Below are 69,524 nucleotides of genomic sequence, written 5' to 3'. Positions count from 1 at the left end.
TGTGTCAATCAGAGCCAAGCACAAGCTCAGACTCAAGTGGTATTGCATTTGAGAAAATATCCACTCCGAAATTGTTACAGATGCACAAATTAGATAATTATTCTATCCACTTCCAGCCCTTTAGTGGGAATTCTACAGCTCACTCTGCCAAGACACACACCCACCCCTGGCAAAGGAGACTTGATTCCAGGTTGTGGACAGAGCCTGGCTCTGTTCATCTCAGCAGCCCTGAGCCTTCTATGGTGTTTATCTGGAATTTTTCACTAGTTTTGGATCACTGTTGACGGTTGGTGACTGCCACCACCAGAGGTGGAGTCTATGATGAGACAGGGCTGCTGTTGTCTGCTGCTCATTAACCCTCAGCACACGGACTCTCGAGGTCTCTGGAAATCACGTGATCAAGCTTTCCCTGACCATCACCAAAGATGGTGTTCTGGTTCTTGCTTTAATCCACACCAGGGGACACTTAACAAAGCAAATGGTCTTAACATTCCAGTCTCATGAAAGCCAAGGAGCCAGCCCATCCAAACTCAAGGACACGAAACTACCTATGACGTGAGATCTCAAGCACAGATTTTGTTTTTTTAATAGTGAAGAACATTTGTTGACTTATAAGTATGGGCTAGAAATTAGACAACTTTATATCAATGCTAACTCTCTGATTTTAATACTTGTATTATGTTTTAAAAACACTTTTGTTGTGTGTGTGTGTGTGGGGGGGGTGTCCTGGCACATATATAGAGGTCAGGGGGTGTGTCCTGGCACATGTACAGGGCTCAGAGGACAGCTTGTAGGAGTTGATTCTCACCTTCCACCATGTGGATACTGGGGAGTGAACAAAGATCATCAGTGACACACCTTCTCCAGCAAGGCCACGCCCCTAACCCTTCCCAAACAGTTCTACCAACAGAAGGCCAAGCAAATAAAGGAGCCTATGGGGACTGTTCTCATTCAAACTACCACCAACAGAGACACAGTGAATGGCCAGAGCCAAGAACACTGTGGAATCAGAGTCTGCAAATGAAAGGAGGAGGGTGGTTGGGTGTCGTTTTATTTTATTTTATTTTATTTTATGTATGTGAGTACACTGTAGCTGTCTTCAGAATTGGGCATCAGGCCCCATTACAGATGGTTGTGAGCCATCATATGGCTGCTGGGAATTGAACTCAGGACCTCTGGAAGAGTAGTTAGCGCTCTTCACCACTGAGCCATCTCTCCAGCCCAAGGTGGTAGTTGTTAATGACAACAATCCATGTGTGTGCTTCCCAAAGAGGCCTAGAGACCCACACTGCTGAGGTAAGCTATTCTGCACAAGACAGCTTGGGGAAATGTTGAGGTTTTGATCATTTCCCTGGATCCTCAGAACAGACATTTCCTGACTCAGCTTTAAATGCTCTCTGACCTGGCTGTGATTCTGTCTATTCACTCTGTCTCCCTTCTCACATTGGTGGCTCTATCCCTCCATCAGCCCTCAGTGGTATGTGGACAGCCCTACCTGCCTGACAGCCCTGTGCTCAAGGGGCAGCTGAGGACTAGGAGAGGTGTCCCCAAAGATGGGGATCCCAAGGAGCAGTTCAGGATGCAGAGCAGACAACCCCTTTCCATGGAAGACCTGGAGATGGTGGGTATGTCAGGCTGGAGGCAGCTGGCAGGAGAACAGACATGAGTTGAGTATGGACATAACCAGGTGACAAAAACCTATAAGGACACAGCAGGGAGATGTTTGCTTCTTAAGCTTGCCAGGAAGTGAAGCCAGGAACGGAGGCTGGTCACTGTGGTCATCAAGCCACAAGTAGGAGCACTGCAGGAGAACATGGAGAGATTGCAGTGGGACACAAGATCTCAGAAGACACTGCTCCTAAGAACTTGCTCCCGGTTCCCTTTGTACGTTTTTTTCATAGGGCTCCCCATCACATACTCTAAGCTTGCTCTTCCAGACTTATATAAGCCTAACACATCAGTGTGCTGAAGATATATGGACTGAATTCCAATTTATAGTAGCGCCTCCCCTGGAGTCACAATACCTGGAAGCACAGGATAGCTTAGAGCCACCTCACTCCCTGGAAAGAACATTGTGTTCATCATCAGAGGGTCAGGGCTGGACACTTTTGTCTCTGGATGTCTCCTGCTTAGCCTTCAGGGTCCATTACCATTTGCTTAAGTGGGTGGGTTGAGGGGCAGATGTTTCTGGCAGCTTTGCTCTGTGGCTGTATTGCTCAGCCTCACTGCTTGGTAGGCTATGTGCTATTTTCCCTTTGCCTTGTGTATTGTCTCGCTGGCCTGTCAGTGTGGCCCAACTGTGTTGTGGAAAGTCTCCATGGATTTTGGGGACTGTGCACTGATGTAATGCCATGGGTATCTTATGAACATTCCTTTAGATTACCCTTGGCTGCACGAGCACGGCTGCATTCCTTACCAGTGAACAGGAGGCGGCACCCGGGTCGGGGTGTGTGTGTGTGTGAGTATTTTTAAACTGGTTTCATTAGTAACTCTTCACTTTCTATCACTCTGGGGAGAAGGGGCTTTGAGGGGGCAGCAGACTTCATGGGGAAGTTTTCTCTGGAAGCTGCAAAGGATGAAGCGGGGAAAATCCAAAAATAGTTTAGGAAATTAGTCATCTGTCTCCAAACTGTGTTGAGTTACAGTTTTGGGTTTCACTTAATGGAACTTTAAAAAAAAAAACAAAAACTGGACATGCAGAAAGTTTCACAATCTCTTCCACAGAGGTCATAAAGGTCCATTTTTGTAGCCCCCAAAAGAGGCAAAGTTCCCATCAACTAGAACATGGTTATCACACTTTTCATAATGGAAGGCCATACTCTCGGACCTTGGAAACAACTTGATCTTTCTACTTTCGCTAAGTTTCTCATATCAAAGGTCAATAATTAGATTGTCTTCTGATTTGCTTACTTAAAAGAGGGACAGTATACAGTCTATGCAAAGCATTTCTTTAGCAGACACAAACATTATGAGGCTAATATGATAAGCACATATTTATCCATTAAAAAATATTCCCGAAGGAGAGTTTAAATGGAAGAGCTAACAGTTCTTGTCGTTTAATCTTTGAGACAGGAACTTGTGTAGCCCAGGCTGGCCCCCAACTTGCTAAGTAGACAAGGCTGACCTTAAACTTAAATCCTCTTGCCTCTGCTTCTCAAGTGTTGGGATTGTAAGTGTGTATCAGCACGCCTAATGCGTTACCTGAATACTTCTTCTATCTTATTCCTAGGCCAACCAACGGTGTGGGAATCTCAAGGTAGCTACATAGCTACTTTCACTTTGATTTTGCATTCAAATGTGTCTCAGGCAGTGAGGGTTTTGGGGGAATGGGTGGGGGCGCTTGCTACAGACAGCCCTGTTTTCACGGTCCTATGAATGAATGATGCTGCATCCCAGTGGAAGAAAAATTTCAAGGAAATCCTGAGCCCAGGCAGAGACACAGCCAGGCTACTCTGCATAGCCTGGGGAATGGGAAATCCACAGCCAGTGAGTTCTGGCTTGGTGCTGATGCAAAGCATAAAGTCTTATGGAGACATGTCTTCGGAGAGCATCTCATGGGAGTGTGCCGTAAGCTGATGGGGCATGCAGGCACCGTCTACATGGTCGGATGACCCACACCTTCTGATTTGTGGGTGCTTTGGGTGCTGAGTTACACAGAATTCTCAATGGCTTTTGTTGGGAGTAGGTCCTTTCACCCACTTCCTGGGGACTTTCTGACAACCTTTGGACAGCAGGCAGACTCACACTTCAACCGCAAAAGAGCCACTGAGAGCAGACTGCTGATGGCGATTAGCACTGCCCTGGTGGCCCCACAAAGAAACCATAAACCCAGCTTTCAGGGTGCAGAGGGAAAACAGTGCTGGCCTGAAAAGATCCCCAAAGCAACCAGGAAAAGACAGAAACTCTCTGATGAGGCCTGTCTTACTCAGGGTTTCTATTCCTGCACAAACATCATGGCCAAGAAACAAGTTGGGGAGGAAAGGGTTTATTCAGCTTACACTTCCACATTGCTGTTCATCACTAAAGGAAGTCAGGACTGGAACTCAAGCAGGTCAGCAAGCAGGAGCTGATGCAGAGGCCATGGAGGTATATTACTTACTGGCTTGCCTCCCCTGGCTTGCTCAGCTTGCTTTCTTGTAGAACTCAGGACTACCAGCCCAGGGATGGCACCACCCACAATGGGCCCTCTCCACTTGATCACTAATTGAGAAAATGCCTTACAGCTGGATCTCATGGAGGCATTTCCTCAAGAGAGGCTCCTTTCTCTGTGATAATTCCAGCTTGTGTCAAGTTGACACACACAACCAGCCAGTACAAGGCCCTTTCTTGCCTCTGTAGACACAGATAGAGAAGGTCCTAATTGTGGACTTCTGACATGTTTGGTGGGCTCCTTTGCTGTCTCCTTGTTTTGATGGGCTTAACAGCTTTTCCTCAACTATATTTTCACCTTATCCACACAGGACCCAGCTGGCACCTCTATAAATTCTGGCATTCCTGAGCTGCCACAGGAGGAGGAGCAGAGGAGAAAGAAGAGAAGGAGAACCCAGAGCCTGGCAATGGAGTTGGAAAGTGATGGATTTCCAGTGGGAAACTCCCTGTATCTGAGGCTTTTGCACTAGACTAGGAGGTCACTCAAGCCAGCCTTTAGTGGACACATCCTGACTTTAGCCGTTAAGGTGCTGCACTAGGCTGTGCTTCAGGAAGGAATTTGTCCCCATAGCTGCTTCCATCCCCCAGGAGCCCCTAGGCTCTTACGCTGACAGGTCAGGTGCCCTTTGATCTGCAATATGAGACTATCACATTGAAATTCAAATGTTGGCCATAGAACCCCAAGTGTTTAACAAGGCTTGAGGGTGCTCAATATTGCTAGCACAGGGATTGACTGTATTTGGGGGAATTGTAGTAATTTAAAAATGGATCCTTCTGCACCAAGACTTCTGTAAATTGGGCAGCTCTCTGCTGATGAAGCAACCTGAGAGACAACCAAAGATCCAACTCACCGTTGTCTCTTTGCTGTCTTAGTCCTTTGATGCTGGTGCCCGTCTTAGTCAGTGTTCAGCTGTTGAGAAGAGACACCATGACCATGGTAACTCTCATAAAGGAGAGCATTTAACTGAAGCTGGCTTACAGTTGCAGAGGCTTAGGCCATTGTCATCAAGGAGCAAGGCAGCGGGTATGGCAGGCATGGTGCTGGAGATGGAACTGAGAGCTTCATCCTGATCCACAGGCAGAGGGGAGAGGAAGGGAGGGGAGGGAAGAGAGGGAGGGGAGAGGAGAGAAGAGGAGAGGAAAGAGAGAGGAGAAAGAGAGAGCGCACGCACCTGTAACAAGACCATACCTCCTAATCCTTCTCAAATAGTGCCACTCCCCAGTGACTAAGCATTCAGTATCTGAGCCAATGGGAGACATTTTCATTCAGACCATCACAGTGCTTGTTCATTTCTCTCTTTGTTGTGGCGAAGGCCACATCTATGCCCTGTGACTTTTCCTAGAGAGACACTAACAAACACCAGCCATTGAAACAATGGGAACCCTGTTGACTAAAAGGATCTTCCTATGGATTAGCTAAAGCATCTCCTTTCTCATGCTTGCTCCATATAACACGATCTAGCTGGAAATGAGCTGAGTGGTTAAAGCTCATCTAATTAATAGAGAATCATGCATCTGAACTACATGGGGAAGCATTTGTTAACCATGGTGTGAAAAAGCCTTTGGTACCACCTCCCACAACCTAAGCCCCTGTACAATTCAAAGTATAGTTTTTATTTGGTTCGCATACAGTTGGCCATTGAAAACACTTTAACAACTGAGCATGTTTTCAGTTACCATGCAACAGAAGTTACTACTTTAAAATCAAATAGAGGACTCAGAAGATGATTAATCTATTAAATGTTTGCTGTGCACGTGTGAGAACCGTGTTTAGTTAGGTCTTTGGAAGCCCACGTCATGCTGAGTGGATTTGACAACCTGCCTATCAATCCAGGCTAGGAAAATGGAGACAGGGGCTTCTCCCAGAGCATGCTGGAGAGTGAGGCAGCTCTGGGTCTGATCGTGAGACCCTGCTCTGTGAATGGAATGGGAGGGCAACCAAGGATGAGTCCTAATACCAACCCAGGGGCTCCATAGGCACACACACCTCCGCATCTGTGCAAAAGCATGTATCCTACATACACAGAACAGTTGGAAGAAGAAAAAAACTACAGAATATTTCATCTTTATTATTCTCATGCCAGGCTTGGGTAATTACACCCGCCATGAACAAAGAAGCAAATTCTAGAACAATCATGAAGAAAGGGAAAGAAGCCATCTTGACAGCGATATTGATGTATGTTAAAGCACGTTGTCTTTCAAGACGTTACTATGGGAAGCCATAACTTGATTCAAGAGATGCTAAAACTGCTCAAAAAGAGTTGTACAGTCTGTCTCTGGGAACAGGTTTCAAAGCCTAATTATATAAAGCTGCTGTCACTCTGTGACTATGCTCAAAAATGCAGTAACGAGCCAGAGTGACCCCACCTGCTCTGCAAGTGTTCCGGCAGAGTCAGACTCTATTTGCTCTGGTTAGTTCCATTCTCTAAACATAACCTCAAATAACTGAGCATGTATTATTTTATAATAAGTAGAGTTGGGATTGGAAAATCCCTCAAATATAATCGCATGTGGCAAGGATTTGCTAAGAACGAAACTGCTTAAGAGGACAGGAATTAATGCCATTATAAAAAATGGAATTGCAAAGGTATCAAGTGTTTGTCCTGAGAGAAAACCTTACTCTGAGGGCCGACCGTAAAACAGCGAAGGCTGCCTTCTGCCTGCAGCTAACAGCAAGCGAAAGTGGGAGCTTTTCCAATTGTTTGACACTTATTCGCAAAACAGTGTAGACGACCCCCCCCCTGTGTGTTTGTGTGTGCATGCACATGTGCATGCATGTGTGCATTTGTGTGTGTTATCCGTGTGTATGTATGCCTGTGTTCAGTGCATGTGGAAGTCAGAGATTGATGTCAGGTGTCTTCCTCAATCATTCCACGCCTAAGTTTTAAGACAGGATTTCCTCACTGAGCCTGGAACTTGCCCCTTGGTCTAGCCTGGCCAGCATCTCCCAGGGACCCAGCTGTGTGTGCCTTTCCAGCACCAGGATTATAGGCACACACCCCTGTGCCCTGTTCTCACAAAGATGCTAGAGTCAGAATCCAAGTCTGAGTCATGCTTGCATGCCAAGTCGTCATGCCTACCTATCTTTTAATCATGCAGTCTTACTTCTTGGAATTTTCTTTTGAGATGCTATACTATAAATTAATTCATGCTCAAAGTTATGGATGGTGTCCTGGTGGAAAAGGTAACTTTTTCGTACATGGACAACATAAGTGGAAGACCGGCACAGAACTGGGAACATACTGCTGGGCCAGAAGGCAAGAATGTTTCTGAAGATGACAAAATAAGTCGTGGGCAGCTGGTGGCTGTTTAGTAAGAGAAGCTCCCACCTGACACTAGTGGGAGGTGACAGCTTACAGACATGAAAAAAGACATCCACCTGGAACCGGGGTGAAGCTCAGAGTTAGATGATGTGTTCTTAATACCAGAAACCAATCAACACAAAAACCAAGTGAAAAGGAGACGGAAGATAGCCTAGTGGTTAGCAATACTAGCTGCTGCTCTTTCTGGGGACCTGACCTTGGATCTAAGCACTCACTTGGCAGCCAATGTCCATTTACAGTTCCAGGGAATCAGAGTCCTCTATTGGCCTCCCTGGTACTGCATGCATGTGGAGACACATGCATCCACATGCACACATATAAGCAAAATACTTACACATAAAATAAAGATAACTGAATCTTCTCACAGATTTTATTTATTTTATTATTTTGACAGATATGAGTGTTTGGCCTGCATGTGTGTGTGTGTGTATCTACTTGGTGTGTGTGCAGTACCTTTAGAGACCAGAAGAGGACATTGAATCCCCTAGGACAGGAGTTACTGACAGCTATGAGCTACCACAGGAGTGCTGAGAATCAAACCAAGAACAGCCAGTGCTCTTAACCACTGAGCCATCTCTCCAGCCCCATTTCAGGCAAGTGAAAAGACATACAAATAACTCTACAATCTGCTCATTTGTAAACTAATGGGCTCTGGTTCCCACTGTCTTCCCGAGTAAATAGTAAGACGTCATAGGTACTGCCCTCTGGGTGGATGCAAATATAGAGATGCAGCCAAAGAGATGCTGTGCTCCCTGAGGAAGTACGCACACCCAAGGAGCACATGCCTGGCTGTGTGACCTAAGCCTTTGCCTCTTTCACCAACCATTTGCATGCTAGGAAGACACACTGGGGCAGGGTGGAATTGGTCTAAGGAAGAGTCGAGCTCTTCAGTCCTAGTGCTGATGGAATCGTTGGTACAGAGAAGAGGAATGTCTACAGACAATTTCATTTCCCATCAGAGGTCTGGAATTCTCAGATAATTCTCAGTAAGGCCTCCAGACACGGGCTGGGCTGGCCAACAGAGAATGATGCTCTTGTGAGCACTTGGCAAGTGTTTTTGTCAAGCCGACTTATCAGGACTGCCGTGCTAGTCAGCCCATGACGCTGAGAAGGTATCTCAGGGCTACAAGGCAATTCAGTCAGCCAGTCAGCTCAGTGTCTCACAAACATGACACCTAAGAGCCCAGAACGCAGGCTTTTTAAAAAAGCAGGTTTGGTGGTGGGCTCAATCTTAGCACTGGGGGGAAGTAGAGATTGGTGGGTACCTGGGTCTTTCTGGCTGGCCAGCCTAGCCTGCTTTTTTTCCTTAGAGGGAAAAGGGGAAGGTGGGGTGGAGAGACTAGATGGGGCCTGATATACCTGCACAAACATGAATCTCTCACACACATATGCATAAACACACACACACACACAAACACATTGAGCGGGTGCTGTCTCAATGAGAGATAAAGAGATTTAAGAAAGCAGAGAAGACCTCCCTACTTTGAATGATGGGGCGTTTTGATAACACCCACAAAATCCACCCCTGGGCATGTGTTCTGCATGATTTTCCATAGCTGCTCTTTTTCCAGACTATCACACACTGACTGTGGTGGTTTGAATGTGCTTGGCCCATGGGAAGTGGCACTATTAGGAGGCGTGGCCTTGTTGGAGTGGGTGTGGCCTTGTTGTGGGGGTGGGCTTTGAGACCCTGGGCTCAAGCTCTACCCAGTGCAGAAGAGAGATCCTCTTCCTGGCTGCCTTTGGATGACAGTCTCCTGTTGCTGCCTTTGCATCAAGATGAAGAACTCTTAGCTCCTCCAGTACTATGTCTGCCTGGATGCTGCCATGCTCCCTGCCTCCCTGATGATAATGGACTGAATGAACCTCTGAACCTGTAAGCCAGCCCCAATTAAATGTTGTCTAAGAGTTGCCTTGGTCATGGTGTCTGCTCACAGCAACGGAAACCCTAACTATGACACGGCCTGCGTCACGGTTCCCTAGAGTTTACTCATCATCTCTGCCCTCTGCCGGTCTCAGATGGCTCTCACTTCTGAAGGGCTCCTCCTTCTGCCAACCTGTGAAGTACATTGGTGTGAAGTCACCTTCTTTGTTCTCCAACTTCCTTCACACCCTTCCCTGCTCCTCACTCCTGCCAACTCACCAGCCTCACCCCTGCCCACTCACCAGCCTCACCCCTGCCCACTCTCCAGCCTCAGCCCTGCCCACTCACCAGCCTTACTCCTGCCTGCTCACCAGCCTCACCCCTGCCCACTCACCAGCCTTACCCCTGCCCGCTCACCAGCCTCACCCCTGCCTGCTCACCAGCTCTCCTGAAGACACAAAGCCCCTCACTGGAGTGAAAACATCCACATCAACAGGGAATGCCAGCCGACCTACTGAAGCCAGAAGAGAAAGGACAGATCAAGCAAACCCACCCTGCTCCAGGCTGACGCTCCTGAAGTCCTCTTTCCAGTGTGTCTGCTCCATAATAGAAGTGATTGTGAAGTTTGGTGATTTAAAAAAAATATTATGGGACTAGAGAGATGGTTTAGCAGTTAAGAGCACTGGCTACTTTCCCAGAGATTCTGAGTTCAATTCAGAACAACCATATGGTGTGGCTCATGACCATCTATCTATACTAGAATCTGATGCCCTCTTTTGGCATGCATGAACACAGAACAGTCATATACATAAGTAAACCAATCAATAAATTGTTAAGCTTCTTAAAAATCACAATTATTAATTCATTTATTTCTGTTGTTATTGGAGATAGCAGCCTTACTATGTAACCTATGCTGGCTTGTAACTGGGATCCTCCTGCCTCAGCCTCCCTAGTGCTGGGATGGCAAGCATGTTTCACTACACCTGGCTCATTAATTTGCTTATAATTCTAAAATATTTTTTATCCACAATTTTGCATGCTGGGCAGGGTCTGCTGAGGACAGCTGGACTCCCCAGTGTGGGATACTAGCAGGAGCATTTGACTGAGCCACGTGATCTACTTCCAACATGGCCAGCTCATGTGACTGGACTTTTAGTGCTGGTAACAATGGGCATTCTACCCAGAGCTACCAAAGGGATGCCTTTGTCTCCTTCTGGGAGGCTTCCATGTGTGACAATAAGGGGAAATCTCAGGGAAACCTGGCTTCTTATAACATCTCTCAGAGCTGGAACGAGGAAGCTTTGAGACATTCTTCCTCTTAAAGTATTATTTTATGATTATTTTATACTCACATATTGTATTATGTTTTTATTGTATGTGTATGAGTGTTTTGCCTGCATTCAAATCTGTGCAAAACATGAGTGCCTGGTGCCGAGAAGGCCAGCGAAGGCAGTAGATCCTCCCCTGGAACTGGAGTTACAGGTGGTTGTGAGCCACCATGTGTGTACGGAGCATCAGACCTTGGTCCTCCGGAAGAGCAGCCAGTGCTCTTTACTGCTGATCCATTTCTCCAGCCCCCACTAACCCCCCGCCCCCGACACACACACACACACACACACACACACACACACACACACACACACACACCAAGACTTTCCTAAAGCTAGCAGTGGGCTTGGTGAAAATTCTCTACCAAATTCTCTTTGGCTAAGGAGGGTCACAGGGACCAGATCTGAGGGGAGGAGCTTCTTTGCACTTCCCATAGCTCTGTGTTGGCAGAACTGCTGAGAGGTCTCCTGTGAAGGGTGTTGAACCTAATGCTGCTGACTTCCATGCTCAGTGTTGATGCTCTCTCTTACCGTGGCAGGAGAGTAGGAGAGTAGAGATTGGAGTGGGGTGGGGTGGGGCGGGAATCATCAATATTAGCAAGTTTGCAAGGAAGCAGAGATTCTCAGGCTCCCTGTGAGGGAAGACTGCTCAGACAAGTGAACAGAGAGCTGGAAACCCCTCCTTACATGGGCTTTACCTAAGGAACACAGCATGCAGGACACAGCACTGACATGCAAAAGAAGAAACGTGTGCTATGTAAATGCCTGGTAACAATCCACGTGCCTTGTGGTCCAGGGCCTTTGGGGCTTTCCTCTCTGCTCGTTACCCAGTCCCATTCTTAGGGTGCTTCCCCTTTCTTAATAACTGGCCTCTTTCCCTGAGCCCTAACATTCACTCTTTCTCTGAAGCTCACCCCACCCTTTCCCCACCACATGGCTGCTTGCTGGTCTCCCTTGCTGCTGAACCTGCCTGCTTTCTGGGACCCTAATCCAAAAACTGAGCTCTCTCTCTCTCTTCTCTCTCTCTCTCTCTCTCTCTCTCTCTCTCTCTCACACACACACACACACACACACACACACACACACACACCCCTATCTCCCTTATCCTAGCAGTGGCTGTCACTACAGCCTCCCAGCCCCTGTTGTTTTTCTCCCAAACACTAACAAAATGGTCCCTGAGCTTCCTGCTGAGTCCATGTTTAAATTATCTTATTAATGATACTAGGAATCTATCCAGGGAGCCCGAGTCCCTCTCCTCTCTGAAGGCCTTGCCAGGAAACCTATGCATACCTGAAGCATCCTCTGTGCCCGGGTAATATTATTAAGAACAATATTCTGTCTGTCGTTGATAAATCCTCATTATTAATGGTGCTTCTGCCTTAGTCTCTGCACTAACATGTTCCCTTCATTAAGAAAAAAAAAATCAAGATTTCAAAACTCGGCTGTGGTAGTGTGGCAAATACCTGTAATCTCAGAAGACTGAGACAGAAGGATCAACGTGAGTTCCAGGTCACTGTGGGATGCAGAATAAGCAGCTGCCTATTTTATTTTATTTTATTTTATTTTATTTTATTTTATTTTATTTTATTTGTTCGTTACTGAGTTAGTAGGTTAATTAGCATGTGTGTGTATGTGTGTGTGTGTGTATGAGAGCGCCCACATGTGTTTGCACACTATAGCACACACGTAGACTGCAGAGGACAATTTTCAGAACTCAGTTCTCTTTATCCATCCCATGCAGGTCCTGGGGAATCCAACTCACGTCGTTAGTTTTGGTGTAAGGGCCTTTATGTGCTGACTCATCTTGCTGGCCCAAGCCCTGGCTTTCTAGTAAATAATTAATACTAGAAATACATTCATTCATATACTTAATTATTTATTAAAGTAGTACTTAAATTTTTTTTGCCTAATATCTCTGGGTTTCTACGTATGTTATAAATCTTACAATGGTATAAGTGCTATGATAAATGCTGTTATAGAAATTTTCAAAGATTAAGTCGCCCTAGAGTAAACTTTTTTTGGTTATGGTTTATTTTACTTTTAATACGTGTGCTGGGTTCCACGGTGGAAGAAGAGAACCAACTCCTACAAGTTGTCCTCTGGTCTTTACAAGTCTGATGTCTCACACACATACACACACACACACACACTGCCTGTAAATAAATATAATCAAATCTTCTCTAATTAAATAAAAGTCCTGTTTTTGATAATCCGTATCTCAGACTTTTGCACCAGCAGCAGTGAGGTCGGTCAGTCATCGTCTCCACCATCTTCCTCAGGCTCAGCTCTGTCATCAGAGCGGTGAAGGTGACAACAAAGAAGGAAACCCTGGGCTGAGAGCTCACTCAGTGGTTGAGAGCGCCAGCTGCACTTCTAGAGCTCAGCTCCCAGCACCTCAAGGTGGCTCACAGGCATCTGTAACTCCAGGTCCAGGGGAGCTGCCTCCTCCTCTGCCCCCTGCTGACACCAGCCACACAGTGCATGACCATCCCCCGAGGGCCAGCAGGGGCACGCTAAACATCATCTGCTATACATCTAGGGAATTAACCAGCCTCACAGCAAAGACCTCCACTGTTGTCCCAGGTCTGCCATAGCCCTATAGTGACCCTTGCACAAAGAAACTCGACAGCTTTCTCTCGTGGGAAAATAGGGAGTGGCACTATTAGGAGGTGTGGCCTTGTTGGAGTAGGTGTGGCCTTGCTGGCGTGGGTGTGTCACTGTGGTGTGGTCTTTAAGACTTTCACCCTAGCTGCCTGGAAGCCAATATTCTTCTAGCAGACTTCAGATGAAGATGTAGAACTCTCAGCTCCTCCTGCACCATGCCCACCTGGATGCCGCTATGCTCCTGCCTTGATGATAATGGACTGAACCTCTGAACCTGTAAACCAGCCCCAATTAAATGTTGCCCTTAGAAGTGTTGCCTTGGTCATGGTGTCTGTTCACAGCAGTAAACCCTTACCTTAGGAGGTTTTCTCACTTTTCTTTACTTCCTCATTTTTCTGTAATTCTCCTTCATAAAGCTTGTTTCTCCTTTGCTTACTCCCAGGAATGTCTGCAACTTCAATCATTATTGGCACTGGACAACAAACTTAAGAGTCCCTGTCAACTTTTGATGACGTGTCTGGCACCCCATGGCCTTGGGTCCAGCACCACAGAGGTGAGAGAGATCCTGCCATGCTGTCAACAACCCTGTATGACTCTCACAGGAAAAGGGAACTTTCTAACTTACTCAAATTTTTGGTACAAAAAACCCCGATGAATACCAAAACAAAACAAAGCCAAAAACCCCAAAACAAACAAACAGAATAACAACAAAAAATCAGAATAAAAACAGCATTGACCAATGATCCCAGGCTCATGGGAAGAAGTAGGCCACTATCCCTGCTGGTGCGAACTTCTGTCTCCTCTCTAGGATTGCCACTGTCGTGAGCTCAAGGGTGAAGGAGCCCATCATGGGCAAGCTTGGTGCTTTTCTCCTCATCAGAACCTATTCTGACTATGACAGGATCAAGCTGACACAGGCTAGAGCTGTCTGAGAACAGAGAACCACAACTGAGAAAGTGCCTCCAAAAGAGGGCCTATCAGCAAGCCCATGGGGGCATTTTCTTAATTAGTGATTGAGGTGAGAGGACCCAGCCCATTGTGAGCAGTTTTACCCCTGGGCTGGTGGTCCTGGGTGATATAAGAAAACAGGCTGAGTAAGCCATGAGGTGCAAAGCCAGCAAGCAGCATTCTTCCATGGCTTCTGCATCAGCTCCTGTCTCCAGGTTCTTGCCTTGAGTTCCAGGCCACAAGCTGTGAGAAGAAATAAACCCTTTCCTGTGCTTGCTGCTTTGGTCAGGGCTGTGTGGTCAGCAGCAAAGGGCTGGTATTGAATAGAAACCCTAACTAAGACAGGGTTCTAAGTAGTCCAGGCTAGACTTGAGCTCCGTTCATAGCTAAGCATGACCTTCTCTGATCCTTCTGTCTCCACCCGTTGTAGCTGTGAGTGTGAAGCACCATGCCTGGTCTTTTCAATGCTGGGGATTGAACCCAGGGGTTTTCACGCATGTTAGACAGTCACTCAACCAACTCAGCTGTGTCCCAGCCCTCCCCTCCCCAAACCCCCTAACCTTTCATGGCCTTCTGTTGCTTTCTTGTCTCTTCTTAGACATGTTCTGTGTCCTTTGGGCTCTGGGGTCAGTGTGAGTTTATTTCCTGCAATTCATGGAGAAATGTTGGTTCTAATTTTCTGTCTTTTGGCTGCATTCTTCCTCTGCCTTTGTTGGTACTTCTGTAACTTTTCTGGAGAAGTCCACTGCTAATGAGGACAGTCCTGTCTGGATTGGTGACTTCCTAAGAAGTCAGTGAGGTAGAGCAGGTTGCAGGGGACCCAGGGCTGTTGTCTGGAAAGACTTTTTCACTTGTCCGTGGGCGCAGGCCTGTGTGGTCAGCAGCCAAGCCCTGATGTCTGAGGACAGCTGGGACATAAAGGCAGTTAATGAGGCATGAGGGCTTGCCTCGGGGCAGCCAGCACACTTTGCACAGAGGCCAAGAATCTTCCCTCACCACCTGTTTACCCTGCAATGTCGGATGTGAACACCCCAGGCCAGGATCTTTCACTGGACCCTAGGAAGTACTGTTGTTGCTTGTCTTGAGACAGGGTCTGAAGTAGCCTGGGATGGCCTTGAACTCATTATATAGCCAAGGTTGACCTTTTATTCCTGATCCTCACGCCTCCGTATTCATGTGTTGCCATATTTCATTTATCCAGGTTCTGGGAATTGAACCCAGGGCTTCCTGCAGGCTAGGAAACACTCTACCAACTGTGCTCCATCTGCAGACCCTTTAGCACATTTCCATTTAAAAAGAATAAACCATCCCTTCACCCCTCACCAACTTCAGCAGTTGGGAGAGCTGGCCCTGTCCCTCACTGGCTTCAGCACTCGGGAGAGTGGGCCCTGTACCTTGCTCAGCCCCAAGGGTGTCAGAGCAGGAAAGCTGGCCCAGCCACTTGCCAGCTGCAGAACTAGGGAGAGTGCCCCCCACCCCACGCCCCTCGCCGCCACCCTTTCCCCTACACATCCTGCACTGGCATGGATGAGGGTGAGCTGGCTGGGGGCAGTGCTGGAGGGCTCCCCCTGGTGGTACAGGTGTGGATCAACTCAGCTACCACCCAGGCCCAGATCCAGGGCTAAGTTGGCCCACCCCCAAATCTACCTCATCTTTAAACTGCAGGAGCACGTGAAAGGGCCGATCCTATAGATCTAAAGCTGCAGGATCTCCGTGGCACAGGAGAACACAGGATAACTGGGAGGAGTCCTGGTGAGGATCCAATATTGACGATATCGCAGAAGCCAGAAGCCACGAACCAGACCAATGACTAATCGCAATGAATACTCTCAAGCAAGGATGTGTGGGCAAAAGGGTGCGCTGTGGATCACGCTGTGACACACCACAGCTTCCACGACAAGATATTTCCTATGCTTTTTTTGTTTGTTTGTTTTGCTTATTTTTCATTTTTGTTTTTTATTTCCTTTTCGGGGGAGGTTGCAGAGGCAAAGAGCACAGATACAAAGGGACAGGGAGATGGATGGGATTGGGGTAAGCGATATGAAACTCACGAAGAATAAAACATTCTTTAAAAATCAAAAGTAAAAATAAACCTATAAGCTGGAAATGACTCATGGAAGTTGGTTGGTGGTGACGTGTCTCTGTGTAAGCAGAAACGGATTATTTGGCAGCCGTCCTTTTTAATGTGTATCTGGGTATTGTCCATGAAAACAGAGGAAGAGAAGGCCATCTATTACTCATTTTCTGCTATTTACTAATTGTTCTTTTAGGCAGTTTTAACTGGGGAAGTAAATGAATTTATAATCCTGAGGTGTTTATATAAAATATTAACATACATGTACTCATTTTAGGCTTGGGGCTTTTTGTTTGCTTTGGGTTGGTTTGGCTTTTTGGTGGTTCTATCTGTTTTGAGATGGGATCTCTACATGTAGCCCTAGCTGGCCTGAAACTCCCTATCTAGTCCAAGCTGGGCTCAAACTCACAGAGATCTGCCTGCCTCTGCCTCCCGAGGGTTGGGATGAAAGGTGTACCCACATACTTATTTTTAAAATTCCAATTTATTTGAACACTTCAGCCATATAGTTGTGGACAAATAACATTTCAATTAATAAGAGAGTATCAACCCAGGTCCACACCCTTAATCACAGCACTCGATAGGCCAAGGTAGGAGGATTTCTATAAGTTGAAAGCCATCCTGGTCTACAAAATAAGTTGCAGGCCAGTTGGAGCTACATAATGAGACCCTGTCCAAAATAATCATTAACTCAATTGACATAATATAAAAGAGAGTTACTTAAAGCATGAAGAAACAAAGACACTTAATACCTGAGAATACTTTTTTATTTTTTTAAATCATGCATTAGAAAGTCATTGGAAAAGATCAGTTTGGGATTTCTTCAGAGACACAAAACTGACTAAAATCACAGGCAGGGATGCTTGTGTTGACAGAACCCAGCACAGCACAAGAAAGCTGCCTTCAAGAATGGTGGTGATGTCGCCCTGCGGAGAAACAAGCTGGAGCAAGGCTGGGCTCCCCCTCTGCTGAGGTCAGCAATGAGGAACCGTGTTGCACATCAGGAGGTGCTTGTGCCATGGCACAGGCTGCAGCTTGCTACAGAAGCAAGCTCTGTCTTCCTCTGACCCTTGCTCTCAATCTGTTACCCAACAACGTTCAGGGCTTCCCTGATGTCATCTCATAGGGACGTTTCTCTGTGAGCAGCAGGAAGCCATTGCCTGTCTCAGACTTGGAGTTGATCCACTCTGAGTCTCTGTGGATGTAGGAGAGCAGCCCCGCAGCCCCTTCTTCTATGGCTCCCCCTTCTTCTATGGCTCCATAGGCTGTCAGTGCTGGCTCAGATCCGCCCACAGCTGGTTCTTTCAGATTGTCACTATCAAACTGACCCCAGGAAAAGGAGGAATACATGGACGATGTGTGAAAGCTCAAGTGCAGATTTTGGAGGGTCATAAATTAAAGAAGCTAACTTCTGTGTAAGTCAAGGTGAGACCACATTCAGGGGGCAAAACTCTATAGCTACATGGAGGACAGGGTTGCCCCTCCTTCCTCCTTGACACTGCCTGCAGGGCAAGCTGAAGGCTCGATTCCCCAGTCTCTGTCTAGGAAATGATACTTATGCGGAGAGAGTGCTTTTGTGGCTAGAGTGGAGGGAAGGGCCTTGGTGTGAGGAGATAATCCTGAGTTGTATAGGTGGGACCTAAAGCTACAAGTGCCATCACTCACTCAAAGGTAGCAGAATGGCCACAGGCAGATGGGGGCAGGGATGGAGCTGGTGTGGCCAGAAACTAAGGAATGCTGGTACAGATGAGAGAACCTACAGAGAACAGAGCCCGGCTCATCCTTCAGTCCTTCCTCCTCCTCCTCCTCCTCCTCCTCCTCTTCTTCTCTCCTCCTCCTTCATCTTTGTCTTCTTCCTTCTCCTCCTCCTACTTCTTCATCTTTGTCTTCTTCCTCTTCTTTCCTTCTTCTCCTCCTCCTCCTTCTTTTGGGGGAAGGGTTTGTTTGTGTTTGCTTTGGTTTTTTACATAGAATCTGTCTTTATAAACGTCATATCGCAGACTGACCCGGAACACATAATGCTCCTGTCTCCCTCAGGTCTTGATGACAGCATGGTCTCTACCCCTGGCTCAACTCCTTGGCTTCATCCTGTAGAAGGTAATGTTGAGCTCCTCCCCAGCAGGGCTGTAAGGAAAACCATTTCTGCCTTTCTATGCAAGGTGTACAAGAATGTACTATGGCAGAAACAGGGAGCTAATAGACGTATACCAATATGATGTCCTCTCCCATTACCAAATTATATTAGGGACATTTAAAAAAAAAAGCTAAAACATAAGCTGAAACAGGTGTTTAGGATTTGTTCTTCTATTTTCATTTTAATTTTTTTCTCTAGATGCTGGGAATGGGTAGAGCCTTTGCCTAGCATGCAGGAAGCCATAGGTTTCACCCCAGTAACACATAAAACAAGCATGGTGGTGCACACCTGTAATTCTAGTTCTTGAGAGGTGGAGGCAGGGCATCATCCTCGGCTATGTGTGAATATAAGGCTGATCTGGGATAAATGAGAGTCAGCCAAGAACTAAAAATGGAGAAGGGAGGGAGGGAGGAAGAGAGACAGAGACAGGGAGATTGCCTTTTGATGCATGAGGGCATGCAAAAGCTGGCCTGTGACCTTGTCATTTTTTCCTGGATGTGGTCATGTTCTCTGCTGTGCAACTTATCACCCTGGAAGATGCTGGTGACTGAGCACGGAGCTTTCCTGTTCTGTTCCAGTGACTGCTTATGAGCCAGTACTTATTTCAAACATTTTAGGAAGTTAAAAGACCCCTTACCTGGTCTATCTTTTGCTCCCACCCTCACCCCAAGCCTTCTGCTGAGCTGAGTTGAACAAGTGGAAAATGAGACAATCCTTTTGTTTCTGGGGGGAGGGAGCACCGGCAGTGACTTTAAGAATCATTGAGAGATTGAAGATCTAAGAGCAAGGGGGAGACAGGAAATGGGGCCTGTGATGACCATGCTGCAGTGACAGGGATAAGGGGGTGGGGTGGGGTGGAGTGTCTTTCTGTCCTTCCTGTACTGAGGGTGCAAACATCACGGTTAACAGAGCAGTTTTCACACTTTGTAGCGGAGGCAGTAGAACAAAGCCAGTCCTGCCCCAACATGACCCAGCCTTTCCATCAAAGATGAGAGTGTCTCACCTGGAAGTGACTGGAGAAAAGGCCTGGGTTCTGATCACAGAGACTCCAGGGAGAGAGCCTTCTTTCCACAGTAACATCCAAGCTGGAAAAAACAAAAGCAAAAAAACAGTATTGCCAGTCACCAAAAGCAAAAGGAAGGAGGAGGAGGAGGGCATAGGGGGAGGAGGAGGAACTGCTGAGCTTGGAAGGAATACAGTATATCAGAAAAGAATACCACTCTTCTCTTGTTTTCCCTGAGGCTGATACCTGTGGAACCACTTAGAATTTTTTTTAAAGATTTATTTCATGTTAGTCTATGTATATGAGAGAGTACATATCACGGGTGCAGTGTCCATAGTGTCCAGAAGACAGTGCTAGATCCCCCAGAGCTACAGATGAAGCTGTCCTTGTGGGTGCTAAGAAACAAAGTCAGGTCCTCTGTAAGACCAGCACGTGCTCCTAACTGCTGAGCCTCCTCGCTAGCCCTGACTGCTTAGAATTTTGATAAGGCTCTATCCCCAACTTTGTTCAATAATTGAATCCTAGGCATGTTCTGTAAAGGACCCCACTGTTTCTTCGTGTGTGTGTGTGTGTGTGTGTGTGTGTGTGTGTGTGTGTGTGTGTGTGAGTATGAGTATGAGTATGCACATTCACATGAGGGTGCCTGTGTGTTTACGGGCATGTGTGCATATGCATGCACGCATATGTAGAGGTCAGGGGTCAACCTTGGGTATCATCATTCCTCAGGCGCCATTCTCCTTGGTCTTGTTTTTTCTTTTCAAGTCAAGTTCTCTAAATAACCTGGAATTCATCAAATAGGCTAAGCTGGCTGGCCAGTGAGCCTGGAGCATCTGCCTGTGTCTGTGCAGTACTGGGCATCTGGCTGCATCTGCGCGGTGCTGGGTCACAAGTGTGTGCTATGAGATATAGTTGTTTACATAGGTTTTGGAGAATGAACTCAGGTCCTCAGGCTGGCTTAAAGCAAGTGCTTCACTGAGTGGGCCATCCACCCAGCACACAAATGTTTCTCTTCAAGCTACCCTTGCAGTTAGTGTACCCATCCCTCATAGTCCAAACTCAGCTCTAGACACCCTGTGTACATCAGTAAACAAAAATGGACATGGATTTCCTATTCATTGGAGCGTATATTCAAGGAGGAATAAGCAAGCAAAAATAGTAAGCATGGAAAATAAGAATTATAGGAAGCAGCAAAGGAGAGAAAAGGTTGGCATTCAAGCAGACTTTGAAGGGGGTGAAGAGCTAAGGGATGAATGTGTGGAAGAAACTGGAAGTCAAGAAAGTCTACGAATTGCCCTCAGTGCAACCATGTCAGAGAAAAGCGGAGACCCCACGTTCTGGAGTGTGGAGAGAGGTGAGGCCTCTACATGAGAGAGAAAACTGTCTTCAGTGAAAGAAAAGTTGTTTCGTTCCTGTTACTACTTCTCAAATCTCACGCAATAAAAACAAAACAACCAAAAAATAGAACTACCTTAGGAGAATAGAGAATGCTAGGATGGGGCTTCCATACTGGTATTCTGGAAAACTTGGATAGCTAGCTTCTAAAGAGGGGCTGGTTCCAATCCTCACAATGCTTCTACATTTCTTTGCCAAGGTTAGCATCACACAAATAGCAAAACCAGAAAATGATGGGGGAAGTTGGAAAAGACCAAACAAACAAACACACCCCCCCACACACACACCAATGTGAAAATCCCTAACCCAAGGCTAGCAAGTCTAAGTTCAAAGGACTTTAGAAGAACCAGTGGTTGTGGCTAAATGTGACTTGCCTCTGGATGGCAAGGATAGTTCAACTGTCACAAAGCATCAATGTGCTGTGTGAGATTTACAGAATGAAGGAAAATGCTCCTCTCTCAGCAGAAGCAGAAAACATGTTTACCAATATCAACACTCTTGTGTGGCAGACTTATTGAGTGTTTAAGTATGGAAGGGATGTACTTCAACATAACAAAGGCTGACCTGGGAATTGAACTCAGGATCACTGGAAAAGTGGCCAGTGCTCTTAATCTCTGAGCCATCTCTCCAGCCCAAGACTGTGAATTTCAAAATCATTACAACTAGGCTCCAGTCTCTATTCATCAAAATAGCAACTATATAATCAATACACCCTTGCCAATAAGAAGTGTTTGTTTATTCTTGTACTGTAAAAATCCCTGCTTTAGAATTTGATAGACACTTGGAAAGCCTTTCTGCAGCTTGCTGGCTGTGGAAGTGATTTCCCCGCAGAGAGCCATCAAGGGGCTGGAAGGAGTAGTTATTGGGGGAGAAGTTAGATGAATATGGTAGGTGAGGCAAACTTTCTCCATGTCCATGTGAGAAATTGCTTTTATAAGCTCAGATCTACTGCTGCATTGGGGCTCAGGCACTGCCTCAGATTCTCAGAATCCCTCTCTCGAGCCTTGGACAGCAGCAGCTTTCTCAGTCTCCCTTGACGTCTCGGGATGAAGCATGGCCTTCCTAGAGTGTGATGTGGAATTATTAGTCCATGCCATCATCACAGAAGGCCGCCTGGAATAATTTATACCATTTGCACTCTCCAGTGGGGGGCCTCCCCAGCTCTCTCCCAGGATCTGGGCTCCCAGCCCTGTCTGTTGGGTCACCTGAGCTTGCCAGCCTCCATCTCTAGTGACAGATAATCACAACCCAGCACTAGGGTCGGGGAGTGTTGTCTGGTCTTGCCCCGCCCCAACCCGCCCCACCTCACCCCTCCACCTGTGTCCCTGAATCTCACTCTCTTCTACCCTCTTCCCTTCTGATCACACTCTTCTGTATTTGGGAAAATGAGTATACCACCCCAAGCTGAATGGAAAGCTTGAAGCACGGACATCTGGTTTATCATTGGAGATAAACTGTTAGGAATCATTTGCTCATTTGCATAAAGTAAGTAACTAAATATCTTTCCTCAAATGCATGCACCATTGTAATTCATTTACCCACTCATTCCTCATTGATGGCACATCCAGTTACCATTTTCTTTTGCCCATCCTCATACTGGCATGTGGCTGATTAAGGACTATTTTATTGCCAGACTGCTTTGACTTGCCAGCCACCCAAGTAATGACACAAAGATCTTTTATTAATTATAAAAGCTTGGCCTCAGCTGGCTTCTTCTAGCTTGTATAACTTAAAGCAACTGGTTTATACTAATCTATGATCTGCCACGTGGTTATTTTTCTTCAGTACCAGCACCTGTTTCTTCCTCCATTTCCGACACAGCTTCACACAGTATACAAAAAGATTATCCCAACACTGTTTGGTTCCCACAGGTCAAGTTGCTAGCTCTATCAGCACCATTCCGTTTTCAAAAAGCAATAGCTAGCTGTATGAAATAGCAATCACCTCAGCCTGTGATTGGCTACACGTCCCAAAGTCCTCGTAAGAATGACTTGGTCAAGTAGAGCAAATTGTTCTTCTGTGACCAAAACACCAGATCTACCAAGTGCAGGTCAGACCTAGCAAGTGTCAGACGGAACAAGTTCCCGGTAGAACCACTTGACCTCTGTTGAACCTGTCTGTGGCTTTGGATTTCATTGTTGCCAGAAAGCCAATGGAGACCCTGGCATTTCTCACAGACAAGATGAAGGGGGTAGAGCAAGGAAGAAAAGAGACCTTTGAGTGTAGCCTGTTCCTCAGGAAACTTCAAAAGTCTCACAGGGCAATTTTGCTTAAATCTGGTTAGATAGAGCTACAGTAGAGGACCTCTTTGAAGAGAGAGACAATTTGAAAGGTTGAGGATGTCACCGCTGTGAAAGCATCAGGAGTGTTAACAGTTAGGCATGCTTGGGTGATGAGGGAGGTGCAGTCTGAAAAGAAATCCAATCTTTCTTTTAAATAGGGTGCGCATGCTTGCTTAGCATGCCCCCAAGGAAGTCACCCGAGCCCTTCATTGGTAGCCTTTAGATGTCACATTAAGTCCGAGAACAGAGTGACTTGGTTTTCTATTCATTGAGATTTCCCCTTTAACTCATTAGCAATGTTTGCCAGGTTTGTCCGAGCAGATCTGTTCTCAACAATACAGTCAGGAGTTGTTGAACAATGCGGCTGTGTTCTGAGACAGCATCTTCTCTGTCCCAGCTTCACACTGTGCCTTCACAGCACAGAGCTGGGGCCGGCACTGGATGTCTTCTCTCCATGCGGTCAAGGCATGCAGAGCCTTGAAGTGTTTACAGCTGCTGCCAGCTGCTGAGGCCCCCTGTTTACAGTGACTGCTGCCTTTAGGAGGAGGACGGTAAAATAAAGACTTGAAAGGGGAGTAAAGCAGCAGCCAGGAGCTGGGAACGTGGCTCAGTTGGTAAAAAGCGCGCTTAGCATTCGTGAAGCCCTGAGGTCCCATCCCCACCTCTGTCCAAACCAGGCACGCTGTATGTACCTGTAACCCCAGCACTCGGAAGGTGAAGACAGGAGGATCCAGGAATTCGGTGCTATGTAGCAAGTTTGAGACTAGCCTGGGCTGCATGAACCTAAAAAAATAAAATAAAAATACAAACAAACAACAAAAGAGACAAATAAACTATAGTTTCCTGTAAACGTTCTGTCCACAACTGTATGCTTGTGTTCCTGACTGGAGGCACAGTTAGGGACTTTGGACTAGCACCAACTTATACACACATACATACATACATACACTGACACACACAAACATACACACATATACTGACACATATACATACACACATATAGTAACACACATACACTGATACATACACACATATACTGACACACATACATACAGACATGACATGCACATACACACATACACTGACATGCACACACACACATACATTGACACACAGACATGCACTCATACAACACACACACATGCACATGCACACACAAGAGAGGGAATTTGATACTGACTTTACTTTGGCTGTGACAACTGCACAGTCATCTCACAAGCCCACTGTGAGACATGTTCCCTCAGTAGCCACAATGCTGCCATTGCTTTTATTACACTGTGCTCTTTTTTTCTGCCTTCCTGTCCGGCTTCCTATATGCCTTCTTAGATGACGCACTGTTCCAGTTCTGATGTGAACCATGCCTCTCATTTCTGCTCTATACCTTTATGGGGGCAGCTGGGGAGATGGCTCAGTAGGTAAGTGCATTTACTACACAAACATGTGGACCTGAGTTCAAATCCCTCCAAGCAACAGTAAAAAGCCAAGCATGGCTGCTGCACACTCTTATAGCTCTCATGCTATAGAAGTGAAATTCCAGGGTCACTGGGGCCTCGCTGACCAGTCTAGTGCCAGGTTCAGAGAAACCCTGTCTCAAGAAAGTAAGAGAGAGAGTGGCAGAGCAGGACACCCAATGCCCTCATTTGACCTACGTGCAAATATGGGTGCACACACTTGCATGGACATATGCATGTGTGAACGTGTGCACACACAGTTTTATTGGAAACCACAGGCTTAATCAATTTCTTGGTGTTATTCACTGACTCACAGTCTTCTGTTTATTATAAGTGTCAAATTGTAGCAAATTGGAAATAACATAATAACATACCCGTTTTGACTCTTAATATTGTGCTGCATGAACTACATGGAAGGCAGAAAGCCCTCTCCTTTTTTGTCTAAGGTTATTTCATGGACAACTTTAGCAGTTTCTAGCTACACTCACCGAGAGTAAAACTGACTTCCCAATTTCTATATCTAATGCTCTTTTCCCATTTGACTTCATGTTTCTGCTGTTGTCATAGAGTCGGGTTATGATTTGTTCCGTTCTTTGCAGTAAGGATGTGGGGTGAAAATGTACCATCCCTGAAGGCTCTGCCCCAATCACCTGGATAATGAGGTGGCACCTATCATCTACTTTGTGGGAGCTTTGTAAGGACTGTTTTAAATCATTTTAATGGAACAATTGATCATTCTGTGTCTTCTTGAGTTGTGTTGGCAAACCGGGACATCTTAGACACTTGTCAACCTTATTTCCTTATTTATTTATTTATTTGCTGGAAGAAAGCTGAAATTTTCCTTCTCCCATTCCTTTTCATCTCCTCAGCCTCTGAATCACACCTCTGGTGCTTTTTTTTTTTTTTTTTAATACTCTCTGTTGGGTGCAGTATCTTTCTTTTTTCCTCTTTTTTTCTCAATCAAGCTATCAAACCTGTCTATTTCTACAGCCCATTGAAGGAGTTACTGTAGTGTTGAATGATGGTTCCCCCTAAGATTGTTCCATGCTTTGATCTCAAGAATTGGGGAACGTCACCGTCTTTATAGAAAGTCTTTGTAGACGGTTCTAGTTTGCTTCTCTATTGAGAGGAGAAAACACTGGCCAAAGCCAACTTATGGATGGGAACTCCCAGATCATAATCCATCCCTTAAGAGAGGTCAGGGTAGGTTTTTGAGCTGAAGGTAGGGCTCTGAAGGCAGGAGCTAGAGCAGAGGCCATGGAGGGGTACTGCTTACTAACCAGCTCCTTGTGGCTTGCTCAATCTGCTTTCATTATAAAACCCAAGACCACCAGTCCAGGGATGGCACCACCCACAGTGGGCTGGGCCCTCTCTCATCCATAGCTAATCAAGAGAATGCCCCACAGACACGGAGTCAAGTCCTCAAATGAGATTTCCTCTCCCCAGATGAATCCAGCTTGTGTCAAGCTGACAAAAGCCAGCCTGCACATGACGATGTTAGATGATGACTGTCGGTCACATTAAACCCACAAGCATCCCAACATGAGGCGAACAGAAGGATTGGAATAGAAAGGGAAAACTTAAGCCAAAGGACTTGGTGACAAGGGTGGTGACCTCAGGGCTGTGGCCAGCAGCCAAGAAGGCTACAAGCACTCAGGGCAAGAAGAATCAGACATTCTCCAGGGAGGCCGTGGCCCTGCTGGCAACAGCAGATAGAAATCAGACAGGCACTGTAGAACAACCACTCTTAGAGATTCTTGTCCTTGGCCTCTCCACAGCCAGAGCCTTGGAATGGTATGAAGGGCTCTGGCTGCTGTTCTTTGGACTTCCTGTTATTTTTGGATAAAGATTATAACACTTGGACCAACACCATACCCAGAAGGTATACTATGAGAGGGTTCACCTCAACACACCTTGCAGGGGTCAGGGGAGAACAACTGGACCCACCCTCTCCATGATTCATGCCAGTTCCTGTTAATTCCTATATTAAAAAACACTCTCAGATTGACATCTCTGTGGTGTTTGGGAACCTGTCCTGCTACACAGGGTCTCTGCCTTTCTCTCTCCTAAGTTCCCACCTGTGGATCTGTAAGAAAACTGGTCTAAACTCATTGTCCGCAAATTTCCCTCCTCAGAATCAAAAGACAGGAACCCAGAGGCTCCTGACATAAAACCCACCTGAGGTCAAAGGGAAAGCCCTGATGGACTCAAACACACCCCACTTTCTCCAAATCACCGCAGCAGCCTGGATTTTAAGCCTGAACCTCAGAACTATAGAGACAAGTTTCTAGAATCTGGCTCACCAAACTTGTGAGGATTCCTGGCAAAGCCTCCGGGTTTCTTCTGGATCTCAGGTGTTATTAACTTTGCCCGACTGCATTGCTAGAACAGGATTTTATCATCTCTGCCTTTTACTTTATACACGCTTGAGTTTGTTTATCTTTTGTAAAATTGTAAAAGGTCAAACTTCACATCGTTTTTTCCAGAGACTCATATTTCTGTTTATCGGCATGGTGAAGTCTGAACCTGGGAACCTGACAAGGTGCCAGGTTGGCAACGAGAAGACACCAGTACCTCTCCCTTCTGTTTGCCAAATTACTGAAACAGCATCCCTGAGAATCTGGAGCCTCCCGGGAGCCTCCTGCTGGGGGAAGGGAAAGACTGAAGTCCTTGCCAGTCAGAGGGAGAAAGCATCTCTCAGAAAGATTCCCTATGACTCTGACAGCCCGTCACACTACCATCCAGAAGAGCCTAGAGCCAAGATAATGATGGGTGATATGCAGGACCACATTATGACAGGACTTTTAGCTGGCAAATAAGGTGCAACCACCTAAGGCCATGATGAGATCTTGGCCCAAGATGCCTCCAGGCCCAGGTCTGGATCTGTGGTCCTGCTGCAGCTGGGATCTGTGTCAGTGCTGTAGCCTGAGTTACCACCAATGGCCACGCAATGTCCATGGTCTGGACTGCCACCAGAGAGAGAGCATGTAGATACCTGAGGGCCATGCTACCGCAAGGGGACATGCTGATCTGAGTGGTCTGTGCTGCCATCTGAGGCCATGGGAACACCTGGGCCCATGCTGCTACCCAGAGCCAGGTCTGGGTCACTGATCATATTGGGTCGGTGTTGATGTCCCAGGCCCTTTACTGCCAAAGGGCATGCAGATATCCTTGCTCTGAAATGCTGCCTGAGGCACTGCTGGGCTGATCTTGCTCCTTACCGGCCACCACACTCAAGAGAGCTGGTCCTGCTCCTTGTCGGTGGTGGGGTGGTATGATCAAGGGAGAAATGCCTTTTCCCCCCACTTAACCTTCACCACCTGTGACAGGTAGGTGAGCCAGCCCCAAACTCATGAGCACAGGAGAGCTGTCCCTGACTTTCACCAGCTGTGGCACTTGAGAGAGCAGGCCCTGTACCTTGCCTGGGCAGCACAGTAAAGCTGGCCCTTGTGGTGTAGGGGTAGGTGAGCTAGCCTAGAAGGCCCAAGAGCAGGAGAGCTAGCCCTGCCCCTTGCTGATTGCAGCATTGGGTGAATTAGCCAGGCAGTGCTGGAGAGCTTGCCCCAGTGGTGTGGGTACAAAAGAACTGACAGGCTGACCGACCAAGTCAGTTACCACCAATCCAGGGCTTTGAGTTGGCCCACCCCAATATCTACCCATCTATGTACTGCTAGGGGCTGTGAAGGGGCTGCCCGGCCCCAGAACTCTTCTTAAGAACCATACCTTTAGCCGGGCGTGGTGGCTCACGCCTTTAATCCCAGCACTTGGGAGGCAAAGGCAGGCGGATTTCTGAGTTCGAGGCCAGCCTGGTCTACAAAGTGAGTTCCAGGACAGCCAGGACTATACAGAGAAACCCTGTCTTGAAAATTCAAAAAAAAAAAAAAAAAAAAAAAAAAAGAACCATACCTTTTAGTTTGTGTACTTGTCCTGCAAAAGGTACAGTCACTGAAAAACATCATGAATGGAAAGAGATTCTACCCTTTACTTACCTGCTGTTTAATCTTGGTGAACGATACTGTTACCCATACATAAAATGACCTTTTATGGCATCAGATGATAAATGAGTTCTTCAGGATTCATTTTAACATTTTAAAACTTCCTGGGCAAAATAAGAGACCAGGAAAATGTATCTATTGTCATTGTGTATATGAAATGTTGTGTCTTGGGCTTTAAAATTCTATCCTCTGTTCTTTACAAAGTTGCCATTTGTTGGGCTGAGGGTATAGTTTGGCAATAGAGCCCTTGCCCAGATGTACACAAGTGCACGACCTTGTTTTTTCCCTTTCAGTGCAGAGTGTGGGTGGGGGCGTTGGGAATGAGGGGGTGGTTGGTAGGTGAATTGGGGAGAGAGGATGGGACAGGACATACACACTCCCCATGGATAGCCCTGGCTGTCTTGGATATCGTTATGTTGACTAGGCTACTCTCATATTAAAACTGATGCCACGCGTGCGTCTAGAGATTAACATTGGGTATCTGCCTCAGTTGCTCTCTGCCTTGTCGTCTGAGAAAGGTCTCTCCCTGAACCTGGAGTTCACCCATTCAGATGATCTGTCTCTGCCCACTCGCTACCCCTGGGCTGCAGCTACAGGTGCATGCCACCATGACTGCTTACGTGAATGCAGGGCATTCATTCTTGTACAGTCACCTCCGCCTGGACCACTAGCCTGCCTAGTGTTGATTTTTAGGAGAAGAACTTCAGGATATGTGGCACCATGGAAATTCCTGAGTGTCAGGATCCAAGGAAACCCCAATTCCCCAAACTTGAAAATGCAGCCCAAATATCCAGAAATGGGCCCAACCTGGCCTCTAGGAAGATTCCTGGAAGTTAGATAAAAACCAGCATTCTTAGAAACTTTGGGGAAGCCAGTTCCCCTCTACCAAAATGAGTCATTTACTTTAACTCTAGCAAAGGGTCTATCACAACCTCTGGTGCCTATTAAAATATCAATACTGATGGCCTCCAAGCTCCCTCAGTATCACAGCTACTCTGTTGCCCAAAGTCTATGCTAGCATCCTAGTCCTTCCCAGCTTCCTTTCCTACCCTAGACTTCCCGCAGCTCACAGGCTACCCTCCCCTCAGCAACTCATTCTCCTCCTCTCTCACAAAGAGCTTTGGTCAGGTCCAGTCTGCTGGCCATGTTCAGTCTACTTCTTTCTCTTTCTGCTCTGGACTCTTCCAGATACCTCTAGAACAAAATGAAGGAGTGTAAAGGAAATAATTACATAAGATTCTCTCTCTCTCTCTCTCTCTCTCTCTCTCTCTCTCTCTCTCTTTCTCTCTCTCTCTCTCTCTCTCTCTCACACACACACACACACACACACATACATACACACACACACATAGACTCACATACACTAATGAAATAACAAGAATAATACTTTTTAAAAGAATGGGGTTTTGATCCAAGAATATGCTTCCTACAAGAAACGTATAGTAGATTCTTTTAAATGTGGTGTGTGTGTGTGTGTGTGTGTGTGTGTCCACCTGTGGAAGCCAGAGGTTGATAGTGGGAACATCACTTTTCATTAAGGCAGGGCTTCTCACTTGAGACCAGAGCTTGTCTATATGGCTAGTCTAGTTTGCCAGCTTGCTGTAGGAACCTCACCTATTTCTTCCAAGCACGGGAATTACAGAGAGACTGCCACACCCACCCAGCCTTTATATGGGTACTGGAGATCTAAAGCGTGGTCTTCAATGCTGTCCAATAAGCACACTAGCCACTGTGCCATCTCCCCAGCCCAGGAAACCTACATTAGCTTTAAGGAAGCAGCCTGGGGGTGGGGAGTCAAAGATAAGTGATTTTCCCCCACGCAAATGGTAACAAGGAAAGGTCAGAAACCTTCAAGTCAAAACTGTCAGAGACAAAAATGCCACTAGTTAATGGTACACTCGTCAAGTCTTCAAGAGAATTATAAATACACACACACCCAGTATTGGAGGACGCAAATGCATAAAGCAAACATTAACGAGTCTAAAGGAGCACGCCGTGGGAGATAGGAGGCTTCTCAGGGGAGAGGTCATGTCAGCAGAAGAGGAATAAGGCAATGTCTGCTTTTCTTATTTTAAATATCTGTTTTCTTTCTACTTATGCGCATGTGTATTTCCCTGGAGCTGGGGTTTCAGGCGAGAATGTGAGTCCAGCCCTGTACAGCAAACACTCTTAAACTCTAAGACATCTCTGCAGCCCCCAAATTCTTTATTACTTTAAAAAAAATTGTGTATGTGTGCATATACATACACATGCTGTGGCTCGTGTGCAGGGAACGGAAGACAACTTGTAGGAGTCAGTTTCTGCCTCTGTCACATGGACCTCAAGGTCTGAACTGAAGCCATGAGCCTTGGCAACTAGTGCTTTCACCTTCTGAGTCACCTTGCAGGCCCTTTGAATTGCACTTTAAACCAAACGGCCCTAATTGACATGGTCAGAACACTCTGTGCAGCAGCAGCAGCAGCAGCAGCAGCAGCAGCAGTAGAGAACACACTCTTCCCAAACACTGGGATGTTTTAAAGGCACAAAACACGTTTTAAAGGCACAAAACACGTTTTATTTAAACAAATCTTTTAGGGAGTGAAACACTCACATTCGGCTTTTGTTGTTCGCTGCTGACATACCAGGCTAGCTGATTGTGAGTGCCCAGTAGTTTAAGTAGCAAGAGAAAATTCGTCTTCATTGTATCAGTCATTTAAAAACAGAGAGAGAGAGAGAGAGAGAGAGAGAGAGAGAGAGAGAGAGAGAGAGAGAGAGAGAGAGAGAGAGAGAGAGCTGGTATTAAAATCAGTGAGGAAAACCTAAAAGATTTTCCAGCAAGATCCAGTCCAAAATGAAGACAGGAAGTCCTAGATGGAGGAATCCACTGAACAAAATGGGAAAACCAGTAAAGAAACCAAGATTAAAGCATTTAAAATCACAAAAGAAGAATTAAGAGCATCTCTACTTGCATACGATATGCCCCTGTGGGTGGCCATTCCTCCAAAGAGTCCACCAGGGACAAGACCCTCTTAACAACTAGGGGATGAATTCAAAACTAAGGGAACAAATCAACGCATGAAAGCCAGTGTCACTTTTTATAAACTGTGTGCAGCCTTTGTTTGTACTTGTGTGTGTGTGTGTGTGTGTGTGAGAGAGAGAGAGAGAGAGAGAGAGAGAGAATGAGAGAATGCTTGTTTGCTTGTTTTCTGGTTTATGCTTTTTCTGTTGGATGATTGGTTATTAGAAAGTCCAAAGAGCACCCGACTGCTCTTCCGAAGGTCCGGAGTTCAAATCCCAGCAACCACATGGTGGCTCACAACCATCCGTAACGAGATCTGGCGCCCTCTTCTGGAGTGTCTGAGGACAGCTACAGTGTACTTACATATAATCAATAAATAAATCTTAAAAAAAAAAAAAAAGAAAGTCCAAAGACATCCTTTTCTGGAGTGATGATCTATTGTCTTGTTATATTGCCCAGGCTAGCCTTAGGTTCCTGGGTTCAAGCAATGTTCCTGTTTCTGAGAGAGCTGAGGCCCCAGACATGTGCCACAATGCCCGAGTCCCAGTAACACTGTGAACAAAAATAGAACGAAACCAAGGAAATCCCTATGGTATCACACCAGACACAGACTGGCAAAAGCAGTTCTGAGGAAGAGAAACTAGTGGGAAGAATCACCCTCTGTCTTAGTCAGGGTTTTACTGCTGTGAACAGACACCATGACCAAGGCAAGTCTTATCAACAACAACATTTAATTGGGGCTGGCTTACAGGTTCAGAGGTTCAGTCCATTATCATCAAGGTGGGAGCATGGCAGCATCCAGGCTGTCATGGCGCAGGCAGAACTGAGAGTTCTACGTCTTCATCCAAAGGCTCCTAGTGGAAGACTGACTTCCAGGCAACTAGGGTGAGGATCTTAAGCCCACACCCACAGTGACACACCTACTCCAACCAGGTCACACCTATTCCAACTAGATCACACCTCCAAATGGTGCCACTCCCTGGCCCAAGAATATACAAACCATCACACCCTTACTGATTTAGATTATATTAGGAGGCTAGAACGATCAAGGGGGTATGACCTTAACATAAGAACAGCACCCATACACAGGGTAGCTGGGTACAGACACACATGCCGAGATCGGAACACAGGCCAAACAGAAGTGGACACAAAAGCCTATATACACACATGCCCACAGGTTGGTGAAGGCAGAGATTCTAACTAAGGCTCAGACCTCTGACCTCAAAGCCATATTTATACATGACCCACACAAAAGTGGCACGCCTCCAAAACTGGTTATATAACAGATGACATCACTGTTTACTTTCAGGTTTCCCAGACATCCAGTGTCAACCATTTGGTGCTGATTCATCCTGTCCCATCTATGTGTAACATTAGCCATCTTGCTGCATGAGGGATATCTGCATCAGCCCCATTGGTGGACAAAGGGGAGGAGCTGTGTTGGTAGTACTGAAGCTGGGAGGCCTTCTGCAGCCAGGAGTCCCTCTCTGTATGTGGGCATGAGCAGCAAAGGGAACTTCAGACTCTTGATGCTGCCCCACTACACAACCCAGCTTCCTGTTGCACTGAAGTCCCTAGGAAGGAACACACACACACACACACACACACACACACACACACACACACTATAAGCATCTGTTCCAAGAGAATGGGATGCACCTGAGAGAGATGACGCAGGGATGAGCAACCCTGAAGATCTTTCATTCAGATTCCCAAAACCCAAGCAAAAAGCCAGGCACCATGGTACACACACACTGTGGAGACAGAGTAAGGTGTGTGTCAGGTACTCACTGGCCAGCTGGTCTACCCAGTAGGTGGACTGCAGGATCGGTGAAAGACCCTGTCTCAGAAAAATAAAGTGGAGAGCAACTGAAGAGGACACCCAGTGCTGGCCTCCATCCTCCGTGTGAACACTCATGGCTTCACACACAGCTGCACACACAGAGAAGCACTCAAGGGAAAGGAGAGAGGAGAGGCAGGACCACACAGTGTGGTGGTTCAAAATAGAGACAGGGGCAGGGTGGCTAGTTCATCCTGTCACAGTATTCAAAGTTCCTGAAATCCCTGTCCAAATGGGATGTTGGTGACCCCACGTTCTGATGCTGATGACATACTGATCAATAACAAATGCTGGAGAGAGAAGTGCCCTGTCCAACAGGAGGCCACCCACCTTATCCAGACCCCAGGCTCAGACCCCAAGGCCCCTTTCTTCATGGTGCCAGGCTCAGAAGTGGTTGAGTAGTTGGTTACAGCTGCCCTACTCACGGGGATACGGAGGGGATTTCATGTCTCTTCTCTGTGACATCAGAGGACCGAGGAGTCCCCAACTCTGAGCAGACAGCAGGGAGGTAAGACCTAAGAAGAGAGTTGCAGGTAGAAACCTCAGCTATCTCTAGGACAGCCTGGGGCTGTACTTGGTGACAGAGGCAAGCATCCCTCAGTGCTTTCTCCTCCTCAAGCCCAGGAAGTGGTAAAGGGTGTGGTTAGTGTTGGTTGTCCACTTGGCAGAATCTAAAATTATCAGGCACAAGGGCCTCTTAGTATGTCTGTGAGAGATGAGCTTGATTGTGTCTACGGAGGTAGGAAGACTCTCCCACTGTTGGTGGGTCTGAGTGGCCACGGGTTCCTGGGTTCCTGAAAGGAAAGCTGGGGGATGGATGGGAAGGACGGTGAGAGAAATAACGAGCCAAGACAAAGTTCTCTGATGGAGGCGCAAATTGTAATGTATGGCACTGAATATATATGGGAAAACCCAAGGACCCATCCCTTTGTTTCCACTGGGTTCTGTGGCTTGTTTCAGCTGGAGTGAGTTGCAAAGTAGGCTCTTCAGAAGCTCAGCAGGGCCAGCAGTTCTTCGTTCTCTGGCAGGAAGATGTAATGTAGCTAGGCCAGATGCCTGGCTCCAGTGTCTTGTTCAGCTAGCTCAAGGCTGGGGGACGGGGAGGGGGGGGGGCACACTCAGTCACTGTTCTAATGCTGTGATGGAACACCATGACCAAGGCAACTTATGAAAGGAAGCCTTTAACTGGGGGCTTGCTGGCAATTTTAGATAATGAGTCCATGATGATTATAATGGTGGGGGAGCATGGGAAAGGACTCCTAGCACTGTACTCTGATCTCCAACGATTTTCAAAGGCATCTGACTCATGCCCTACTATGGTTTGGTCCCAGATTTTTCTTTTCTTCTTTTTCTTTCTCACCCCAAGGCCTTCCCATGGCTGTTTCTTTTGTTTGAAACATTGTATCCAATGTCTGCTGCGACTTTCTCCTTTTCCCTGCAAGTCTCAAAACCCAGCCCCAGTGACACACCTCTTCCGACAAGACCTCACTTTCTAATGTTCCCTGAGCAGCCTACCAACTGGGAAGTAGACATTTACCCAAGTACGTGTGGGAACCAGTCTCACTCAAACCACCACAGGGTGGTACCATTGTTTGGCTGGGATCCTGGAGGAAGCGGGCAAGCTGAACAGTAACAAGTTCCTGGCTCTCTGCTTCCTGGTTGAGGATGCGCTGTGACCAGCTATGTGGAGCTCCTGCTGCCTTGACTCCCTGCGGTGCTTGAGGCACTATGACTGATGGTATTGGTTAAAGGTCAGGAACCAACTTATCTTTACTCCTTGCTTCACATAGCCACCAGGCATTCGAACACCATCCACAGGATACCTGGATGATTCTTGTCTACAGAGATTAGAAGAAAACATCCTACAGTACTGCATGACCTCACCCCCTACAGGAGCTCCAGGGAGCACCAGGCACAACCTTTCCACACAGGAAACCCGGAGTCTCGCCATAGATAGATAGATAGATAGATAGATAGATAGATAGATAGATAGATAGATAGATAGATAAATGGAAATGGCGTCTGGGTAGACAAACACCAGTCTAGACCTGAAGATCAGATGTGTTATAGCTAAATGCAGGGAAAAGGAGAAAGTCGTACCAGACATTGGATACAATGTTTCAAACAGAAGAAAGAGCCTTGGGATGATAAAGAAAAAGAAGAAGAGAAAAATCAGTGTTTCTGGGACTAAACCATAGTAGGGCGTGAGTCAGATGTCTTTGAAAATCGCTGAGGCTCAGAGTACAGTGTTAGGTGTCCTTTACATAGACACCGTGGGAGCACCAGTTGCAGGGATGACTGGGACCCACTTGATGTTACACTACACGGTGTCAGCGCTGAGAAAGGTTAAAGCAGCTCCACCTGAGGTGGAAGGAAGTGGGCAGAGAGACATGCCCTCTCCACGTTCTGAAACCAGAGACCGCTTTCTTATTCACTGCTTAAATGAAGTGTGTAGTCAGTGATGTCACTGGTCACACAATCACACAAAAATCACAGACAAGACAACTGGGGCCCGGAGGAGTCAAGAAATTTTCTCAAAAATCACACAGCTTGTAAGCAGCATCAAAGCTCCGGGCCACACACTGTTCTTAGTCACACAGCACAATCTTTCTTAGTATCTCTGGTTCTAGATTAAAAAAACAAACAAACAAACAAAACACACACACACAAAGCAAACCCAGAAACTTCTTATGTATATATAAAAAAAACACTTTTTTAAACAAAGAACCAAATAGTAGATTTTCAGAATGGGTTGAGGTCCAAATTTTAGAGAATTTTATGCAATGTAACATCTATGATGTAATTCAAGAAATGCAGCAGTAGACCAACTACCACTATAATAAGATGACTGCATATGAGCGAAACAAACAATCAAAGATGAGGTTAGAAGTTTGTAGGAGAATGCAGTGAGGGGTTCAGAAGGGATTGGGGTGTAGTGGGGAACAGATATCATCAAAATACACTGGACACATGTGTGAAATTCTCAAAAAATAAGTAAATTTTTAAAAAAAAAACTTTGGGAGCTAGACAAATGGGTCAGCAATTAAGAACACTGGCTCCTCTTCCAGAGGATCCAAGATTTAGCTCCCAGAATCTACATGGTGGCTCACAGCCATCGTCACTCTGGTTCCAGGGGATCTGACACCCTCTTCTGGCCTCCACAGGCACCAGGTATACACATAATGTGCATGCATCCATGCATGCAAAACACTTATACACATTAAATAAAAAATAAAAGCGGGCATGGTGGTGCATGCTTAGCACTCAGGGTTACTAGACAGGCAGATCTCTATGAATGTCAGTTCGAGGCTAGCCTGGTCTACAAAGACAATTCAAACACAGCCAGGGCTATTACACAGAGGAACCCTGTCTCAGAAACCCAAAAATGAGTGAATGAATGAATGAATGAATGAATACCTTTAATATAAGCTTTGTGTGGTATACATTTTGTTTCTCTGGGTGTGCATGTACATATGGTACTGGAGGTGAAACCCAGGTCTCTTGAATATTAGTAATTCTATATTCTGTATTCAGTAGTAGCAAGTATTCTACCATTGAGCTTTGTCTCTGGACCTTGTGTATGTGTGTGTGTTATTTAATTTGAGGAAATGTCTCACTATGTAGCTCTGATTGACCTTAAGTATATTATACAGACCAGGCTGGCCTCAACTCAGCTGCCCACCTGCCGCTGCCTCCCATGTGCTAGGGTTAAAGGTGTGCACCAGCAAGCCCAGCACATGTGTGTAGTTTAACTTCTCAGAAAGTGTCTCCTGAAAGAGAAAGGTTTTGCTATGTATCTCAGGCTGGTTTGAACTAAATATTCTTCTGCCTCCACTTCTTGACCCTGGGATTACAAGAGTGTACCATCGTGTCAGTTGTTGAGCTATATAATAAACATTACAGAAAAATGTATAATAAATGACAGACCCTCCCTGCTTAGGACCCAGAAGGAGCCACCAAGAGCCACTGGAGATATATGCATATGCATATATATATGCATATATATGTATATATGTATATATATACACACATATAAATACATATATATATAATCTGATTATAGATAGATAGATGATGATGATAGATAGATAGATAGATAGATAGATAGATAGATAGATACAAACATACATACATACATACATACATACATACATACATAGATGTGGGGCAGTGAGCTGTGTACAGACAGCCTGGTCCTGGTTGAACACAGGTCTGGAACCTGGATACCTGGTGGGCAGTGACTTCTGCCTTCATGGGATGGTTAGGAGTCCGGCAACCCCTCCTGGGCCCCTGGCCTTTGTTGCAGTTACAGCCTCCCACAGCCCCCCTGTAGAGAAGTATGTGGGCCATCAGTCACATAGGCAATACCCCAAGCTCCTGGTATCCTGTCTCAACTCCACTCCCACAGTTACTTGACAACAGCCAGGATAGCCCCAGCCCACTATAAAAGGAGCTGCTTGCCCTGTACTCTCTCTCTCTCTCTTGCCTCTCTTACCCTCTTGCACTTAGTCTTGCTCCCTCGCTCCCCTTCTCTCTGCCTTCCCTTCCCTCCCCACCTCTCTCCACGTGGCCATGGCCGGCCTCTGCTTTTCTACTCTCTCCCTCTCTCTGCCTTTCTACAATAAACACCTTAAAACCATGGACTGTCTCTTCTCATCGGGATCCGCTGTGCTGGAGCAATGGAGCAGGTCTCCCTCTACAGAGCAGAGCATCTAACCTCCTGCAGGGAAGCCTCCCTGCACTCCACTCCACAAGGCTGCCAGCCAAACCAAGCAGCCTACTGAGCTAGCTGTTTGAGCTAGCCAGACTCTCTCCTCCCCAAGGTAATCTGCCAGAGCTCTCCTCCTACCCTTTTCCCTTTGGCCCCGGGCCACAGTCCACCACTACAGGTGCTCACTCGCGGATATCCCAGACTTCACTGTATGTCGCAGAAGAGCTGAGAACATGTGGGGACCCTCAGGTGGACTGTGGCCTCCAGGGACCCCAGAACCCACTCTTCTGAGGTACCCAGTGATGTATGTGGTGCCCGAGAGTCTGAGCCCAACTCCAGCAGTTCCTCAGGGTCCCCAGACTGCACCTTCCTCACCCCCAGAGTGAGATCCCTGGGCTTCTCACAGTCCAATGCCCGCCCGGCAGTGGCCACCTCACCCAGGGGCCCTAGCCTCCAGCAGACATGGGAACCTATTTCTACCCCATACAAAGATACATAGATACATACATAGATACACAGATAGATATGTAGATACATAGATACATACAGGGATACATACATAGATACATACATAGATAGATAGATATGTAGATACATAGATACATACAAGGATACATACATAGATACATACATAGATATGTAGATACATAGATACATATAGGGATACATGCATAGATACATACATAGATACATAGATAGATATGTAGATACATAGATACATACAAGGATACATACATAGATACATACATAGATATGTAGATACATAGATACATATAGGGATACATGCATAGATACATACATAGATACATAGATAGACATGTAGATACATAGATACATACAGGGATACATACATAGTTTTGTATAGTTCTTATTGTATGTATGTATGTATGTATGTGTAGATAATTCTCTTTTGCCTTTACAAATAGCCACATAGCTTTCCTGCCTGTTTACACTATACATTTCTCTTCAGCACCATTCAGATCTACTGATAATCCTCTAAGTGGAGCCAGCATCTATCTAGCTAAGAGACCACTGGTGGCAAAGGGCTGGCTTTCCATCTCTCCTCTCACAGATAACACTGCAGAAGCAGCCTTGTGTGCGTTTTTGCTCACTCGGATGATTATTTTCCGAGGCAGATTCCGAGCCACAGTTGCTAGCTCTGCCAATGTGTTCTCAGAAGTTAGTTAAGGGGTAGACTCAGTTTCATACCTGATGCTACTGCCCCAGTCACCAGAAGAGGGTCTATTCATTCCCCAGCATACTGCCTTGCTTGTTTACATAAAAGCCACCTCAGAGCAGGAGACAGGGCTCAGTGCTTAGGAGGGCTGAGTTCAGCTCTCAGCACGCATGTCAAGTAGCTCACAACTGCCTGTAACTCCAGCTCCAGGGGATTCAGCTCCCTCTTCTGGCATCTATGGGCATGCACACATATGTGGCAAGAACACACACACACACACACACACACACACAAATACATACATATGTAAATATTAAAAATAAAATTATTTTTCAAACACCTTGTTTTACTTCCATGTTTCCATTATTAATGAAGTTGCTCTGTTTCCCTATATCCTTCAAAGTTCTTTGAACTTGACCTACAAACTTAATTAATTTGTATCATTGACTGAATTTAATGCCGGATACCTTCTTACTCTTGTGGATCTACCAATATATTGCACTTAAAAAATAGGTTAACATATTTTCCACCATGAGAATGTTAACCTTTTGTCTAGAAGTAAAGTTGTAACCTCCCTCAAGTGTTCATTTTAACAATTAAGAATTGTGGTAGTTTTATTTGTGTGTGCACACACGCGCACACACACACATTGGAACAGTACCTGTGAAGGCCAGAAGAGAGCGTCAGATGCCCAGACTGGAGTTACAGGCAATTGTGAGTGGTTCAATTGAAAATAGGTCCTGCACAAGTGCAGCAAGCACTCTTAACTGCTGAGCCATCCCTCCTGCTGCAGCTTTTAACAACTCAATCAGACAAAAGCCAGTTGATTTTACTTGCTCAAGTTTGTTTATCTTTTTCGTAGAGCTCCAGTTTCACTATCACACCCTGGCTTAGAGTTCACATCTGGCTTCCCTTGGTTTGGTTTAGAAACTTCATGTGTAATTTGGTCTCTTCGATCTTTAACTTGTGGGAGTATTTTTCTGTTTGGAATGAGGTAAAAGTCTAGCCAATGGTCCAGACAGGATGAGTTTGTCTCTGTGTTGATAGATACCCTGCCTCAGATCTCTCAGTGATCTGAGAAAACTGACATGCTAAGGACTCTTCCAGGCTCTCCTGAGCCTGAGGCCCTGTGATCTGACAGCAGTCACAGCTAGGATGCACTTGTGAAAGACTTAGGAAGCAGGAGTGAGCCATCTCCCTCTGCTCTGTGGCTCCTGCACAGTACTGCTTGGGAGGGAACTCAAAACACGTGGCTTGGGGGTCCATAAGGAGCAGTGTGAGGGGCAACATTGTTGTGTGAGTCACAATCCCAGTCCACAGCTCTGAGCTCCATGGTCCAGATTCCTGAACCAGCGAGCTTCTGACTATGCTTCCTGTTTACCGCCAAACATTAGTGACAACATGTGGAGCCATCAGAAGAGTGGCCAATGGTTGCCTATCATGGTCACAGGTGTTGACAATGACCAAGCCCAACAAAGATCACCTTCAAACAAGATGCCCACATTAACATCTGCTTCCTACAAAGGCCCCGGCTGATGTGCCCTTTGATTTTAATGATTATTTTTAAAATATTTCGTTTTTAAAATGTATATGCATGTGTGTGTGCCCACATGTGCTTATATGTGCCATACGCATGCAGTAGTCAGCAGAGACCAGAAGAGGGCATCAGATCACCCAGAACTGGAGTTACAGGGTGTTGTGAGCTGTCTCACGGGTGCTGGTAACCAAACTCAGGTCCTTTTCAAGAGCAGTGAACTCTCCTAACCACTGGGCCATCGTTACAGCCCCTGATTTCAATAATGATACTTATTATCATGTATGTTATGTTATGCGTTAACCTATTTAACCTATTTCTAGAATACCTATTCTGTTTTGTTAATCTTCACTTCCTTTCCAACTCCGTGTGTGTGTGTATGTGTGTGTGTGTGTGTGTGTGTGTGTGTGTTTTGAGGTCCTGAATTCCAGGACTCATGCTTAGAATATACCTGCCACTCAGCCTCATTGCCAGCTCCTTCTACAACATAGTGCTGTTTTAGTTAGTTTAAATGTTTGGAAGCTGGTGGGAAGGCTCAGAGACACTTCCGTATAATCATTATCTCTAGAACCCACAATCTGCTCAATCTCTTCATTTATGATCCTATTTTCATGTCACTATTCAATGCTTTATCACTTCTTTAAAAAGTGTTATATTACTATTGTGTGTGTGCATGACGTGGGTGCGGGCACATGTGCCACAACCCACGTGTGGAGGTCAGGGGGCAACTTTGTCCGGTTGGCTCTTCCATCTTTATGTGGGTTCCTGGGGTCAAACTCGTGTTTGAGCAAAATCAAGGAGCTTATGTCACTAGCACCATCCCCTGTGTCCCCATCTCTGTCCCTCCTTCCTTTGCATAAATTAGTTTGACTTTTCCATTTGACATGACACTCACCATAATAGTTTTCATTTTTACAAATAACATATCTCCCTGACTATATTTAAAAAGTTCAAAGATATCTGAACCTATAATAAAAGCTACCATTCATTAAACACTGCTTGGGTATGGGTTGAGGTGGCAATGGCCCAAAGGTTAAAAATACTTGCTGCTCTTGTAGAGGGTCTGTGTTCAGTTCCTGACATCCATACCAGGTGGCTCCCAGGCACCCATAACTCCAGATCCAGTGGTCCAATGCCCCTGAAAGCATCAGAATACATGCTACGTGCTCTTAGACACAATGAGAATGCATAAATAAAATTTAAAAATTAGAAACATTACCAAGGCAACAGATGCAGTATTTGTGTTACTTGACTTGTGTAAACACAGATAAACTTCTGAAGGTCACAAAAAACCACTCTACTGAAGGATGGATACACTGAGGCCCGAGAAGCTGGTGGTTGTGTGCACTGAGAGCATCCACTGGTTCTGCCTGTCACAATGGATGCTGAGATCCCAGCCTCACACATGTTTTCAGTACAGAATGGAATACAGGCACTCCCTACAGCTTCTATGACATCTCTTTAGCCTGAGCCTGACCAGTAAGTCCCTTGCCACTTTTCCTCAGGACAAATCTGCAGAAATCTTCAAAGCCCAGGGTAGATACAGACTTATGAATGAACTTAGAGTTGGGTGTTGGACGAGTTAAACTGCTGTGACTTCCAGTCCTGACATCCTCACCAAAGCCTTCTAGGGCTGGGATGCCTGAGGTTCCAGATGTGTAGAAGAAACTGGATAGGCATACATTTTTTTGCAACCTACTTTTAATAAATGTTGAGCCTCTCCTCTTGCCCACTACCCACCAGAGGTAGTGGAAGAGATAAGTTATTGGGGCATAGGAGAAGTGGACCTGTTTAGCAATAGTTCTTTGGGGGCGAGCTCAATCTTTCCCAATATTCAGTCCCATAGCAAACACCATATATGACTCAGCAGCTGCAGACCAGTCCCCCTAGGCAGGCAGACACCACACAAGAACCAGCAGCTGCAGTCCAGTCCTCTCAGCAGATAGATGCCACATGTGAACTAGCAGTTGAGTTCAATCCTGAAGAAACCACAAGGCTTGCCAGGCATTAACACATGTGGAGCTCAACAACACTATGTAAGGCGAACAGAAACATGCGTGTTGTTATCGAAGAATAGTGAGGTGGAGCAGACCAAACCGGTGCTCAGTGCTCATTGCCCACTGTTTGTGGGGTCATAAAGCATCCTTTCACCTGTGTGCCCCAGAAAAACATCATTTGACATAACGGACTTTCCAAGCAAACCAGAAGCTCCCACTTTAGCGAAGGGTCCCAGCTGCTTGTTGTGGTCACATAAAAGCAACCATGGGATGCATGCCTTAGCCATTCTCCGACAAACACCTTTCTGACATCAGAAGATTTCTGCATTCAACCTGGCATTCAGCTCCACACCTGAGTTCCCCCTGGGTACATTTCAATATCCTGCGTGCATGAAGGGACACCATCATAGGAGTCCTGTCGTTCCTTTCTTCCTTTCTCATCGCACTGGTTGCTGTCTTCAAAGGGCTATCAGGCGATTGCTGATTTCATGTTCGTTTCCCCAAGAATATGGAGGTCTTTACTATTTCCTTGTTACACTTGTACAGAGAGAGGGAGGGGGGGACTATATTGAGGCTCCAGGCTGAAAAACTGACTCAAGTGCTTAAGAGAGCTTACTGCTCCTACAAAGGACTTGGGTTTGATTGGTTCGAAGCCCACAGACAGCTCGCAGCAGCTTGTAACTCCAGCTCCTGGGGCAGCTTCATGTCCTCTTCTGGCCTCTAAAGGCACCTGTATTTACAAGCACACACCCCTCACAAACACACACACACACAATTTTAAAGTTAAAATAAATATTTTTTAAAAAAAACTCTATGAAAATAAATGCATGAGTCAGGATTTCCCTTTCCTGTTGGGATAAAACTATGCCCACAATCTGGAAACAATAAAATAACTTTTTCTTTTTCCTTTTCTTTTTCTTTTTCTTTTTTTCTTTTTTCTTTTCTTTTCTTTCTTCCTTCCTTTCTTTCTTTCTTTCTTTCTTTCTTTCTTTCTTTCTTTCTTTCTTTCTTTCTTTCTTTCTTTCTTTCTTTCTTTCTTGCAAGTGCCATAGAGCCAAATTCAGAACAAATTCAAATTTGTGAAAGTGTACACTCGAGCTCTTGGTCTGGATACTGTTAGCTAATGTGCCTCCTGACACAGAACACTTTGAATAAATCTTGAGACATCCCATCAATTAGATGCAATTAGATTAGCACATTCAAATGTTGCTTCAGGTGAATACACACACACACACACACACACACACACACCACAAAAGGATCCAAAAGACATTTAAAAATTGTGCTTCAAATAGCCAATAGTTGGAGTAGATGATTTTTACTAACAAGAAAGTTTCTCTGGTCTGCTCTGCACTGCCCAGACCTTCCTGTTTCACATTAAAATATGTACACAATCTCATTTTACTACGCCCTGCCCAGCCAAATTACCACAACCCAAACCAAAAACCCCTTCTCTAACGTCTTCTCATTTGTGCTTTATGAAACATGTCTTTTCAGCTCCACCTCTTTTTCTTTAATGTGTGTGGGGGCTGGGGGTACACGTATGTGCACATGAGTATGCAGGTACAAGTGTGGGTGCAGACACCTGGGCGTGCTCAGGCGGAGGCCGGAAGTCACCACAGGCGTCTTCTTCAACTGTTCTCGGCCCTATATTTTGAGACAATCTATCATCCAACATGAAGCTCGCTGGCTAGACTGGCTGGCTGGTGAATCTCAGGTTTCTTCTTGCGCCTGCCCCACCCCCATTCCCAAGCTGGGCCCACAGCACTCTCAGCCTTGCCTCTGGACAGCACAGTTCAGAGCTGAAAGAAAGTAAGTAAAGTTCTTGTAATGTGTTGGTTTTCCCACGTCAGGAAGGAGTTCCCTAGCACTGACAGCGATTCCCTGCAAGAATGAAAGACCCCGTGCTTTTTGCTGCTTGCTGTGAAGGATTTCTTATCAGGAAATTTATTTTCCAGAATAGAGCTGAGTTTGACATCTGTGTTTTCAGAAAGAGTGAAAAAAAATTGGTTGGGCCTGGGTTTCCTAGAAATGGGAGCTCAAGTCAGAAGAGTTTCAGGGAAGTCTGATTCTAGAACTGCGAGGAGGACAGGATTTGGTGCCTTGCTGACTACACCTTCCAATGACACAGGACCCGGTTTTCCACCCTGCCAGACCCTGTCAGGTGACACTTAACATGCTGGCTTCTGTCTTTCATTGCCTAGTGATGCTCTGTGGTCCCTGGGAACACCAGTTGCCCAGGAAGTGCCCTGTCTTCTACGGGACCTATAACATCCAGCTTGCTGCAGCAGGAAAGCCGAGTAAGGCCAGCCAGAGTCAGCAGGGCTGGTAGTGATTCACGAGGTTAAGGTTCCAAGATGGCTGCCCTCAGAGGGCAGGTGTGAAGGCTCAGGATTGCTTGACCTAAGGGGTTCAGGGAGAAGCATGAAAGAACTTGACACAACCCAAGTGTCCTGGCTAGTTTTATGACAACTTGACACAAGCTAGAATCATCCGAAAGGAGGAAACCACAACTGGGAAAATTCCTCCAAAAGATCTGGATGTTGGACATTTTCGTATTTAGTGGTTGATGGGGGAGGTCCCTGTGGTCCCTGTGGTCTCAGCTTTGGCCAACTTACTTTAGTTACTTTTCTTGTTACCACAACAGGATGCCGGACAATACACAGTTTAAAGAAGCAAACATTCCTTTTGGGACTCGGTTTTAGAGAATACAGTCCACCGTGGCGGGAATGCATGGCAGACAGCAGGAGCCTGGGGGCTGTGGTCATATCTGCTCTGTAGTCAGGAAGCAGAGAGAGTGAAACGGAAATGGGCCTGCGCTAGTAAACCTCAAGGCCCACCCACGGCACCCCACTTCCTCCAGCAAGGCTCCCCTTCCTAAAGGTCCCACAACTTTCCGAAGCACGGCCACTAGCTGGAGATCGAGTGTTCAGAACCATGAGCTGACAGGATGACGCACATTGAGATGGCAATACTACCTGGGCCACGACTCCCGTCTCCAGTCGAGATGGCTTCCTACCGGAGCTTCTCCGCTCCAGCAATACGCAACTCCAGAACTGAGCCTTCTTCCTCTGACACCCATCTACCTCTTTGTGGAGTGGCAAAGGACGGGAGTCCTCGTTATGTGGGATGCCCTGTTAGGGTGTCAGCATGTTATTGCTTCCTGGGCAGTTCCTTACCACAACCCCTGCGCAGACGAAACTGAAGCACAGACACAGTGTGCAAGGCTCTACTGTACAGCTCCTCTGATCGTGAAATTGAGGCTTCAGGATTTCAGGTCACACAGAGTCCCAGCTAAGTCCCTACAGTGTTTCTGTTATTTGTTCTCTGGTGTTAGCGGTGGAATCCAGGGCCCTGTACATGCTAGGCAAGCATTCTACCACTGAGCTCCAACCTCAGAGCCACTCCACGGGTTCTTACTGTGCAGTCAACATTCATCATTAAAATGCTCAGGTAGGGACCAGTGAGATGATGCAGTGGCTAAAGGTGCTTGCCCTCAACCCAGATGATCTAAGTTCAAGTCACAGCACCCATCCAGTAGAGAAAAACAGTCAACTTCCACAAGTTCTCCTGGAACCTCTATGTGAATGTCATAACACCTGGATGGATGGGCGCACAAGCATGCACACACACACACACACACACACACACACACACTTAATATTTTAAAATAAAATGAAGTCCAGATGCTAAAGGGCTTATCTGTTGTATATGAGGCCCTGGATTTTCTTCAGCACTTGGTAAGCTAGGTGACATAGCTCACACCTGTAATCCCAGCATGTGGGCAGCAGAAGCAGTTGGGGATCAGAAGTTCAAGGCCAGCAGACATCATGTTACATGAGACTCTGTCTCAGAACAACTAAACAAATTAGCAAATGTGCCTCACGCAGCCCTGCTGTAAAATGTGCTCCCGAAGCCATTGGCTTTCCCATGTGACTTGCCCATTCAGACCTTGGACAAGGTCTAATACCTGCTGCAGACGATGACGTCATTCTCTCTTATATTTGCCATTTCATTTCATGTGTGCCTCTGTTCTCCAGGGACTGGATCAGCCCTGTCCACCCCTCCCATCACCCCCAGCATTCCCAACAAGTTCTCTGTGAGCCTCATAGCTCTCTCTTTCTCCCCAGGCTTTTCTGTGGTACTGGCCATGCTATCTCAGCCACTTCCAAAACTTGAGACAAATCCCTCCCCTTCAAGAAGTGCTTCTGCTCACTGCCATGGGATGAAGGCTCTATCCTCTGAACATCAGAACATAGCCTGGGCTTTTAAGTGACTGTTATCACACTGTGAGAGCGATCTGGTTTGCTCTTAAGCCAGCATCCCCTGCATTCTTCCACTAGTCTCTATGGACCTGTCTTGGCCACATGAAATGAAGTGGCAAAAGAATGATGTCATTGTCTACAGCAGGTATTAGACCTTGTACAATGCCCAGGAATGCCCAAGACCTAACAGGAGCTCAATATGTGGAAGAATCGCCCCCCACTTACCTCTAGGGTGCAAACTTGTTGTTATGAATGCTCACTGGTTCAGGGGAATTGAAGGGGACTGGGAGTAATAGAATTTACTGTTCATGTCTAGTCGGTCTGCTCTCTCTCTCTCTCTCTCTCTCTTTCTCTCTCTCTCTCCTGTAATCACACACACACACACACACACACACACACACACACACACACACACACACCTGTTATTGCATGTGTACGCATGTCCTGGTTGAAGATACAGTTTCCTTGAGAAGACTGGATGCTATTTGTCTAAACAAGATCTCTCACCCAAGCTGACCCAGAACTCCCTCTCTAGCAAGGGTGACTTTGAATTCTATCTCCTCTTACCTCTACCTCCTGAGTGCTGGGATTTCAAGTGTGAACCACCACAGCAGTTTGTTTCAGTGTTGGGGATCAAACCACGGCCTCAGGCGTTACAGACAAGCACTCTACCAAATAAGCTGCACCTCCAACCCCAGGCTGAGCTTTGAGGGAGCTGAGGGTGGCAACCTAACACTTGCCAGTCTGTGATGCAAGCCCCTTCCCAAGCAAGGGTAACATCAGCCACTGTACTCTCAAAAGATATCTTGCAATCGATATTATTATCATAAATGACTACCAGGAAGGGAAACCGAGGCAGAAAGCCATGGAGGAGAGTGGCCTATCTCAGCAGTAGTACTGGTCAGTGGAGTCAGGGAGTTGAGCTGAAGGCAGGGATTTCCATTTCCGTAGCCACCAGTGGGCCCTGTTGCAGCATCCTTTGGTGATAGCCAGAGCCTGATTTTCCATCACTCTAACAGTACACGGTCTGATAAGATGTCCCTAATTGTGTGCGTGACTGTAGCAGGTGTGACTGTCTGCAGCTGATGCCCCTGAGTGTGTGTGTGTGTGTGTGTGTGTGTGTGTGTGTGAGAGAGAGAGAGAGAGAGAGAGAGAGAGAAAGACTGTAACAGGTGTGACTGTCTGCAGCTGATGCCCCTGAGTGTGTGTGTGTGTGTGCACGTGTGTGACTGTAGCATACGTGATTGTCTTCATGCAGCGACAGCTGAACCCTGAGCACTTCTGCAGAGTTGCTCAGAGCTGATGAAACTGGAAACTTCTCAGAAGACCAGAAGTGTGGTCAAGCACCCGGCTTCCTGGCTTCTAAGAGCCTTTGCCAGACAGAGTATTCATCAGTACTCCATGAAAACCAACTACAGAAGACAATTTCATCTGAGTCTGTCGTTGTGCACTGTTAAACAGAGGCATCATGAAGGGTTTGAAGGGAGCAGCCTCTCTGCAAAGCCCACCTCTTCAGTCTCCCTAACTATACCTTGGCAGGGACTGAAGCTCCAGGATCACTTCTGCCTACTTCTACTCCTCCTGGGCTGGAGGAGGGAGCAGGCCTTCAGAGACTTGAATGATCCCCTAGATGAGACCCGAGTATAGAATGTTCTAGAATCCAGGCCTCTGGTTGGCAGCCATATCTTCTTCCAGTAAAGCACTCGGGGCAGAGCTTCATAGAAGCGTTTAGATAAGCTTTGCACCTTCTTGGTCTGAGTTGTATCGCAGAGTGGATGTGTCATCTCTTGTTCTTAGTAAAATGGTTTTCGCTAGGACATGTTTCACAATTGTAGATTTCACATCTTTGAAAGCCAGCTAGCTCTGTTTTGGTTGTCAACGGCTGCCGCAGGCTTGCTCCATCAACCATGTTTTGCAATGGATGCCATCAGCTGCTTCCAAAGTCCTGACCATATTTAATGGAGCCCCCCACCCCATCCTGACCATTTTTAATGGAGCCCCCTGACTCTTGCCACCTTGGGCCTGTCTCCCTTCCTCCTGCACCCAGAACTCCCTACATCTCCTGTTGAATCTGAGTGAGCAGAGGAACACTCAGTGCCTGACATGTACACCGTGTGCGGCTGAATTTGAAGACACGCTTCCTTTTTTTTTTTTTTTTTTTTTTTTTTTTTTTTGCAATACTGTGCTTACAACACATCCCTGAGTCATTTGGAAAGCCTTTGAAATGCCTTCGAACCCTCAGCGGCTCTCCTCTGGGGAGAACCTGTAAGCAGTGTAGAGACTTTTCTTTCTTAGCTTGGACAGAGCTATTTCACCTACTGGCTCCCATGCATTAAAGCCATCCTTTCTCTGGGGAGCGGTATTTGACCCTCTTTTATTACTCGATTTCCTCCCCCAAAACAAAACCGCTGAATCAGTTTTTGGAGAATTAGGCCAGGAATTTTTTTTTTTTTTTTTGAAGTATGGATGAAGGAACCGCACAGCAGGAGCCTGGCAGGAGAGGAGGGGGTGGGGCTAGGGGATAGCTTCTAAACTTCCTACTCCAGCTTGAAAGGAGCCAATGCCTGGTGGGATAAAGGAGTCCAAAAGTCAAAGCTGAAGTTCCATCCTAGATTGCCGGCCCCTACTGTGAAATCTTAACTGAAAGCGCACACAAACGACACCTTACAGGTCTCTAGGAGCTGTCTGCTCTTCTGCTCTGCAAATTTTAATTAAAAGGTACAGGATGGAGCAGAGCGGTGGGAGCATCCACCCACCTTTAAGCCCAGCACTCGGGAGGCAGAGGCAGGCAGAGCTCTGTGAGTTCAAGGCCAGCCCGGTTTACAGAGCTAATGCCAGGACAGCCAAGGCTACACAGAGAAACCCTGTCTTTAAAAAAAAAAAAAAAAAAAAAAAAAAAAAAAAAAAAAAAAAGGACATGAGATGGGGCTTAAAGAAGTAGCTTACCAATTAAGGGTACTGACTGCTCTTCCAGGGGACCTGGGGTTTAATTATCAGACCCACATGGCAGCTCACAAGCAGCTGTAACTCCAGTCCCAGGGGATTGAATGTCCTCTTATGGCTTCTGTAGGCACCAGGTACACATGTGGTGCATGAACATACATGCAGACAATACAATCATGCATAAAATAAAAATAAATAAAAATTTTAAAAACTAGAGACAAATAAGAGGTACTAGATGGTCAATAAGCACAGTACAGTGGTGGGTAGTGAGTGCTCCCATTGGCCATGGCCACCAAATAAGGGGTAGGGTCATCAAAGAGTGCATAGCGAATGAAACAATTCCACAGAGAAATTCAGACATCTGGTATACAGAGCCGAGAGAGTGAGAGCTGTAGACTTGGCTTGTCATTAGCCTGTGACTGTCCTTCCAGCCATACTCACAGGACTTCATTTTTCCATCTCTAGATTCCAGCCAGATAAGTCCTAGACCAATTCATTCATTCTTTCAGCCAGTCATTTGACCATTCATTCATTCATTCATTCAGACATTTATCCAGTCAATCAGTCATAAATAATCTCACATTGGCGGAGGCTGACGTTACAACTGAAAATGACTGAATGTCTGATCCTGCTGCCTGCACCTCCTGGGTGCTCGGATGGCAGACGCGCACTACCAAGTCTGGTTCATATGCTTCTGGGAATTGGACCCAGGCGTCTGCGCACGCTAGGCAAGCACTTTACCAACTGAGCTACAATTAGCCCAGTGTTTTATTTATTTTTAAATATATTACATTTATTTATCTTTTATTTATGATGTGTTGTATGTGTGCATCCACTCAAAACTACACCATAGTGCACATACGGAGGTTATGGGGACAACTTTAATGTCTCAGTTATCCCCTTCCACCAGAGCTCAAACTCAGGTGTCAGGCTTGGTGGCAAGTGCCTTTCTCCACTAAGCCATCACTTTTAAAGAAAATTAATTCCTTGCCAACATCGACAAGCTCGATATTTCTCACACTCATATACATACATAACACACACACACACACACACGAGGTATTTTTAATGTCACCTTTTGAAAACTTGGAGCCACAGTCCCCTGATCTGGTATTGTAATAGTGAAGGCATTTTCTCTTTGTGTCAGAGTCCACGGGTGGCTCACCTCCTGAACCCCCATAAAATACTAGGTGTATGTATCAAGGCCCAAGCCAAGAGCTTCTGGATACTGGGCTGAAGTCGTGTAACCAGGCTTAGACCTGAGTTCGATGCCGGGCGCCTCGAAAGAAAAAACCCTCGGGATGCGTACATCAGAGTACTCTCGACCCTCCAGCTGGACACGCCCTGAAACTTTTCTCAGAGAGAGCCACATCCTCCACCTGCTCTCAGCTTACACCTCTTATATTGGCTGCTCAGAGTGTGCTACAGCAGTGTATAAACACAAAGAGATTCTTAAATGCTTTCTGGTCCAGATCACCTCTCCTTGGCTCCTGCATCCAAAACCAATTCCCGCTCTGAAACAAACCAGCCACTTAGTGTAAGAACGTTTTGAGTTTGGTTGAGAAGGTAGCTTACCGATAAACCACTTGCTTAGCACGTAGCAGTCCAGGGTTCAAGCCCCAGCACTTCTGCAAAAACTCGTTTGAAAGTCATACTTCAATTAAAGTCCTCCACCATTTCCCTATTCGGGAGACCCTACTTACAGCCTGTTCAGTAATCAGCACACTGGCGACTTGGGGGAAGTTCTCCCACCCCAGGGTTATGTTTCAATTTTCTTCTAGTTCAATTAATTGCAAGCACTTGCCCACTAGATGGACCCCCAGGGTGTAACACCAGACGCATTGTCACCCGAGTCCTGGAGACCGAGCCTCCATCACCTTGTTGAGCTGTTTTTAAGCACCAGGGGGCGCGAATGAGTTGTTTTCCAAGTTGATATCAGAGACATCTTTCACACTTCCTCTGATTTCCAAGTTAGATGACAATGACGGAAGCATAAATGTGGTGGAGGCGCAATGTAAACTGCCCCCGGGAATGAAGACAGGCATCAGATTTCAAAATTCAGTATAAAGAACAGCTTCGTGGGTCACAGCAGTCCGTTCTTCCGCTGTCAGCCTTGGGTGAGTCAGGCAAGTTTTTTTTTTTTTTTTTTTTTTTTTTTTTTTTTGGTGAAAACGCTACTCTCCATTCTACCTACTTAGGGATCCTGTGACATCAGTAAATCCGAGAAAAGTGGAACCGATTAACCAAATCAAGATTCGTTTACATCAAGGTAGTTAGTTCTTCGGAAAAACAAAACAAAACAAAAAACAAAAAGTCCAAACAAAGTGTAAAGGGGGGAGGGGGTGTTCCCTGAACTGATCAGCACCCGCGAAAGGAGATTTATCCTCTATTGCCTATCTGTGCTATGGGGGCTTTATTGGTTAAGGGGTATTTTACCAGCTAGACTCCATCATTATTGCCCTGTGAAGGCGTCCAAAAGTCCAACGGTGAATGGCATTTAAACCACCACTGAATGTGCTTCGGAGATTTCTGTGGAGTTACTGTGTGTTTGGAGTAAATGGAAAGAGATCCACTTGGTGAGATGTTCCGGGTGGGGGTCCCGCACACTCATTCTTTATTTGGGGGTTTGCTTTCTTTGAAAAATTAGAAAGGAGGGAGTTGAGTGAGGGAATCATTCGAGCCCAGGTCCCACAGTCCGAGCTCAAGGACCTTGCCACCTGCCACATTCCATATTTGGGCAAGCGCGTGCGTCACTGTCAGGAATATGGCTCCCTTTGCCAAGGCCGGCTATAATCTTACGTGTCTGTAAACGCGGGGAGTGTTTGCCACGTTCCTTTACAATAGCCAACCCGATGACTGACTTAAGAACATGCCACCAGATGCTCTGTCTCCCATTTCCTTATGTCTTTTGTACATCTCAGGAATTGGGGAAAGGCGGGTGGGGTTGCGGGCTGGCTGGCGTGTTCACTGGGAACCGAAAGGAGAGGAGAGCTACTAGCTCAAGATGCTTCGGGGAATGCCCTCCGTGGCTCTCTCTAGCCTGAGCACCGAAAGCGGGTAGGCTTCCCAGCCGAGGACACCGAGGCCGCGGACCCTCAGGTCCTCGGAGACAGTTGCGACCTCTCCACGTGGTCGGGGACACAGACCAACCGCGTCTAGCTTGGTTTCCCAAACGTGTTACCCAACAACTTTGTAGGGGTCGTCTTCGCCCTAATTGTGTCGGGAGCGCTGTTTGTGTTGCCGTTGCGGCGCTGCCCGGGAGAGGAGCGGGACATTTCAGTCACCGCGTAGCCCGGCTGCCGCGCCCCTTTCCCGGTCTCAGAGGGGACCGTGGGCACAAGGAGGCCAAGGTCCCCGCCACGCCCGTGTCCCCATAGCCCTCGCCCGGGGTTCTATTGGCAACAGGTAGCCCGGCCCTCTGTGGCTCTCCGGGAAACAAACAAACAAACAAAAAAGGTGCTGGCACCACGGAGCGAGCGCAGCGACCCGGAGGGCGCGGCCGGCAATGGGCAAAAGGGTCCTGGGCTCCTCTTAGGCGTGCCCCGGGTTGCTCCGCGGTGCGTCCCGTTGCGCAACATAGCGCTCGGCGTGGGTCCCCACGGACAGCGGGTAGCAGCTGCGGCCGCGGCCAGAGAAGGACGCGGACTGCCAGTGGCGCCGCGGCGGAGAGGACGGGGCGGGGCGGGGCGGGGCGGTGGGGAGCCCGCCCCTGTCGGCGCGGCCAGTGGCGGCGGGCCGGGGGCGGGCGCGGGCGCGGCGATTGGGGCGGCCGCCGCCCGTCACGGCGGGGCTGGCGGGCGGCGACGTAGCGCGGCGCTCGGAACTGACCTACTAACACACATCTCTCGGCGCGGCCACGGCGCCCGCGGACCCGGCGCGCCCGCTCGTCTCCCGCGCCGCGCCCTCGCCACCGCCCGCTGAGGGCCCGGCGGAGCTTGAATCGCGCCCCGGCGCCGCCAGCCGGGTTACAGCCGCCCTTTCTTTTCCCCCTCACGGACTAAGGATCAGAACCACGGTAAGCGCTCCGCCCACCGGCGGCCCCGGGGGCCCAGCTCTGCTCCGTGCCCGCTCTTGGAGCGCGCGGCCGGCGGGCGTAGGGCGCGGGATGCGTGCGGGCGCGGCGCAGGGCTGGCGGGAGGCGGCGAGTATGCGCGGGGCATGCATTACATAAACTTTTGCTGCCTTGGCAGGAGGGGGGACTCGCCACCTTAAGGTAGCTGCTTTGATTGCAGCGCCCTGGCGCCCGCACGTAGCCCGGGCTGCCGCGCTCTCCCTCCTCCTCCCCGCTATTGCATAATGTCTCCGGATTTCAGGAAAATTGATGTTTCGGTGGCGAAGAGCGCGCCGTGGAGGCGGAGTGGAGGCCGATCCTTTTAGCAGCCAGACGACGTGCCCTGCTCTCCGGGGTCTCACCGCGCTAGTCCCCAATCCGGGCCAGCTAGGGGGAGGGTTGAGTCTTGATTTGCTTAGGAGGATTGGAAGTACCAACAGTGACGGCAATCGGAGATGCCTGCGCGGCGTTTGTTTGTGTCAGGCGCTGTGTAGGCACCGACGTCTTCCAACCCGTTTGTCGTCACCGTGTTTTACGAGCCCTCGGGAAGGTGGAGGGATGTGTCCTTTCTTACATTGCATAATGGGCCAGCGATGAAACGTGGGCACCGAGGACGAACTGATGTGAGAATGTGAGCGTATGATTTGTGTGCAATGATTTGGGCATTTTAGCGCAGCGTTGGCTATTAGATCCTTATTGGTACCTCTGTATCGTCCCAAATACGCGTATTTTTAAAACGATTCTATGGAGTTCATTATTAAGAAAGAAGAAATCCTAGTCTTGGACACTAATGCGCGCGGGGAAGTGGGGGTGCTCCTTAAATGTTCCGAGGTGTTATTTTTAAAACCCGGACGAGCCATTGTGACGTTTGCCTCCCCACTTTTCCCAACTGGAATGCGATGCGTTTCATCAGCCTTTCTTTTTCTTTCTTTCTTTTTTTTTCTCACCTTATCGTCATTGGCTTTTTTTTTTAAAGACACCACAAGACAAATCATTAATAGATTCCTGGAAATGTGAGGTTATGTAACTGCCGAATTTGCTGGCTGTTGAGCATAGAAAGGGAGCTAATTACGTGATTTTATAATCTTGCCACAAAGAAAGTAGGGCAGTCTCAGCGTTGAAGAATGTCACCATCAACAGGGGTTTTGTTGGTTCTTTTAAAGGATATTTTAAGCCGGAAAGTGACGACCGACTAAGCTTTGACATAGCTCATGCTTGCCAAATGTGTGTCTTTTACCCTAAAAGAAATGTACGTCTTTCTAAATATAGCCCTATCACATTTTAACAATCCTGGCCTCGGTGCTATTTCTGGTTTCTCCAGGGCTGTGTGCAAATACGAGCTCAAGGCCATTTGCTGTAGTTTTAACTCCACGCCTTCCAAGACCTCTGATAAGACTGTATTTTTAGGAAGGCATTTCGCAGCACCCAGAGACTGCTGGTGAACGCGGGGGGGGGGGGGCATTTATCATTTTAAAGGACACTTTGGAGGAACTGCTGCGTTCAGAGGCCAACAGGGAATGGCCAAGTGTCACCTTCTTTTCTGGCTTTTGTAAATAACAACGGCTAATGAGGTCAGAAGTATTTATTTCACATCATAATTTCCCCCAGATCAGATGAGTTATGGGAAGTATATATAGGTTAGTAGATTGTATTTTTGCCTGTATAACCTAGTTTTATTCTTGGAGATAGAATAATATGGTAAGTATCCGGATATTAAATTTCTTCCCGGATTCTTACTTACTGTAATGATGTGTGAATATACGTATTTAATAGTGTCTGTGAGATATAGTTTTCTTAGCGTACCATTTACATAATTGAACTACGATATTATTTTAGGGGGCGGAGACATTCTAGATGATGACCCCTGGAACATATTATCCCTATTTTAGCCGTTTTCCAAGACGCTGCAGTTGCAGTAGGCCCCCCAGCAGCAGACCCTGACCCACTTTGCGTGCTGGGCTGGGAGACCCAAGCCTGCAGAGGCGGGGGCTGGGGGGACTTTGCAGCTCCACCTTTCATCTTGCGTCCTTGCACCCCTCGCTGGTCCGGGAGACCAGGCACGCGCCTGGCAGTGGCAGGCAGAGACCTCGACCCAAGGCGCTCCCCTTGGGCAGCGACTGGACGCGCCTCGCGGTGGCCCGCGCGCCTCCTCAGCCCCTCCCGCATTCCTTTGTTCTGGCGCGGGGGTCCTCGCGGCGCCGAGGCCCCGCTGCGCCGCCCACCCGGCGGGGGGCGGGCCTGGGGAGCGGCGCGGCGTGGGGGCGCGGCCGCGGAGCGGGGCGGAGGCTTGCAGGGCCGAGTTCGGTGTGCTGCGCTCGCCGCCGGGAGCCGGGTGGCCTGAGGCGGAGAGCAGGCTTGCCTCCTGGGCGCAGGCTCTGGTGGCCTTGGGCCTCGGGACAGTGCAGCCTCAGGCAGACCGAGCCAGGAGCTGACTCTACTCCGGAACACCGCTAGCCTCGATCCTCGCAGATATCTTTGTTTCTGGAGTCTCCGTTGAATTTCAGAGGCAAGCTCTCTTCTCCATTCACGGAGTGAAAAAGCAGGACATCTAAATGGCTACAGAAAGAAGGGAGGGCAGTCTTGACCGTGATGGATAGGAGGGTCTTTGCTTGAACGTGGACAGTGGAGCCCAAGTTTTTATTATTTCTTATTGTAGCTAAAGTTTATTTGATCCAAAGCCCGGGATGATATATATGGCCAGGAGTCCCTAATTCAAAGTCACCCACATAGATGTAGCTGTCTCTCCTGTAAAAGTACCTCTCTACTTCCTCTCTCTACTTCATCACAGCTCCATGTTTCTCCGGGTGGCCTTCTGAAGCCACTGGAAAGCCTCCTGGTGTTTGGAGGGTGATCAGCTCAGGCTGCTCTCTGTGGATGGCAAACCTGGAATTCAGGGTCAAATGATGCTCTTGGATACCCTAGGGACCCTCTTTGGGAGTCTGCTTTGGGAGTTGCAAAAAAGGCAGGTGTAGGTGCTACTCTCTCCCCAGTATATGATACTCTCTCCCCAGTATCTGATAGACCTTCACTGCCTTTCAGGGAAACTTGAGGGGAAGGAAGCCTGTGGATCGGCACAGTTAAGAAGGAGCTCAGTAATGTTTCCAGAATGCTTATGTTTGGACTGGCTTTCCTTTACTGAACCGAATCTCACAGAAAGAATGAAGTCAGGTTGGTATTGGGCCTGTAAAGATTCACCTTCTCTTTTACCCCTGAATCCCCTTGCCTTGTGCATGTTACTTAATGTTTGCACCAAGATAATTCTTGAAGCATCGAAGTGCTTCAAGGTCCCAAGTAACTGGGACCTTAGGAAGAAATGGAGTTGACGAGGTCCCCACAGCAAGAGTAGCTTGGCCTTTTCCAGATCCCTGGAATTTTCTGTGACTTGAGTTCTCTAGCCTGGCTGATCTCTTCCTCTAAACCATTAGCAGTGGGCATTCTCACCTACACTTGTGCACATGCACGCTATCTTAGAGAGAGGGTATGGGGAGCTGTGTGGATGTCAACTAAAGCCAGGCACCATTAGACTGATGACTCTTGACCTCCATGAAGAAACCTAGGCCCGAAGTACCCAGAGCAGTCTCAAAATAGTGCCTTGCAGAAAGGGCTGGAACCTGGAGTCCTCACTGCCTTGATTCAGAAATATGAAGGGCAGTTACTAAACAAGGCAGGACCCACTGGGCACCACCCCCACCCTCCACCCCCACTTTACAAAACAGGTGCTCAGAGAAGCTGGGTAAGCAGTCCAGCGTAGAGTTTCAAAAGATGGGAGCTGTGGTAGCTGTGTTCATGCTCCTCCACCGTTCTGCCTGTCCCTCCAACGAGAGTGAACACAAGCTCACTGTACTTTGTGAAACAGTTTCCTTTTCTGTGTTGAGGGCTTATCTTGGCAATTATAACATCACCATGATGCAACAGCCTGCAAATTAAAACCCTTTGTGAAAGGCTGAGCACAGAGTTGAGCAAGGCCCCTGACTCACTCCCGCCAGCGGAGATTTCTAGCTGACCTAGCCGTGATCATCAGTGGGTTCCTGGGTTCCGAGATGTAGGTCTGATTGAAGCGTGGGCTGGAAAGGCGGGGTCAGAGTGCTCGGCGTTATTTTTACCCGGCTTCGGAATAATGAGGCGCACGCCTCATTATTTCCATTGTGACCCAGATGGCATTGATGCTGTTAAGAGCTGTTTATTTTTAATTTGTATTGAGGAATGAGAGCACGCTGGGGATTCAAGTCAAACATAACAAACAATGTAATTGAGGTTTCCCCCCGCCCGCTGATGCTCACTTCTTGTTTTTGTCAGGTATGCCCCGAGTTTCACAGGGTTAGCACATTGTTTGATATCCTGTTATTTTTCTCGATTTTATTTGAGTTGATTTTTATCCAGATTGGACTCACAAGCGAATGTTGAAAGACACTGACCTTTGCCCACAGGCAATTACATAAGAGGGTTTTTCAGTTTCAAAATGAGTTTTTATTGCCACCACCCCCACTTACCTCTCACATTTCTTTGTAACTAATTTTCCTGTAGTTAGAAATGGGTTGTGGTGGGGGAGGGGTGGGGGGAATTTTTGTTTCTAGTATGGCTTTAATTAGAGTTTGGGCTTGTTTTTGAAGTTTAGTGGGGATTTGCTGGATGCCATTCGTTAATAATCCGGGCTCTGTGGACCTGGTTTCATTGGAGTTTGGGTGTTTATAAGCCTTTCAATGATCAGAACACGGTGTCTTTTATTAACTTTCTAGGGATCTTAAATGTAATTAAGTAGCCTTCAAATAAACCTTCCACTCTCTTCCTAAGGCACAGGGCACAATAAATGGTACTTATAGTCACGGGCTGATTAGGAAAGTGAATGAGAATGTTAAAAACCAGGCTGGGGAGATTGGGAACATTTCTGCCATCCCAGGTCCCCAGCACACACCCTCTTCTGCAATGTTGTGATGTTGTTCCCCTTATGCTCTAACTAGTCAAGGTTGTGACATTTGTGTCCCTAAGATGCAGAGGAGACTAGAGCTGTACCTCAACTGGTAGCATTTGCCTAGTATTCCCAATGTCCTGGGTCCTGTCTCCAACACCCCATACACCAATGTCAGAGTAGATACCTACAGTCCCAGTGCAGAAGAAGAGGTGGACGCAGGAGGATTAGAAGCTCATGGTCATGGCAAAGTCAAAAAGAAAGACTCCGGGGAACTTACTAATTTGATCAATCAATTATATTTTCCAAAAATGTGACAAATAGGGGCCGGGATGATGACTGGGCTGGAGCCCTTGCTACTGCTCCGGAGAACATAATCAGGCAGCTCACTACTGACTGTTAACTCCAGCTTCAGGGTCTACAGGCACTGGTTCAATGTGACAGATGTTCACACAGTAGCACATAAATAAAAACAGTATCCTCTCTTCAAACTACAATTTCACAGGCATAATGTTCCCATTTTGAAGCTTCTCAACTAAGGCTTTTCAAAATACATTTCTATATATACACACACACTCGTATATTCTCTCTGTGTGTGTCTCTGTCTCTACTCCCCCCCTCCCCCTTACTGTTGTGTCTCTGTGAGCTTCTCCACAAGCTGTGAAGTTGCTTTAATGGGTGCCCCTGTGTCTCCTGCTTGTGCTGACTTCAGACTTGCTATATAATGTTGCAAACCCTTGCACTGTAGAGATTGCCAATTAAACACTAGTTCATGTTTCAATCAACAAAGTACAGGGTGGGCTAATCAAATGTGGGGTTGTCATCCAATTCATTAAGGTTAAAATCTAATGTTCAAGTAATCCCTTGTTGAACTTGGAATCTTTTCTGTTCCTGTAAGCTGAATCAGGTTTTGACACATTTATTTACAGATGCATCCAAACAGAAAAAGTGGGTCAGTTTGTTGCCGAGATAGGGCTGGTCTGGCAGTGAAAGATGGCTCATGTGTGTGTATGTCCCACGTGTGTGTCAAGCACGTGTTTCTCCTGGCCCTGGGTGGACTTTGGACTGCTGAGTGACTGCAGGCCCTGAGCTAAGCACTCAGGAACTAGAGTGTTTTGTTCTTGATGTAAAATGTCAGTGGATTAAAGTGCTTGCTGTGCAAACCCAATGACCTGAATTCAGTTTCCAGATCCCACAGTGGAAGGACAGAACCAACTTCTGAATGTTGCTGGCCTCTGATCCCCGACATGGACCCACATGATAATAATTAATAAGATTTGTAAAGATAAAAGGCTCAGCTGCTGTCTGTGGAGGTGATGAATTGATTGGTTAACTTCCACAATTTTCACAGATAGAGATTGGAGGGATGGCTCCCTGCTAAGAGGACCCGAGTTCAGTTCCCAGCACACACACACACACACACACACACACACGGCAGCTCACGACCAGCCTTGTTGTGGACTTTTTATATTTATTTAGTTAGTTTTTTGAGACAGGCTTTCTCTGTGTAGCCCTGGCTGTCCTTGAACTCACTTTGTAGACCAGGCTGGCCTCGAACTCAGAAATCTGCCTGCCTCTGCCTCCCCAGTGCTGGGATTAAAGGCATGCGCCACCATGCCTGGCAATTTTTGATATCTAAACAAGGACGATGTTCTGTGCTCTGTGCAGAGGGCTTATTCATTTCTGTTTCTGTAGAATGTGAACTGCCACAAGTCCTCTCTGGGAGGTCAGAGGTTGGAGATGCACATGCGTTTCTATAGTAACCATCGGGGAACACCTGCAGGATGAACTCTTGTCTCAAATTTATGTTGTCTATTTGGATCCTTTTTGCAGCCTTTTCTTAGGTCAGGTCTTATTTTAATTGCCAAGTATTTAGGTCATCTGACTTAAATATACTCAAGGATCTGGGCTTATGAAATTCAGCTCTTGCCTGTAGCAGGTTATAAAGAAAAGCACGTGGTAACAGTGATAGTGTCTTCACAGTAGGCGTGGGAAAGTATGTCAGCTGGCATGACGCGATGCCTGCTCCCCAATTTCTCTTTTTTATTTGTGTCTTTAAGCAGTCCTATCAGCTAATGGGTGTAATGGAGTTAATGGCCCTAACAGGGGGTAACATCATAGAATTGGCATTTCATGTCAGTTATTCACCAAAAAAAAGAAACATAGTGACTAAGGTAGCCCAGCGGTCTGTGTTGATTTCAAACAGTGACACACCGGTGAAGTCATGGCTAGATTAGTCATGAAGTGAGAAACTGGGATCCGAAGCAGTCATCATGCACACTGAGGGTTTTGGAAGGTGGCCTCAACTGTGCTGAGGAGGTGGCTCACTGGGTAAAATGCCTGTTGTGGAGTATGAGGACTTGGGTTCAAATCCCCAGAACCCATGGGGCAGTAGCACATGCTTGGATCCTCAGTGCTGGGGTGGCAGAGAGCAGAGACAGGCAGATCCTGGGAGCTGTAATAAAGGCAACATCCCAGTGTTAGCCTGCAGCCTTGACACACACATGCACTTTATGAATATTATAATAAAATAAAAATATTGTCAGCTGTGTTTTCCCTGCATCCATTGTTGAGGAACACAGACCCGAGAGCCATCTTTGGTTTTAACCGCTGTGATCTCTGGCTGGTGGCTCAGTCTTTTTTTGGCTGCTTCTTCCATGTGGGTCTACTTAACAAAAGCTAGAGTCACCAGAGAGGACTGGAGAGAGAATAGCAACTGAGCGAATTCCTCCCTAAGATTCAGCTGTGGGCCAATCTGTAGAGCATTTTCTTAATTAGTGATTGGTGGGGAAGGACCCAACCCATTGTGGGCGGGGCCAACCTGGGCAGGTGGTCCTGGGTTCTGTAAGAAAGCAGGAGGAGCAAGCCAGTAAGCACCGCCCCTCCATGGCCTCTGCATGGGCTCCTGACTTCAGGTTCCTGACCAGTTTGAGTTCCTGCTCTGATTGCCTTTGATTCTGAATAGCAATGTGGAAATGTTAGTCAGGTAAAACCTTTCCTCCCCAAGATGCTCTTTGGTCATGGTGTTTCATCACAGCAGTAGAAACTGTAACTAACACAATGTACAATGTTGAAATAGATATACTTTTGGTTTTGTTTAAAAGATAATATAATGGGACTGGAGTGTTGGCTCAGCAGTTAAGAGCACTTGTTGCTGGGTTCAGGTCCAAGAGATGCAATGCCTTCTGACCTCCAAGTGTACCAGGTAGGCAAAACACTCATAACTGTGTATATATTACATATATATATATCTGTGGGATATCTGTGATATATATATCTGGATATATATATCTGTGAGGATCTGTGAGGGGTCAGAGCAGGGTCCAGGCTAGGTGGAGGTCTCAGGTTGGCTATCACATGAGTGTTGGATGCCACTTGTGCCTGAATATATATATATATATATATATATATATATATATATATATATATATATATTATATGTATATTATATATATATTTTAAGATAGTAAAAGGGGCTGAAGAAATAACTCATCGCTTAAGAATGCATATTGCTCTTTTAGGGGACCTGAGTTCAGTTCAGTTGCCAGCGCCCACGGTGAGCAGCTTACAAAGTGTTGTAACTCTAGCTCTTGGAGGACCTGAAGTCTCTGGCCTTTGCAGGCACTGGCATGTACATAGGCACAAAAACATACAAATAAGCACATATGTTTTTAAAGATTAATGATGATGATGGTGGTGATGGTTGGAACAGGTGTAAGAGGTTGAGATAAGATGATCACAAGTTCAAGGCCAATAGCTATATGTCTTTTTCACTGTTTCAACATAGGTTCAACTCTCAGGAGATTAAAATGTGACTGTGAAATAGCCCAGACCCATTGAGGGCAGCTCCGGACAGTTCTTCTTGGTGTAGCCAACTTGTGGAGTAAGCTCTAGCTAGATCCATGGTACCTTCCTGTCCCTAGAATCACTTCATAATTACATATATGAGGTTCATACCTAAGAGAGGTGGAAGCTGTGTGTGTCTGGGACTGAAAGGTGGCATGTAGAGAGGATCTGTGAGGGGTCAAAGCAGGGTCCAGGCTAGGTGGAGGTCTCAGGTTGGCTATCACATGAGTGTTGGATGACACTTGTGCCTGTGAACCTCTGAAGATGCTGAAGGGGGCACATGAGGTAGGCTATGTCCCCAGTGCCTACGACTTAGCAAATGTCCAAATAAATGACATCTATCTGGTGTGAGTGGAGTCAGCAGGATCCACACTTCAGGTCCCACCGTGATCCAAGTCTGAGCATGTGTCTCTGTCCTGCCTGTGCTCTTCAGTTTGGCCCTCAGCCTGCACAACCTCCCCACTCTTAGAATCTTCAGTCTAGTTCAGTGGTCAGTATACAGTAGGTGTTCCTTATTCGGTGACCTAGAAATCCATAGGTATGTGTGACTGCATGTGCCTACTGGTACATAAGTATGTGTGTAGGGAGGCCAGAGTGCAACCTCCAGGGTTGTTCCTCCGATTTCTATCCATTTTGGTTTTTGAGACGTTGTCTCTCACAGACCTGGAGTTCACATAGTAGGCTAGGTTGACTGGCCAGGGAGTGAGCCCCGGGGATCCTTCCGTCTCTACCTCCCCAGCACTGAGGTTATAGTCTCTGCCACCTTTCCCAGACTTTCTCATAGGCTTTGGGGATTAAACTGCAGTTCTTGGACTTGCAAGTCAAGGGCTTTATCATCTGAGTCATCTCCCCAGCCGTGGGCCAATTGTGGTTAAATAGAATCAGCTACCTGTTCAGCTTGGCCATGGTGGCCTGTCATGACTAACATACACACACACACACACACACACACACACACACACACACGCACACACCCGCACACACGCACATACTCTAACCGGATCCACACAGACATGTGATCCACAGTTAAAACAATGTCTCTGAGCTTGGCTGATGTGGAGACTTGTGGGGAGAGTAGCTCACAGTTGGTGAACTGTGTAAATGAAATACAATGTATGTTTTAAGGAAGAACTAGGTTTTAAAGAAGAACTGAGATAAGTATGTGGAGGAAAACATAAGCACATGGAGAGGGAAAAACATACCTCAGAAAAATAGCATGGAAGGGACTGTGTGGTATTTAAAAACTAGTACCTGTGGCTTGGTGGAGACTTGAAGCCCACAACAGGAAAGGCCAAGGTCTGAATCTTTCTTGGCTGCAGCTCAGTTCCACTTAAGGGCAAGGACCCCATCGGAGTGACTGACTGCACGCTAGCCGCAGCAGGAGGAGGAGCATGCCCAGCACTGTGTGGAGGGACGTGTTTCCAGGTTGGTTGGTTGGTTTTTCAAGACAGGATAGCCTTTGTGTAGCCTTGGCTGCCCTGCAAAGAGATTGTATTTTTGATTGGAGGTTGACAAGCTGTCTTTTGGTCTGCAGTGTCTCCCTCCTTGAAGTGGTGTCTGACGGGGTGTCATTGTCAGAAAGCACGCTGTCAGTGGCCCCTGGGCTTCATTTGAGTTGGGGAACTGCTCCCTGTGGTGGTGGCCCAATTGGATGGGCAGAACCTTGTATGACCTTGACATTCTTGGGACTGCAGAAAAGACAGAAAGTGCAAGCAGGCTTCTATGAGTGAGAGCAGAGATGGCTTAGCCCTGTTGAGGTATCTGGCACACACACATGGAGACCTGATCTCCATACCCATTTATTTAAAAAGAGGCTGGATATCATGGTTCACAGTTGGCAGTTGAGGAGATGGAGAGATGGAGAGAGGAAGGTCCCATGGCTCACTGGCCGGCCAGCCTAGCCTATGAGGCAAGTTCTGGGCCATGAGAGAGACTACTCTATGTCAAAAGGCAAGGTGACAGACAGAGCCTAGGGAAGGATGCCTCAGAGAGTAATGATGTGTGTGGGCTGTGTGTACCTTTGCTTTCTGGAGGCAGTATGGGATCCAAAAGCGCCAGGAAAGGATTTATTGTCTTGTGGCAAAGCCTAGAGTACAACGCTTACTTAGCATTCTCCTGGGTTCCACCCTCAGCGTGCACGTGGGTACACATGCACATGCACACACACACACACACACACACACTCACACACACATGCGCACAAAGTGAAACCCAGTTCATATTATAAATATACTCGGAGTGAAAAACAGTTGATGATTCTATTTTTCGGTTCTTATATTTTATTTGAAACTAATTAGTAAGATCGAAAGAAGGTCTTTCCATAATTATATTCTCTGGTTTTGAAGTAATCTTAACTTTCAAGAGAGCTGTGTTTAAAAAAAAAAAATAATAAGTCCCCTTGAATAGTAACTGTTTTAGTGCAAAAGGACTAAATAACTGAAGTCTATTATGCTGAATTTTAGGACCCCCATAAAGCACTGTGGCTGTCAATCCTGAATGTCTGGCCGGTGAGCCTGAAAGGCCTTGCATTTTGAATTTTATAAGTGCAAGTACTTCCTATAAGGGTAGCAGCTTCATGGTAAGGCCAGAGGAGTTCCCAGGGCAGACTGGGGAGCACCAGGCCCTCAGAGGTGGGACAGCAGGTTAACAGAGTTTGCTTAGCCAAGTTCTTGTATGTACTTCCTTGGCAGAGCCAAGTTACCTATTGTCATTCTGAAGCAGGGCAGCACTCATGTTCTGGTCACCATTGTAGGGCTGTCTGTCATTTCCTCCCTGTGATAAATCATCCTGTATGATCCTGCACTTGCCCTTTATCTCTGTTAAACACAGCTTTCCTCTATCTGACCCAGAGCAGAGGGGAGGGCAGGAGGAAGGGAGGGAGGGAGAGAGGGAGGGAGGGATGCTCATGGGTCCAAGTCTGGGTAGGTGGAGGGAGGGAGGGATGAAGGGATGAATGACAGATTTAGTGACTGGGTGAGTGAGTGACCAAGTACCTGAGCTCCTCTTTCTGCTGAACCACACAGTCCAAGGCAAAGAGGTTCTTTGCCACTGAAGTGGAAGGGTTTGTGTATCTACATCTTTTTCCCCCCGTTTAAAGAAAAGACCTGAGCTGTTTTGTACCAGTACCCGCTGACTGCTCAGCACAGCACCCCCTTTAGCACACAGCTGCCCAAGGGACTCACTGTGATCTCCTTTATTGCAGATAACCCATGAAAGGCTCCTGACAGATTTACCCTGTGCCGGACAACAGAAGGACCCATGGATGGATGAGAGGCTGAAGTCCTTAAGACCTGAAAGAAGACTGGGGCAGTGATTTGTCTCCTCCATCCGGTCTGTAGGACGAGGAGGTCCTTTCTGATGCAGCTGAGAAAAATGCAGACCATCAAAAAGGAGCCCGCACCCCTAGATCCTACCAGCAGCTCAGACAAGATGCTGCTGCTGAACTCTGCCTTAGCTGAGGTGGCCGAGGACCTAGCCTCAGGTGAAGATTTGCTCCTGAACGAAGGGAGCATGGGGAAAAACAAATCCTCGGCGTGTCGGAGAAAACGGGAATTCATTCCGGACGAGAAGAAAGACGCCATGTATTGGGAGAAACGGCGGAAAAACAACGAAGCTGCCAAAAGATCTCGGGAGAAGCGCCGCCTCAATGACCTGGTTTTGGAGAACAAGCTGATTGCCCTGGGAGAAGAAAATGCCACTTTAAAAGCTGAGCTGCTCTCCCTGAAATTAAAATTTGGTTTAATTAGCTCCACGGCGTACGCCCAAGAAATCCAGAAACTCAGTAATTCCACAGCTGTCTACTTTCAGGACTACCAGACATCCAAGGCTGCCGTGAGCTCTTTTGTGGACGAGCATGAGCCTGCGATGGTAGCCGGAAGTTGCATCTCAGTCATCAAGCACTCTCCCCAGAGCTCGCTCTCCGATGTGTCTGAGGTGTCCTCCGTGGAGCACACTCAGGAAAGCCCCGCACAGGGAGGCTGCCGGAGCCCTGAGAACAAGTTCCCTGTGATCAAACAGGAGCCCGTGGAGTTAGAGAGCTTTGCCAGGGAGGCCAGGGAGGAGCGGGGCGCGTATTCCACCTCCATCTACCAGAGCTACATGAGAAGCTCTTTCTCCACCTACTCCCACTCCCCACCCCTCCTGCAGGTCCATGGGTCCACTAGCAACTCCCCGAGAACCTCAGAGACCGATGAGGGTGTAGTGGGCAAGTCTTCTGATGGGGAAGACGAACAACAGGTCCCTAAGGGCCCCATCCATTCTCCAGTGGAGCTGCAACGGGTCCACGCCACGGTGGTGAAAGTTCCGGAAGTGAACCCTTCTGCCTTACCGCACAAGCTCCGGATTAAAGCCAAGGCCATGCAGGTCAAAGTGGAGGCCTTGGACAGCGAGTTTGAAGGCATGCAGAAACTCTCTTCACCCGCCGAAGCGATTGCCAAAAGACATTTTGACCTGGAGAAACATGGCACCTCGGGTATGGCCCATTCCTCCCTACCCCCTTTCTCAGTGCAGGTGACGAACATTCAAGATTGGTCCCTCAAATCGGAACACTGGCATCACAAAGAACTGAGCAGCAAAACTCAGAGTAGCTTCAAAACAGGTGTGGTGGAAGTCAAAGACAGTGGCTATAAGGTTTCCGAAGCTGAGAATTTGTATTTGAAGCAGGGAATGGCAAACTTATCTGCAGAGGTGGTCTCGCTCAAGAGATTCATAGCCACACAACCGATCTCGGCTTCGGACTCCAGGTAAATGGCTACTGACTGAGCTATGCATGGAGGAGGAGGCTTTGGTACCATACTGAATTTCCACTGGACCTCTAAAGTCATTTCACTGTAGTGTGCACAACGGCGTCTGTCTGGGTGTCCTTGTGTACACACGCTGAAGACTTGATGCCCTCACTCTGCCTGGCGTGTAGTCAGATAGCCCCCTACAGAGGCTGTACATACTGAACGTTATTTTTGCTCTATTATAAAGTGTGTATGTTGCCAGTTTCAATAAAGGATTGGTGGCAAGCACAGCTCCCGGCTCTGTTCCACTTGATCGGATGGGAAAAGCAAAGGCCACTGGGGTTTCTTAAGGTAAAAGCTGAGGAGATGGATGCCTCAGTTGGGGTAAGGCACCTCCCAGTTTCCCTAGCATGCATATAAAAAGCCAGGTGTACCGGCACACACACCTGTATCTTCAGAGAAGGGAGACTAGTCGGGGACACAGCATACAGGAAAATCCCTCCCTCCAGCCTATCCTTCAAGTCTTCAAGTTCAGTGAAAGGCCCTGAATCAAAAAATAAGGTGGAAAGTGACTGAGGAGGACACTGGACATCGACTTTTGACCTAACACACACACACACACACACACACACACACACACACACACACACACACACACACACGGTACCAGCAGGCTATCTCAATTAGGTTTTTTTTTTTATTGCAACGAACAGACACCATGACCAAAGCAAGTCTTAAAAAGGACAGCATTTAATTGGGGCTGGCTTACAGGTTCATTATCATCAAGACAGGAGCATGGCAGCATCCAGGCAGGCATGGCACAGGCAGAGCTAAGTTTTCTACATCTTCATCTGAAGGCTGCTAGGAGAATATTGGCTTCCAGGCAGCTAGGCTGAGGGTCTTAAAGCCCACACCCACAGTGACACACCTACCCCAACAAGGCCACACTTTCTAATAGTGTCACTCTCTGGGCAAACCATCACAACATGGGCATTCTACATTTTACTTACTGTGGAGTAGCTGCTTCCCCAGAATGAGAGAAAACTGATGCCCGCCCACCCACATCCCCACACCAATAATCATGTTTACAAACCTAATGAGAAGCATAGCAAGGGCCTGGGACACTTGCCCGTGGAGCCCAGGGGAGCAAGGCGAGGGTAGAGACGGTGAGCACCCCTGGACTGGGGGACTGGATTATTTAATTATTCCCCATTAGGGGGTTTTCCTTAGGTCTGAGTTTTCTCTAATGTTCTTTGATGGAGACTCCAAGCGGTTTGGTGTCCGGCCTCTCCTTAGTCACCTCCGTTTTAAGTGTGACACATACTGCAGTGTTTGAGACACTGACCCACTTTACTGGATGAAAGACCAGTTTTAAAAGCAGATTTAAAAAAACAAAAAACAAAAAAAAAAAAAACAGGGAGGACGTATATTTTTGGTTTTTGGCCTTTTTTTTTCTCTTAACATTACTCTAAAGCTTAACAGTTATAGAATGTAACCATACACAGACAATATAAGCCAGTTAAATGTCATTAAAGGAATTTCTAAGGCCCCACCAGTTACCACATACAATATCCAGTATATTTAATGACTTGTTAAAAGACTCAGTTGTGGCATAGCTCGAGGTATAGTTCAGTGGCAGAGCATTTGCCTAGCATGTGTGGGGCCCTAGTCTCCATCCCACCACCTCTCAGGGGGGAGAAAAGATCTGTGAATGAGAAATATTCTGAGTTTCCACGTCCAGCCCAGTGCTTCTTCTAGCCTCTCTATCTTTTGGATATTAGAATTTATAACACACAGGTATAGAAAGCATAATCCCAGCCAGCTAGAGAGAAGACCACACCTGGTTATTTGTCCAGAATTCTCTGCTGTTCCAAGAAGCAAGTGTCACGAGCCCCATGTGCTCCTAGGTGTGGGTGGTTGGTGTCCTGTGTCTCTCCAGTGGAGTGGGTGGGGTGGTAGACAGCATTCCTGGTAGGTCACTCGTT

General features: G+C 47.0%; 1 protein-coding gene across 8 annotated transcripts; it reads left to right on the top strand.

Moving 5' to 3' along the window:
* Positions 1–52,001: 52,001 nt before the first annotated feature.
* On the top strand, positions 52,002–67,829 carry Nfil3 (nuclear factor, interleukin 3 regulated). 8 transcript variants are annotated; one of them, XM_085831090.1, is made up of 3 exons: positions 54,114–54,694; positions 57,103–57,231; positions 66,018–67,829. In XM_085831090.1, exon 3 carries the CDS (start codon positions 66,173–66,175, stop codon positions 67,559–67,561), a length of 1,389 nt encoding a protein of 462 aa, XP_085687216.1. In that variant the 5' UTR covers positions 54,114–54,694; positions 57,103–57,231; positions 66,018–66,172; the 3' UTR covers positions 67,562–67,829. The 8 variants fall into 8 exon arrangements, with proteins under 8 accessions (XP_029324460.1, XP_021036045.1, XP_085687216.1 ...); XM_085831089.1 differs by lacking the exon at positions 54,114–54,694 and adding an exon at positions 56,303–56,569; XM_029468600.2 differs by lacking the exons at positions 54,114–54,694; positions 57,103–57,231 and adding an exon at positions 52,002–52,129.
* The last annotated feature ends 1,695 nt before the right edge of the window (positions 67,830–69,524 follow it).

This window comes from Mus caroli, unplaced genomic scaffold (assembly GCF_978045245.1).
Source record: "Mus caroli unplaced genomic scaffold, Mus_caroli_1 scaffold_15, whole genome shotgun sequence".
Classification (NCBI taxonomy): Eukaryota; Metazoa; Chordata; class Mammalia; order Rodentia; family Muridae; genus Mus; species Mus caroli.
The sequence above is the reverse complement of the archived record's forward strand: the minus strand, read 5'-3'. Positions and strand labels throughout refer to the sequence as shown.

Excerpts from the sequence above, each read along its gene's own strand:
- Nfil3 (XM_029468600.2), top strand. The coding sequence starts at position 66,173 with ATGCAGCTGAGAAAAATGCAGACCATCAAAAAGGAGCCCGCACCCCTA.